Here is a 53,458-nt window from a genome sequence, read left to right as displayed (position 1 = left end):
GTGAACCTGCACCTACCCGAGAACTAATCTGTCACAAATTGGTGGAGAATGTGGGCACAAATCCCAAGGGGCAGTGTGACTGCTACAGGAAAACGTATATGTCCTGGGTGAAGGCCGCCAGCCAGCAAGGTTCCTCCGGCAGCATGGAGGAGCTCATAAAGCAACTGGTGCAGGCGAATATGCATCAGCAGCAAGCTCAGCAGGAGACTAACAAATTGATAGTACAACAGTTCCAGCTTCAACAGCAATAGATGCAGCAGCAACAGCAGTAGGAACAGATGACGCTCCTGGCGGAGGCCCTCCGTATCAGTGAAGCCGCACCACCTCCAGGCCAAAGCGATGAGAGCCAGGTGAGGAAAACCGTGAGAGGGGCGTTACAAAAGATGACTCCTGGGGATGACGTTGAGGCGTTCCTGGCCGTCTTTGAGAGGGTGGCGGACCGTGAGAGACTACCACCGGAGCAGTGGGTGGAGGATCTTGCGCCATATCTGATCGGGGAACCACAGAAGGCGTATTTTGATCTGGCACTGCAGGACTCTAAGGAGTATAGCAAGTTTAAAGCTGAGATCCTGGCGTGGCTGGGCATAACCCTGGCAGTGAGAGTACAACGAGTCCACCTGTGGGACTTCCACAGGGACAAACCTCCTTGGTCACAAATGTTTGGTCTTCTGCACCTGGTACAGAAGTGGCTGCAGCCAGAGAATTGTTCCCCAGCCAGATGGTCAAGAGAGTGGTCATGGATTGGTTTATCCACTCTCTGCCAAAGCCGATTTAGTCCTGTGTTGCCCAGGGAGATCCCTAAAATGCAGACAATCTGGTGGGCCTAGTAGAGAGGTACCGGGAGGTAGAGGGTTCCTTGGGTGGTCAAGCAGTGGTTAGGTCACCTTTCTGGGGCTCTAAAAGAAGGGGACTAAATCTTCTTCACTGGGCGTTCGTCCAAAGTCTAAGAGGCTGATGAATCGCAGCTGGGGAATCAGTCCCAATCCATCCTCTGTTGGAGTTGTCATGCCCCTGGCCATATAGCTGCTCGGTGGCCCAGGAACTCTGAGCCAATGGACTGCAGCGTAGGCCGGCATTGCTCCTACTTTGCCTACCCTGCCTGTAGCGCGGTTCATCAACACGGCGAGAGCCCTCAGGCATGCTCAGTGTCCGTGAACGGATGCAAGTGTCTGGACTGCTGGACTCAGGAAGTTTGGTAACCCTGATAAGCGCCAAACTCCCTCATTGGCTGGTTCCTGGGAAGGTGGTGGGTGTCCGGTGTATCCATGGGGACGCTAAAAAATGTCCTGTTACCCGGGTGGATGTAAACGTGGACTGTGGCACCACAGCTCAGGAAGTGGGGGTCGTTAAAGAATTGTTGCACCTGACAATAATCGGACGGGACTGTGCATTATTCTGGGACGTGGGGGAAAGTGGTGACACCTGGTTGCTCAGATGACAGCCAGAACACCCCTGAAGAAACCTCGCCGCAGGCCGTAACCGAAGAGTTTCCCATGTGTGTTTGTGGGTGATGAGGATGGGGCAGCATCCCCTGATGCCAACATCCCTGAGCTGGAGGTGTCCGAGGGAAACTTTGGAACTGCCCAACTCAGGGATTTAACTCTTAAAGGGACATTTGATAATGTGTCTATACTTAACGTTGTTGCTCAAGAGCCGGGGGTGACACCAGATACCCATACTTTGCCGTCAATGGGGACTTGCTATACCGAGTCACCAAGGTGAGAGGGGAGCTCGTCGAGCATACAGTCGTAAGGTATTAGACATGGCCCATGAACATGCGTTAGGTGGTTGCCTGGGGGTAGAAAAAACACAGGAACTAATCCTCCAGAGGTTCTATTGACCCGGTTGTCACTGAGAAATTGTAAATTATTGTAGGTCCTGTCCCACCTGCCAGCTGACCTCCCCGGTGACACACCTCCGGTGCCGTCACCTATCATTGAGGTGCCCTTTGATCGCATAGTCATGGATCTGGTGGGGCCCCTGTTAAAGTCCTCCAGATGGCATCAGTATATCCTGGTGGTACTCGACTATGCGACATGATATCCGAAAGCTACCTCCAAGTGTATAGCTCGGGAGTTGGTCCATTTTATTTCTAGAACGGGGTTACCTAAGGAGATCCTAACTGATCAAGGGACCCCATTTATGTCAAAGGTGTTGAGAGAGTAGTGCAAAACTCTGCAAATCACACAACTACGGCCCTCAGTCTACCATCCACAGACGGATGGCTTGGTGGAAAGGTTCAACAAAACCTTGAAGGCCATGTTAAAGAAGGTCGTAGAGAAGGACGGCCGAGACTGGGACTGCCTACTTCCATACCTTCTCTTCTCCATCAGAGAGGTACCACAGTCCTTTACTGGATTGTCCACTTTTGAACTGTTGGATGGCTGACACCCCAAGGACTCCTGGATGTGGCAAAGGAGACCTGGGAGGCGGAGTCTATACCCTACAGGAGTGTAATCGAACACGTGGCCCAAATGCAAGAGAGAATTGCCAGGGTGATTCCCACCATGAAAGAGCACCTCCTCCAAGCACAAGAGGCGCAATATAGGGTGTACAATAGATCAGCACGAGTGAGACACTTCAACCCTAGGGATCGGGTACTGGTACCTACAGTGGAGAGCAAATTCCTGGTGAAGTGGCAGGGCCCCTACGAAACAGTTAAAAAGGTTGGTGAGGTCAACTATAAACTCCACCAGCCAGAGAGAAGGAAGCCCTACCAGGTGTACGTCAACTTGATTAAGCCATAGCGAGATAGGGAACCCATGGAAGCATCGTGTTTAGTGGCTGAGCCTGACGCTGATGTGAAAGAGGTCAAGGTGGCAGAGTCACTGTCACGTGCCCAAAAGCAACAGTGCAAAGAGTTGCTACAGTAAAATAAAGACCTGTTTTCGGAGTTGCCAGGACTCACTCGAGTCATAGAGCATGAAGTACTCACAGAGACTCATGTTCGTGTCAACCTAAAACCATATCGGAGCCCAGAGGCCTGCAGAGAGGTGATCTCGAAAGAGGTGAAGCGGATCCTGAACCTGGGAGTCATTGAGGAGTCCAAGAGTGGCTGGTCCAGTCCTATAGTCTTAGTGCCGAAAGCAGACGGAGAATCACGGTTTTGCAACAATAATAGGAAGCTGAACGAGGTCTTGAAGTACGACGCCTACCCAATGCCTAGATTAGATGAGCTTATTGAAAGGCTAGGACCCGCTCGGTACATCACCACCCTGGACCTCACCAAAGGATATTGGCAAATTCCCCTGTCCAAAGAGGCCAAGGAGAAGATGGCCTTCTCGATGCCAGACCGATGTTATCAATATGTCAGGATGGTGTTTGGGTTGCAGGGAGCTCCGGCCACCTTCCAGAGAGCCATGGACTGGATCTTAGCACCCCGCAAAAAGTATGCAGCGGCCTACCTAGATGACATCATCATATTCAGCCAGGACTGGGAAAGTATTTTTGGAAAAGTTCAAGCCATACTTGACGCCCTAAGGAAGGCGGCTTTACCATCAACCTGAAGAAATGTGCCATGGAGATTGAGGAAGCAAAGTATCAGGGCTACGTGGTTGGTAGAGGGGAAATAAAACCACAAATAAATAAGGTCGAGGCGATCCTGAACTGGCCACAGCCCCTCTCGAAGAAGCAGGTCAGGGCATTTCAAGGCATCGTGGGCTACTATCGAAGATTTGTCCCTAGCTTTGCCCTGATAGCAGACGGATCTGCTGAAAGGGATGAAGTCAGCTATGGCCAAGTGGTCCACGGAAGCTGAAGTGGCCTTCCAGGAATTGAAACTGGCCCTCTGTAAACAGCCAGTCTTGGTGGCGCCCAACTTCTCCAAAGAGTTTGTGGTCCAGATGGATGCATCGGATGTTGGGGTGGGAGCAGTCTTGTCCCATCAGATTAACAGAGAGGAACACCCTCTAATGTACAGTACAGACCAAAGTTTGGACAAACCTCATTTAAAGATTTTTCTGTATTTTCATGACTATAAAAATTGTACATTCACACTGAAGGCATCAAAACTATGAATTAACACATAGTAAAGAAAAAGAAGTGGCCATCATTACATTTAGAAATGAAGGTCAGTCAATCTGAGAAATTGGGAAAACTTTGAAAGTGTCCCCAAGTGCAGTTGCAAAGACCATCAAGTGCAGCAAAGAAACTGGCTCACATGAGGACCGCCCCAAGAAAGGAAGACCAAGAGTCACCTCTGCTTCTGAGGATAAGTTTATCCGAGTCACCAGCCTCAGAAATCGCAGGTTAACAGCAGCTCAGATTAGAGACCAGGTCAATGCCACACAGAGTTCTAGCAGCAGACACAGCTCTTCAACAACTGTTAAGAGGAGACTTTGCGCAGCAGGCCTTCATGGTGAAATAGCTGCTAGGAAACCACTGCTAAGGTCAGGCAACAAGCAGAAGAGACTTGTTTGGGCTAAAGAGCACAAGGAATGAACATTAGACCAGTGGAAATCAGTGCTTTGGTCTAATGAGTCCAAATTTGAGATCTTTGGTTCCAACCGCCGTGTCTTTGTGCGAAGCAGAAAAGGTGAACGGATGGACTCTACATGCCTGGTTCCCACCGTGAAGCATGGAGGAGGAGGTGTGATGGTGTGGGGGTGCTTTGCTGGTGACACTGTTGGGGATTTATTCAAAATTGAAGGCATACTGGACCAGCATGGCTACCACAGCATCTTGCAGCCGCATGCTATTCTATCCGGTTTGCGTTTAGTTGGGCCATCATTTATTTTTCAACAGGACAATGACCCCAAACATACCTCCAGGCTGTGTAAGGGCTATTTGACCAAGCAGGAGAGTGATGGGGGTGCTACGCCAGAAGACCTGGCCTCCACAGTCACCAGACCTGAACCCAATCGAGATGGTTTGGGGTGAGCTGGACAGCAGAGTGAAGGCAAAAGGGCCAACAAGTGCTAAGCATCTCTGGGAACGCCTTCAAGATTGTTGGAAGACCACTTCCGGTGACTACCTCTTGAAGCTCATCAAGACAATGCCAAGAGTGTGCAAAGCAGTCATCAAAGCAAAAGGTGGCTACTTTGAAGAACCTAGAATATAAGACATATTTTCAGTTGTTTCACACTTTTTTGTTAAGTATATAATTCCACATGTGTTAATTCATAATTTTGATGCCTTCAGTGTGAATGTACAATTTTCATAGTCATGAAAATATAGAAAAATCTTTAAATGAGAAGGTGTGTCCAAACTTTTGGTCTGCACTGTACCTCAGTCGGAAACTGTCCACATGCGAGAAGAACTACTCTATAGTGGAAAAAGAATGTTTAGCCATCAAGTGGGCATTGGACACTCTGAGATATTGCCTGTTAGGTAGAAGGTTCAGGTTAGTGTCGGACCATGCCCCACTGCGGTGAATGTGAGAAAAGAAGGGGAACAATGCCCGAGTAACTAGATGGTTCCTAGCCCTACAAGATTTTAGTTTCCAGGTAATGCTGATGCCCTATCAAGGGTCTATTGTATGGTGGCAGAATGTGCCAAGGCCCCCGCTTTGGACAGAAGGGGGGTATGTAAGGTTGCTACCGGACAGGTCGTGGACGGGAGGTATGTGTCCCCGAAGTACCAAGCTTCGGTGATGTAGAACCCGAAGAAGCAGGCTCCAGCACACATAGTGCTGAGAGGGAGTTAATGGGCTCGGATTAAAGGGCCGGGTTTTACGAGCAGCTGAAAAAGCTGAGGGAGGGGAACAGCTGCTCACCTCCAGTCCAGGTCTTATAAGGCCTGATTTAATACAGCTGCGCCTGTCTCAGTGTACTGTGTGTTGAGCAAGGTGAGCAGACCTTGCCTGTGCTGCTCAGTCTTCTGGAGGCAGAGAAAAGCACTACATTTAAACGGCTGAAACCGTACTGCATATGGACGGGTTATTTTGAGTTTTGTTCTGTTATACCTTTTGTTCCAGAAAAAAGCCTGTTGTGTTTTGTTTTCCTGGTTGGTTTATGGACATTTAATAAACCACCAGTTTGTTTTTGAACCTGCAGGCTGCATTCCTGTGTGAAACTGCGCCTACCCAATAGCTGATCCGTCACAGCATGTACAAGGGGTGCGAAGCGGAGCCGTGCGTGTACGAGGTGTGCATAGCCGTGCGTGTACAAGGCGTACGTAGTAGAGCTTTACGTGTACGAGGTGTACAGAGCGGAGCCGTGCGTGTACGAGGTGTACGAAGTAGAACCGTGTGTTGTGGTGTTTACAAGGCGTTCTTTATACTCCATTTAAAGTCTGGCAGTTGTGTGTTGTTCCAAACTATTCACACTTGGTCGCTGACCAATACCATACTACAAGGCCAGTACCTAAAACCGTGGTCATCAGACATATCAGATATTACTGCAATACTAATCCATAAATTTTTAGGGAACGTGTCAAATATTCCCTCACCTACTGTACTCACCCATCCTTTGTAGATTGTGAGCCCTCGCTGGCAGGGTTCTCTCTCCTCCTGTACCAGTCGGTGACTAATTTTTGTTCAAATTATTGTACTCGTTGTTTGCTATGTATACCCTTTTACACATGTAAAGCGCCAAGGAATTAGTGGCGCTATAATAGTAATTATACTCCATTTAACCCCTTAAGGACTGAGCCACTTTTGTGGGTTATTGACCAGGCCATTTTTTTTCAATTCTGACCACTGTCACTTTATGAGGTAATAACTCTGGAACGCTTCAACGGATCCCACGGATTCTGAGACTGTTTTTTTTCTTTTTTGTGACATGTTGTACTTCACAACATTGGTAAAATTTCTTTGAAATGACTTGCGTTTATTTGTGAAAAAACAATGGAAATTTGGCGAAAATTTCGAAAATGTCACAATTTTCATACTTTGAATTTCTATGCCTTTAAATCAGAGACATATTTCACAAAAAATAGTTAATAAATAACATTTCCCACATGTCTACTTTACATCAGCACAATTTTGGAACCAAATTTTTTTTTTTTATTAGGTAGCTATAAGGGTTAAAAGTTGACCAGCGATTTTTCATTTTTCCAACAAAATTTACAAAACCATTTTTTTAGGGACCACATCACATTTGAAGCGACTTTGAGGGGTCTATATGACAGAAAATACCCAAAAGTGACACCATTCTAAAGACTGCACCCCTTAAGGTGCTCAAAACAACATACATGAAGTTTATTAGCCCTTCAGGGGCTTCACAGGAATTAATGGAATGTGAATGGAAAAAAATGAACATTTTATTTTTTCCCACAAAAATTTTATTTTGTCCAAAATTTAGCATTTTCACAAATCTAACATGAGAAAATGGACCATACAATTTGTTGTGCAATTACTCCTGAATACGCTGGTATCCCATATGTGGTGGAAGACTAATGTTTGGGGTCACGGCAGGGCGCGGAAGGAAAGGAGCACCATTCGACTTTAGCAACAAAAAATTGGCTGGAGTCGGTAGTGGACGCATTGTTGCGTTTCAAGAGCCCCTGATGTGCCTAAATAGTGGAAACCCCCTACAAGTGACCCCATTTTGGAAACTAGACCCCTCAAGGAATTTATCAAGATATGTGGTGAGCACCTTGAACCCACAGGTGCTTCACAGAAGTTTATGACGTTGAGTCAAGAAAATAAAAAAATCTTATTTTTACCACAAAACTTCTGTTTAATGCTCAAATTTAGCATTTTCAGAATAGTAAAAAGAGAAAATGCACCATACCATTTGTTGTGCAATTTCTCCTGAATACGCTGATACCCCATATGTGCTCCGTACACCTCGAACACACACGGCTCCGCTCCGTACACCTCGTACACACGCGGCTCCGCTCCGTACACCTCGAACACACACAGCTCCGCTCAGTACACCTCGTACACACATGGCTCCGCTCCGTACACCTCGTACACCCATCTCCTCTCCGTACGCCTCATACACATGCGGCTCCGCTCCGTACACCTCGTACACACGCGGCTCCGCTCCGTACACCTCATACACACACGGCTCCATACGCCTCGCACAGACGCGGCTCCGCTCCGTACGCCTCGTACAGACACTGCTCCGCTCGACTCGTACACACGTGGCTCCGCTCCGTGCGCCTCGTACACACCCGGCTCCGCTCCGCACACCTCGTACACGTGCGGCTCCGCTCCGCACACCTCGTACACGCGCGGCTCCGCTCCGTACTCCTCGTACACGCGCGGCTCCGCTCCGTACTCCTCGTACACGCGCGGCTCCGCTCCGTACTCCTCGTACACGCGCGGCTCCGCTCCGTACTCCTCGTACACGCGCGGCTCCGCTCCGTACACCTCGTACACACCCGGCTCCGCTCCGTACACCTCGTACACGCGCGGCTCTGCTCCGTACACCTCATACACACACGGCTCCATACGCCTCGCACAGACGCGGCTCCGCTCCGTACGCCTCGTACAGACACGGCTCCGCTCGCCTCGTACACACGTGGCTCCGCTCCGTGCGCCTCGTACACACCCGGCTCCGCTCTGTACGCCTCGTACACACGCGGCTCCGCTCCGTACACGCGTGGCTACGCACACCTCGTACACGCGCGGCTCCGCTCCGTACTCCTCGTACACGCGCGGCTCCGCTCCGTACTCCTCGTACACGCGCGGCTCCGCTCCGCACACCTCGTACAAGCGCGGCTCCGCTCCGCACACCTCGTACACGCGCGGCTCCGCTCCGTACTCCTCGTACACGCGCGGCTCCGCTCCGTACTCCTCGTACACGCGCGGCTCCGCTCCGTACACCTCGTACACGCGCGGCTCCGCTCCGTACACCTCGTACACGCGCGGCTCCGCTCCGTACACCTCGTACACGCGCGGCTCTGCTCCGTACACCTCGTACACGCGCGGCTCTGCTCCGTACACCTCGTACACACGCGGCTCTGCTCCGTACACCTCGTACACACGCGGCTCTGCTCCGTACACCTCGTACACACGCGGCTCCGCTCCGTAAACCTCGTACACACGCGGCTCCGCTCCGTACACCTCGTACACACGCGGCTCCGCTCCGTACACCTCGTACACACACGGCTCTGCTCCGTACACCTCGTACACACACGGCTCTGCTACATCCCCCCTGTAAACCCCTCCTGACCCCACACATAAACTGCAGCTCATCCAGCACCATGACAACCAGCACAGCAGAGTCCTGCATCCACTGAGGCCCCTGATCATGTGACCCCTGACTCCTCCCCTCCTGTGACCTCATCACAGGTCCTGTGCGCACAGAGCAGCCATATATGTGGTGGCGGCTTTGCAGGTGGAGGTATGTGGAGACCCCCATTACTGGGCGCAGGGGACATTAACCCCTTCAGCACGGAGACTCTTTTGGGGTCTTGTGTTGCCCCTTTATAAGAATCATAAGGTTTTTGTTCTGTTTCCTGTAATAGATACATACGACCCAACTATGGAGACAGGAAGGGAGGAAATGTATTGTTCTCATAGTACAGGACCCCTTTACTGCCCCACAGTGTAATGCCCCCATTATACCCCTTATGCAGGATGTATGATGCCCCCACACAGTGTAATGCCCTCATTATGCCCCTTATGCAGGATGTATGATGCCCCCACACAGTGTAATGCCCTCATTATGCCCCTTATGCAGGATGTATGATGCCCCCACACAGTGTAATGCCCTCATTATGCCCCTTATGCAGGATGTATGATGCCCCCACACAGTGTAATGCCCCCATTATGCCCCTTATACAGGATGTATGGTGCCCCCCACAGTGTAATGCCCTCATTATACCCCTTATGCAGGATGTATGATGCCCCCACACAGTGTAATGCCCTCATTATACCCCTTATGCAGGATGTATGATGCCCCCACACAGTGTAATGCCCTCATTATACCCCTTATGCAGGATGTATGATGCCCCCACACAGTGTAATGCCCTCATTATGCCCCTTATGCAGGATGTATGATGCCCCCACACAGTGTAATGCCCCCATTATGCCCCTTATACAGGATGTATGGTGCCCCCACAGTGTAATGCCCCCATTATGCCCCTATACAGGATGTATGATGCCCCCACACAGTGTAATGCCCCCATTGTGCCCCTTATACAGGATGTATGATGCCCCCACAGTGTAATGCCCCCATTATACCCCTTATACAGTATGTATGATGCCCCCACAGTGTAATGCCCCCATTATACCCCTTATACAGTATGTATGATACCCCCACAGTGTAATGCCCCCATTATACCCCTTATACAGTATGTACGATGCCCCCACACAGTGTAATGCCCCCATTATACCCCTTATACAGTATGTATGATGCCCCCACACAGTGTAATGTCCCCATTATGCCCCTTATGCAGGATGTATGATGCCCCCACAAAGTGTAATGTCCCCATTATGCCCCTTATGCAGGATGTATGATGCCCCCACACAGTGTAATGCCCCCATTATGCTCCTGTATATCTCCCCTTGAGAAAGGCATTAGCGCCGAAACGCGCGTCGGGGAATCACACAGAGTACCGGTGCCACGCTACAAAGGTAACTAGATTCTACTCTTCATTTGCTTTTAGGGAGGAGAGGGAGAACACAGTATATTTGGGAGTCATTGCATATGACAATCTGTGATATTTGGATGGTTTCTCCTTTTTCCCCTTATGTGTATTTTTTTCTATGTGACAATGAGTGGTGAAATGGGGATATCAGTGAGATATACACCGGTTACCTGTGGTGATCTGCTGTAATACTCATATATGTTTTTAGTATGTTTTAACTCACTCACGTATCGGTTGCATATTTGCGTCACTCCGGATACTGTTTAAACAATAATGTCTAATAAAATATTTTCTACTTTTTTCATATAATGGGCCTTAGACTCGTTGTTTTTGCTTCGGCATCCCCCCTTATACAGTATGTATGATGCCCCCACACAGTGTAATGCCCCCATTATACCCCTTATACAATATGTATGATGCCCCCACACAGTGTAATGTCCCCATTATGCCCCTTATGCAGGATGTATGATGCCCCCACACAGTGTAATGCCCCCATTATGCCCCTTATGCAGTATGTATGATGCCCCCACATGGTGTAATGCCCCTTATGCAGTATGTATGAGGCTCCCCCACAGTGTAATGCCCCCATTATGCCCCTGTGATCAGGTGACCTGAAGTAACGCACAGACAAACCCTCTAACTGTATGTTACTTTATCTACTGACAAGGATGATGGTCTGGACACATATAGGCCATTATGCTCTCAGGCGTGGAACACATTACTAGGAGTGGCACGACAGCAATCAGTTTATCTGGTGTTTCAGTGTAAAGCGCGTCACTTCCGGACATGCACACTAGGGGATGGACATTATCGGACCTCTAGCTCACGAGAAGTAGCGCAGAATCCATTCTATATGTCTTATAACACCTCGTACACGCGCGGCTCCGCTCCGTACACCTCGTACACGCGCGGCTCTGCTCCGTACACCTCGTACACGCGCGGCTCTGCTCCGTACACCTCGTACACGCGCGGCTCTGCTCCGTACACCTCGTACACGCGCGGCTCTGCTCCGTACACCTCGTACACACGCGGCTCTGCTCCGTACACCTCGTACACACGCGGCTCCGCTCCGTACACCTCGTACACACGCGGCTCCGCTCCGTACACCTCGTACACACGCGGCTCCGCTCCGTACACCTCGTACACACGCGGCTCCGCTCCGTACACCTCGTACACACGCGGCTCCGCTCCGTACACCTCGTACACACGCGGCTCCGCTCCGTACACCTCGTACACACGCGGCTCCGCTCCGTACACCTCGTACACACACGGCTCTGCTCCGTACACCTCGTACACACACGGCTCTGCTACATCCCCCCTGTAAACCCCTCCTGACCCCACACATAAACTGCAGCTCATCCAGCACCATGACAACCAGCACAGCAGAGTCCTGCATCCACTGAGGCCCCTGATCATGTGACCCCTGACTCCTCCCCTCCTGTGACCTCATCACAGGTCCTGTGCGCACAGAGCAGCCATATATGTGGTGGCGGCTCTGCAGGTGGAGGTATGTGGAGACCCCCATTACTGGGCGCAGGGGGCATTAACCCCTTCAGCACGGAGACTCTTTTGGGGTCTTGTGTTGCCCCTTTATAAGAATCATAAGGTTTTTGTTCTGTTTCCTGTAATAGATACATACGACCCAACTATGGAGACAGGAAGGGAGGAAATGTATTGTTCTCATAGTACAGGACCCCTTTACTGCCCCACAGTGTAATGCCCCCATTATACCCCTTATGCAGGATGTATGATGCCCCCACACAGTGTAATGCCCTCATTATGCCCCTTATGCAGGATGTATGATGCCCCCACACAGTGTAATGCCCTCATTATGCCCCTTATGCAGGATGTATGATGCCCCCACACAGTGTAATGCCCTCATTATGCCCCTTATGCAGGATGTATGATGCCCCCACACAGTGTAATGCCCCCATTATGCCCCTTATACAGGATGTATGGTGCCCCCCACAGTGTAATGCCCTCATTATACCCCTTATGCAGGATGTATGATGCCCCCACACAGTGTAATGCCCTCATTATACCCCTTATGCAGGATGTATGATGCCCCCACACAGTGTAATGCCCTCATTATACCCCTTATGCAGGATGTATGATGCCCCCACACAGTGTAATGCCCTCATGCCCCTTATGCAGGATGTATGATGCCCCCACACAGTGTAATGCCCCCATTATGCCCCTTATACAGGATGTATGGTGCCCCCACAGTGTAATGCCCCCATTATGCCCCTATACAGGATGTATGATGCCCCCACACAGTGTAATGCCCCCATTGTGCCCCTTATACAGGATGTATGATGCCCCCACAGTGTAATGCCCCCATTATACCCCTTATACAGTATGTATGATGCCCCCACAGTGTAATGCCCCCATTATACCCCTTATACAGTATGTATGATACCCCCACAGTGTAATGCCCCCATTATACCCCTTATACAGTATGTACGATGCCCCCACACAGTGTAATGCCCCCATTATACCCCTTATACAGTATGTATGATGCCCCCACACAGTGTAATGTCCCCATTATGCCCCTTATGCAGGATGTATGATGCCCCCACAAAGTGTAATGTCCCCATTATGCCCCTTATGCAGGATGTATGATGCCCCCACACAGTGTAATGCCCCCATTATGCTCCTGTATATCTCCCCTTGAGAAAGGCATTAGCGCCGAAACGCGCGTCGGGGAATCACACAGAGTACCGGTGCCACGCTACAAAGGTAACTAGATTCTACTCTTCATTTGCTTTTAGGGAGGAGAGGGAGAACACAGTATATTTGGGAGTCATTGCATATGACAATCTGTGATATTTGGATGGTTTCTCCTTTTTCCCCTTATGTGTATTTTTTTCTATGTGACAATGAGTGGTGAAATGGGGATATCAGTGAGATATACACCGGTTACCTGTGGTGATCTGCTGTAATACTCATATATGTTTTTAGTATGTTTTAACTCACTCACGTATCGGTTGCATATTTGCGTCACTCCGGATACTGTTTAAACAATAATGTCTAATAAAATATTTTCTACTTTTTTCATATAATGGGCCTTAGACTCGTTGTTTTTGCTTCGGCATCCCCCCTTATACAGTATGTATGATGCCCCCACACAGTGTAATGCCCCCATTATACCCCTTATACAATATGTATGATGCCCCCACACAGTGTAATGTCCCCATTATGCCCCTTATGCAGGATGTATGATGCCCCCACACAGTGTAATGCCCCCATTATACCCCTTATACAATATGTATGATGCCCCCACACAGTGTAATGTCCCCATTATGCCCCTTATGCAGGATGTATGATGCCCCCACACAGTGTAATGTCCCCATTATGCCCCTTATGCAGGATGTATAATGCCCCCATTATGCCCCTTATGCAGTATGTGTGATGCCCCCACAGTGTAATGCCCCCATTATGCCACTTATGCAGGATGTATGATGCCCCCACACAGTGTAATGCCCCCATTATTCCCCTTATGCAGTATGTATGATGCCCCACAGTGTAATGCCCCCATTATGCCCCTTATGCAGTATGTATGATGCCCCCCTCAGTGTAATGCCCCCATTATGCCCCTTATGCAGGATGTATTATGCCCCCACAGTGTAATGCCCCCATTATGCCCCTTATGCAGTATGGATGATGGCCCCACACAGTGTAATGCCCCCATTATGCCCCTTATGCAGGATGTATGATGCTCCGCACAGTGTAATCCCCCCCATTATGCCCCTTATGCAGGATGTATGATGCCCCCACACAGTGTAATGCCCCCATTATGCCCCTTATGCAGTATGTATGATGCCCCCACATGGTGTAATGCCCCTTATGCAGTATGTATGAGGCTCCCCCACAGTGTAATGCCCCCATTATGCCCCTGTGATCAGGTGACCTGAAGTAACGCACAGACAAACCCTCTAACTGTATGTTACTTTATCTACTGACAAGGATGATGGTCTGGACACATATAGGCCATTATGCTCTCAGGCGTGGAACACATTACTACGAGTGGCACGACAGCAATCAGTTTATCTGGTGTTTCAGTGTAAAGCGCGTCACTTCCGGACATGCACACTAGGGGATGGACATTATCGGACCTCTAGCTCACGAGAAGTAGCGCAGAATCCATTCTATATGTCTTATAACAATTCACCTTTAGGAATCAGAATGGGTTTCCTAGTATGGGGAGGGGTTTTTGATGAAGAGGGATATTTATTAGTGTTTAGCCAGTATGTTCTGTCCGAGTACGCTCGGGCCGAGCTCCGAGTACAGCTGCTCGGTGATATGTTTGAATCACTCCCGTGTGCATGATTTGCGACTGTTTGGCAGCTTTATTACATGTGAAGAATGTGTAAGAAATAGACATTCCTCACATGTAATAAAACTGTCAAACAGTCGCAAATCATGCACACGGGAGCGATTCAAGCATATCACCGAGCAGCTGTAAATACTCGGAGCTCGGCCTGAGCGTACTCGGCGAAAGGGTTAACAGAACATACTCGCTCATCACTAAAATTTATACATGGACACCTGGCTATTAGGCACACTTTGCTGAACATCATGAATTATCGCTGTATCAAGTCTCCTGATGAACCTGTTGGGAAAATGCATTGAGGCAGATTATTGAACCATTCTCTGATGACTGTCATACCCTTTCCTTTATATACACTGTGTGCAGAATAATTAGGCAGGTTGTATTTTAGTGGATTATTTTTATTATTGATCAACAACTATGTTCTCAATCAACCCAAAAGACTCATAAATATCCAAGCTTAATATTTTTGGAAGTTGGAGTGTTTTTTTTTAGATTTGGCTATCTTAAGAGGATATCTGTTTGTGCAGGTAACTATTACTGTCCCGAATTATTAGGCAACTTAATAAAAACCAAATATAATCCCATCTCACTTGTTTATTTTCACCAGGTAAACCAATATCAGTGCACAAAATTTAGAAATAAACATTTCTGACATGCAAAAACAAAACACAAAAAATTAGTGATGAATATAGCCACCTTTCTTTATGATGACACTCAACAGCCTTCTATCCATAGATTCTGTCAGTTGCTTGATCTGTTTTTGATCAACATTGTGTGCAGCAGCCACCAAAGCCTCCCAGACACTGTTCCGAGAGGTGTACTGTTTTCCCTCTCTGTAGATCTCACATTTTATGATGGACCACAGGTTCTCTGGGGTTCAGATCAGGTGAACAAGGGGGCCATGTCATTATTTTTTCTTTTTTTAGACCTTTACTGGCCAGCCACGCTGTGGAGTAGTTGGATGCATGTGATGGAGCATTGTCCTGCATGAAAATCATGTTTTTCTTGAACGATACCGACTTCTTCCTGTACCACTGCTTGAAGAAGTTGTCTTCCAGAAACTGGCAGTAGGTCTGGCAGTTGAGCTTCACTCCATCCTCAACCCGAAAAGGGCCCACAAGTTCATCTTTGATGATACCAGCCCATACCAGTACCCCACCTCCACCTTGCTGGCATCTGAGTCGGAGTGGAGCTCTTTGCCCTTTACTGATCCAGCCTCTGGCTCATCCATATGGCCCATCAAGAGTCTCACTCATTTCATCAGTCCATAAAACCTTTGAAAAATCAGTCTTAAGATATTTCTTGGCCCATTCTTGACGTTTTATCTTATGTTTCTTGTTCAAAGGTGGTCGTTTTTCTGCCTTCCTTACCTTGGCCATATCCCTTGTGATATTTGATACTCCAGTAACGTGGCAGCTCTGAAATCTGGCAAAACTGGTGGCGAATGGCATCTTGGCTGCTTCACGCTTGATTTTCCACAATTCATGGGCAGTTATTTTGCGCCTTTTTTGGCCAACACGCTTCTTGCAACCCTGTTGGTTATTTGCCATGGAACGCTTGATTGTTCGGTGATCACGCTTCAAAAGTTTGGAAATTTCAAGAGTGCTGCATCCCTCTGCAAGACATCTCCCAATTTTGGACTTTTCAGAGCCCGTCAAATCTCTGTTCTGACCCATTTTGCCAAAGGAAAGGAAGTTGCCTAATAATTAAGCACACCTTATATAGGGTGTTGATGTCATTAACACCCCTCCTCATTACAGAGATGCACATCACCAGATTTACTTAATTGGTAGTTGGCTCTCAAGCCTATGCAGCTTGGAGTAGAACAACATGTATGAAAAGTATCATGTGATCAAAATACTCATTTGCCTAATAATTCTGCACACAGTGTATAACTTGAGACATATCTAGTTCTATTTAATGCATCAGTGTTCTTTTTTGATATAGATCAGGGTTAACTACGGCTTCTGAGGGAGAGCCACAGTTGAGTGGGGCGCCATTATCGTTCCTTAGGGTGCCAACCTCCGTGGCCAAGCAGGATAGGGTATGGTAGTGACTGTATCAATTATTCAGCATCATTGTTTACATCTGTTTATATACAACCACAACAAGCCATTCAGCTTGTAATTTTGCTAGTTTTAAGTATATATATATTGTAAGGTAGCGCTATTCATCATGTTGGGGTGCACTCACTTCACCGGGTCAATTAAAGCACACGTGCAACGTTTTCCGGTAGTCTAAAGTCCATCAGTTTATTAAACATCATAAACTGCCTATAACATAGTCCATCTCAGTGGCTCGCAGGAATGTTACACATGTAATGTCCTAGAGCCTTTTCAGTGGCAGCTATGCCCGCTTGGCTTCAGATACAGCCTTCAGCAAGGTAACAACATCAATGTCCATTTCAAGCACCGATTTTACCTTTGCCGGGTCTAGCAGCTTCCATCAGCTCTGTTCTGTTCCTCCAGGCCTCGTGTCTTCCAAGGCTAATGGTGTCCGAGACACAGGGATCAGGTCTATTGACCCCCCTGTGTTTCAAAACCACCCGGATATATATATCCCTCTGTTCGCACAGGACCTGTGATGATGTCACAGTATATATACAGTACAGACCAAAAGTTTGGACACACCTCATTTTTCTGTATTTTCATGACTATGAAAATATTCACACTGAAAGCATCAAAACTATGAATTAACACATGTGGAATTATATACTTAACAAAAAAGTGTGAAACAACTGAAAATATGTCTTATATTCTAGTCATCAAAGCAAAAGGTGGCTACTTTGAAGAACCTAGAATATAAGACATATTTTCAGTTGTTTCATACTTTTTTGTTAAGTATATAATTCCACATGTGTTAATTCATAGTTTTGATGCCTTCAGTGTGAATGTATAATTTTCATAGTCCTGACAAATATTTAAATGAGAAGGTGTGTCCAAACTTTTGGTCTGTACTGTGTATGTATGTGTGTGTATATATATATATATATATATATATATATATATATATATATATATATATATATATATATATATATATAACGTGTGTTGTTAGTCCAGTTTTCAATGCATATCTATATATATAATCGTCTTATCCCGTCTGTCTGTCCAGGATATCCCGCGTCGCTCATTGGTCCAGCAGCGGCCAATCAGCGCCGGGGGATTTCTAAAAAAAAGATGGCGGCCGTTAGCGGCTCATCTGCGGGACGGAGCTGAGCGGCGATGCAGCCGGGAGATGAGCACCGCGAGGCGCTCATCTCCCGGCCGGCAACAGCAGAAGGAACCCGACCGCCGGACCCATCTGCGGGACGGAGATGCAGCCGGGAGATGAGCGGCGCGAGGCACTCATCTCCTGGCCGGTAGCAGCGGAAGGACCGCCGGCGCCGCTGACCTTCATGCGGAAGGGAGGACCGGGGAGCGGCGCTGCGGGTCGGGATACTTCTGCTGCGAGCGCCCGCTCATGTCCCGGGTTCTCGCAGCCTAAGCACCCGCACAGGCAGCGCCGCTCCCCGGTCCTCACCAAGACGATTCGATGATTGGTCGCGGTCTTCGGACCTGACCAATCACTGATCTTAGCGCAAAACTTAAACACCGCTGTGCTGATTGGTCGCCGACGCTGCCCACGACCAATCACTGATTTGGGCGCCAAATTTAAATATCGGCCGCGACCAATCACCACAGCGGTGTTTAAATGTGGAGCCAAGATCAGTGATTGGTCGCGGCCGATATTTAAATTTGGTGCCCAAATCGGTGATTGGTCGCGGCCTATATTTAAATTTGGTGCCCAAATCGGTGATTGGTCGCGGTCAGCTTCCGCGACCAATCAGCACAATAGTGTTTAACTTTGGCGCCAAGATCAGTCATTGGTCGCGGGCCAAGACAGCGACCAATCACCGATTTGTGCGGCAATTTTAAATAGCATCCGCGACCAATTGGATGTCAGCGCCGCTGCCTGTGCGGATACTTCCGCTGCAAGAACCCGGTGTTATGTTCTGCTACCAGAGCTAAGGAAAGAGAGGAGATCTGTCCCTACGATAGAACTCAGCTTGATCCCTACGATGTAACAGGGAACCTGATCCTGCGATCAGACCTGCTAAAGTCCTCAGCTAGTCTGTACGGAGACCTATAGATGTGGGGAAGGAATCCCTACAAGTACTAGGGACTGGGAGCAAAATGGACACCTCCTAACAGAAATAGTAGCAGACAGACAAACAAACAAAATATATAGAACACAGAGGTCCGAAGACCAAGCAAACTAACAGAGTTAGATACTGAGCACAGGCTAGCTAAAGAGTAGTAATACAATGAAGTCCAGCAAAGCCAGAAGGGCGGAGCAGGACTAAATAGGCCAACAAGGTCATGTGACCAGCAATAGAAAAAACCTAAGAGCAAGGTTCTAACAGTACCCCCCCTTCTAAGAGGATCCTCCGGATCCCCTAGGACCAGGCTTATCAGGAAATCTCCTGTGAAACGCTCTGATAAGTCTGGACGCGGAAACATCATCCGACCTCACCCATGAGTTATCCTCGGGTCCGAAACCTTTCCAGGCCACGAGATACTGCAAACTACCTCTATACCGTCTAGAATTAAGGATGCGAGAAATTTCATATTCCCCGTCCTCCACCACCGGAGGAACAGAGGCAGAGGTGTCACAATCCGACACAACAGCTTTTTTCAACAGAGAGACATGAAACACCGGATTAATTCTCCAGGAGGTAGGAACCTCCAACCTAACAGCAGATTGGTTGACAACCTGAAGCACCTTAAAGGGCCCTACAAACTTGGGACCCAATTTCTTAGAAGGAATCCTCAACCGCAGATTCCTAGAGGACAACCAAACCATGTCACCAACAGCGAACAAAACCTCCTGTCGTTTCCTATCAAAGTAGTCTTTAGATTTTCTGTTAGCCTCCTGAAGATTACCACGCACATCCGTCCAAACTCTCTCCAAATCGCCGGAAAAATTCTCCTCCTCAGGCACGGCAGATACCAACTTGGAGAACGACCCAAACGACGGATGTCTCCCAGAACAACAAAAAAAAGGCGAACAACCAGCAGAAGAAGATGTATGATTGTTCAGAGCAAATTCAGCAAGTGGCAGAAACTCAGACCACCCCTCTTGATTGTCTGCCACAAAACAACGCAAGAACTGCTCAACATCCTGGTTTTTCCTTTCTGTCTGGCCATTAGATTCAGGATGATATCCGGATGAGAACGACAAATGAACTCCCAACCTGTTACAAAAGGCGCGCCAAAAACGAGCCACGAACTGAGGTCCCCTATCAGAAACAATGTCAGTAGGAACGCCATGAAGTCTGACAATTTCCTTGACAAAGGCCTTAGCAAGAGTCTTAGCGCAGGGCAGTTTGACGAAGGGAACCAAGTGACACATCTTGCTAAAACGGTCCATGACCACCCAGATGACAGTAAAACCCTCAGAGGGGGGAAGGTCAGTTATAAAGTCCATAGCCAAATGTGTCCAAGGAGCACTGGGAACCTCCAGAGGGCAAAGTAACCCCGCAGAAGGAGTATGTGAGGACTTAGATCTAGCACATATAGTACATTGACGCACCCACTTAATGACTTCCTTCTGCCATCCAGGCCACCAAAAACTGCGACCCACCAGTCTCTTGGTCTCAGAGATTCTGGGATGACCTGCCAACCGAGATTCGTGACACTCAACAAACAAATCTCTCCTAAAGGTCCCAGGCACAAACAACCTCCCATGGGGAGTGTTAGATGGGGCATTCTCCTGTGCTTTAAGAATCTCATCTTCCAAAACGGAGTCCAAAGCAGCTATCACAACACCTTCTTGTAAAATGTTCTCCTCTTTCTCAGCACCGACTATGGGAGAAAAACTGCGAGACAAGGCATCCGCCTTAACATTCTTAGTACCTGGGATGTAAGTAACGGAAAAATTAAACCGCGAGAAAAACAGTGCCCACCTAGCCTGACGGGCATTCAGGCGCTTGGCAGCATCAAGATAGATCAGATTTTTATGATCCGTAAAAACCTGAACGGGAAATTCCGCACCTTCCAAGAGGTGGCGCCAGTGTTCAAATGCGAGTTTAATAGCCAATAATTCCCGATTACCAATATCGTAATTCAGTTCAGTCTCCGAAAATTTTCTTGAAAAAAAGGCACAGGGATGTACTCCATCCCCGTTATCCTGAGACAATACTGCGCCAACCCCCACAGAGGAAGCATCAACCTCAACCAAAAACGGCTTAGTCACATCAGGCTGCATAAGGATGGGAGCAGAGGTGAACCTCTCCTTGAGATACACAAAAGCTTCAATGGCCTCAGAAGTCCACTGAACCGCATCAGCACCTTTCCTGGTGAGATCGGTCAGAGGTTTGACAATAATAGAAATTTTTTTTATGAATTTTCTATAATAATTGGCGAAACCCAAAAACCTCTGTATCGATTTCAAACCAATAGGCCTAGGCCATTCCTGCACAGCTTGAACTTTCACCGGGTCCATCTCAAAACCTTCGCTGAAGATAATGTAGCCCAAAAAACTAATTCTCTGTACAGCGAACTCACATTTCTCCAGCTTAGCAAAAAGCGAATTGTCAATTAATAACTGTAATACTTCACGTACGCTCCGCCAATGAGACTCCAGATCCGGCAAATAAATCAAAATGTCATCCAAATACACAACCACATTTTTGCCAATCAAAGGTCTAAGGATGTCATTAATAAGATTCTGAAAAAATGCAGGAGCATTAGTAAGACCGAAAGGCATAACCAGATTCTCAAAATGACCCACAGGAGTGTTAAAAGCAGTCTTCCATTCGTCACCCTCCTTCATGCGCAACAGATTGTATGCCCCCCGAAGGTCAATTTTAGAGAACCACTTGGCCCCCACTAACTGGTTAAACAGATCAGGAATCAATGGCAGTGGGTAAGGATTGCGTACAGTAATTTTGTTAATCTCACGAAAATCCAGACAAGGACGTAAACCGCCGTCCTTTTTTTTTACAAAAAAAAATCCAACAGTCACAGGAGACTTGGAAGGCCTAATGTGACCGGCGGCCAAGCTTGTCTGTATGTATTCCTCCAAAGCCTTTCTCTCAGGAATAGTAAGATTAAATAAACGACTCTTAGGAAGAGTCGCTCCAGGAACAAATTCAATAGTACAATCATAGTCTCTATGGGGAGGCAAAACCTGCGATTCCTTCTCAGAAAAAACTCTCCAAAAATCCTGAATAGGAACAGGCAATTCCCCCCTATCCACAGCAGCAATACGCCCGTTACAACACTTGTCATAACATTTATGGCTCCAGGATTTAATTTCATTGGTAGACCAATCCAGTACAGGATTGTGCAATTTTAACCAGGGCAATCCCAACACCACCGGAGAAGGCAAGTTATTCAAAACTACCAAATCCAATTTCTCATGGTGAACACCATTAATAGTGAGAGGAAATTCACAGACCTTGAGAGTAACATTCTTCAAAGGGGAGCCATCCACAGAAACCACAGCAATGGGGGATGACAAAGGTTCGGGTTTTAAATTGAGTTTTTCCAAGAATCCGCCATCAATTACATTCAGAGTAGACCCACAATTGACAAACACCCGAAATTCCATTAATTTTTCCTGAGCAATAGTGGAAGCAGCTAAAAATACACCCTTGGAATTTAAACAGGCAATACGGGCATGACTGACCATTTTTTTTTCTTTCTTCATACGAAGCACACAGCTTTTAATGAAATGACCAGAATTTCCGCAATAGAAACACAAACCTTCAGAAAATCTGTGGTCCTTTTCTTGAGAGCGAGGTGCCATCGCTCCAATCTCCATCGGCTCTCCACTGTCAGTACACACATTCTCATGACCAGAAACTGACATAGCAGAGGATTTGCTCTCATTAACCCTTGCACGCAGTCTCCTATCCACCCGTATAGCTAATTGCATAGCCTGTTGCAAATCTTCAGGTGTGGGATAAGCAATTAGCAGGTCTTTAACCCTTTCACTAAGCCCAGCAAGAAACAGACTCTTCAGAGCAGAATCGTTCCACCCTATTTGAGTAGACCACCGACGGAAATGAGTACAATATTTTTCCACATTACCTGATCCCTGTCTCAAACGTCTCAACTCAGTCTCAGCAGATGAGACACGGTCAGGATCATCATATAATAGCCCCAAAGCAGAAAAAAAACTATCCACTGATCTAAAGCATGTATCACTAGGTTGCAAAGAAAAGGCCCACTCCTGAGGCTCTTTGCGCAAAAGTGACATTATGAACCCTATGCGCTGGGATTCATCCCCAGAGGACCTGGGTCTCAAACGAAAATACAATAAGCAAGCATTTTTAAATGAAAAAAATTCTTGGTGTTCATCAAAAAATAAATCAGGCAAACGTACCTTAGGCTCCAAGAAATGTGCTCCAGGACAGTTACTCACGTGCTGATGGAGCTCGGCCACCTCCAGAGAGAGTCCCTGCAGGCGTTTAGCCAAATCCAGAACCGACACCATGATGGAACAGAAAAATCTTTCCTTAGAGAATTTGCAGGCTGGACTTACTGTTATGTTCTGCTACCAGAGCTAAGGAAAGAGAGGAGATCTGTCCCTACGATAGAACTCAGCTTGATCCCTACGATGTAACAGGGAACCTGATCCTGCGATCAGACCTGCTAAAGTCCTCAGCTAGTCTGTACGGAGACCTATAGATGTGGGGAAGGAATCCCTACAAGTACTAGGGACTGGGAGCAAAATGGACACCTCCTAACAGAAATAGTAGCAGACAGACAAACAAACAAAATATATAGAACACAGAGGTCCGAAGACCAAGCAAACTAACAGAGTTAGATACTGAGCACAGGCTAGCTAAAGAGTAGTAATACAATGAAGTCCAGCAAAGCCAGAAGGGCGGAGCAGGACTAAATAGGCCAACAAGGTCATGTGACCAGCAATAGAAAAAACCTAAGAGCAAGGTTCTAACACCCGGGACATGAGCGGGCGCTCGCAGCAGAAGTATCCGGACTCGCAGCGCCGCTCCCCGGTCTTCCCTTCACACCCTAGCCGCTGATGTCCCCACTGTATCCGCATGGTGTTACAAAGGTCCGGAAATTTGTGTTAAAAATCGCTGATTGGTCGCTGGCGCTGCCCGCGACCAATCACCTATTTGGGCGCCAAATTTAAATATCGGCCGCGACCAATCAGCACAGCGGTGTTTAAATGTGAAGCCAAGATCGGTGATTGGTCGCGGCCGATATTTAAATTTGGCGCCCAAATCGGTGATTGGTCGCGGGCTGCGCCAGTGACCAAGCAGCGATTTTTAACACAAATGTCCGGACCTTTGTAACACCATGCGGATACTGTGGGGACATCAGCGGCTAGGGTGTGAAGGGAGGACCGGGGAGCGGCGCTGCGGGTCGGGATACTTCTGCTGCCAGCGCCCGCTCATGTCCCGGGTGCTCGGAGCGGAAGTATCCGCACAGGCAGCGCCGCTGACATCCATGCGGCTAGGGTGTGAAGGGAGGACCGGGGAGCGGCGCTGACATCCAATTGGTCGCGGCCGCTATTTAAATGTGCCGCACAAATCGGTGATTGGTCGCCGACTTGGCCCGCGACCAATCACTGATCTTGCAGCCAAAGTTAAACAGTACTGTGCTGATTGGTCGCGGACGCTGCCCGCGACCAATCACCGATTTGGGCGCCAAATTTAAATATGGGCCGCGACCAATCACCGATCTTGGCTCCACATTTAAACACCGCTGTGCGGATTGGTCGCGGACGCTATTTAAATGTGGCGCCAAAATCGGTGATGGGTCGCGCCCAGCGTCGGCGACCAATCAGCACAGCGGTGTTTAAATGTGGAGCCAAGATCGGTGATTGGTCGCGGCCGATATTTAAATTTGGCGCCCAAATCGGTGATTGGTCGCGGGCAGCGTCCGCGACCAATCAGCACAGTACTGTTTAACTTTGGCCGCAAGATCAGTGATTGGTCGCGGGCCAAGTCGGCGACCAATCACCGATTTGTGCGGCACATTTAAATAGCGGCCGCGACCAATTGGATGTCAGCGCCGCTCCCTAGTCCTCCCTTCACACCCTAGCCGCATGGATGTCAGCGCCGCTGCCTGTGCGGATACTTCCGCTCCGAGAACCCGGGACATGAGCGGGCGCTCAGAGCAGAAGTATCCCGACCCACAGCGCCGCTCCCCGGTCCTCCTTTCACACCCTAGCCGCTGATGTCCCCACAGTATCCGCATGGTGTTACAAAGGTCCGGACATTTGTGTTAAAAATCGCTGATTGGTCGCTGGCGCTGCCCGCGATCAATCACCGATTTGGGCGCCAAATTTAAATATCGGCCGCGACCAATCACCGATCTTGGCTCCACATTTAAACACCGCTGTACTGATTGGTCGCGGACGCTATTTAAATGTGCCGCCAAAATCGGTGATTGGTCGCGCACAGCGTCGGCGACCAATCAGCACAGCGGTGTTTGAATTTGCCGTGTTTAAATTGGCGCCAAATTTAAACCCCGCCCTGCATCGCTCTGCTGATTGGTCGCGGTCGGCGGCCGCGACCAGTCAGCAGTATTGGCACCAAATTTAAACACCGCTCTGCTGATTGGTCGCGACTAATCAGCGATTTTGGTGCCAAATTTAAACACGCTCTCCAGTCCTCACTAACACGGTTCGCTGATTGGTCGTGGCCGCCGCCCGCGACCAATCATCGATATTGCCGCCAAATTTAAACACCGCTTTGCTGATTGGTCGCGGTTGCCGAACGCGACCAATCAGTGATTTTGGCCCCAAATTTAAACACAGCTCTGCTGATTGCACCCGGTCAGCCGCATACCTATTCTAGAATACCCGATGCATTAGAATCGGGCCACCATCTAGTATTTAAAAAAAGTTTAAGATTTTATTTTAAGGGGCGGCATGGCTAATGAATAAATACTCACTTAGGTCACAGCCCATTATCAGTATCTGGTCAGTATTCAGTCAGTAGTTTTACCATTCATCATGACAGCACCATACAGAGAGAGTTTCTGCCCCAGGAACAGGAAACCTACTAAAATAAAAGGGGCGGAACCTCTCTTCCTCCCCAGTGTGGTTTCCTGTTCCTGGAAGAGGATGCCTACGGTGGAACAGTATACCTGGGGAGATTTCTCCTGGTGCCGTGCTGACCCGGGAAACCTGGGCTGTTCCAAGAGGTGGGGGCACTTTTCTTGGAGGAATCGCTCCAACCAGAGCGCAGGACTTCAGCGGGCCACCTCCGGATTCGGAGGTTGGTGCTGAGAGGAGCGCAGAGCATTGGGAGCGCATAAGAAAGATGGCGCCGGTTTGCAGAACGGCACATGTGCCGTGCGGGGTCACTTCCGGGGTCATAGTGATGCTGGATATGATGTCAGCGGGGGCTACAGGGCGGTATGCCCTGTAAGGGGGAGAGACCAACCCCTGCTCCTCCCACACCGATTATAAGTGGCACATGGTGTCGGTCCCTGATCAGCTGAAGTGTGCTTGGTATAACATTGCTGAGTGTGCTACTGCTCTAAGTTTGGTGTTCCAGTCCCTGCTGAGAAGATGGAGAATTCAAACATACCTGAAGGAGATGAGCCAAGACCTGCTCCTGGCGCGATAGTTCCAGGGCCCTATGACGGAGTGAGTGTTTCTACTGCCCACACACACATACTGACTAGTGTCATTACCTATTTTAGAATAGACCCAGGAAAACAGTGACCAAGACAAAAAATAAAGAATGTGCCTTATGCAAGGAAGCTTTACCGAAGTTATACACTAAAAAAACTTTGCCGGGCCGGTATAGAGAAAACAGTAATGGAGGAATCCCTGTCTCTGTTTCAGGAGATAAAAACCTTAATCAAAGACTAAGTTAAAAACACTGTAAAAAAGGAAATACGACATACTCGGGGTCCATCCACCTCCTCAGGCATACAGCATACACACTCAGACCTTAGCTCAGAGAAGGAAAAGGAAGAATCAGGGGAATTAGTTGACTCTGATAGCTCAGAACCATCTTCATCTGATGGGGAATATGGCCAACCTTGCTTCCCGGTGGAAGAAACGACAAAACTACTAAAAATCATTAGGTCTACTATGGGGATAGAGACCCCGAGGGAGCATAGATCTGTGCAGGATTCTATGTTGAGTAACCTGGAGGAGCACAAACATCGGTTGTTCCTAGTCCACAAAAACTTACTTTCCTTGATAGAAAAAGAGTGGAAAAAACAGTTAAAAAGGTGTCCATCCCAAACACACTTAAACAGAAGTAATCTTTTGAAGATGAGTTGATTAATGTTTGGGAAAGATCCCCAAAGATTGACGTGGCTATTGCCCGAGTTTCTAAGGAGGTAGCCCTTCCTTTTGAGGATCTAGGTTCTCTAAAAGATCCTTTAGATAAAAAGGTTGACACTTTCCTAAGGGGCACATGGGATGCAGCAGCAGGTTCCTTTAAGCCCAGCATCGCAGCCACATGTACTGCCAGGTCTCTAGTAAAGTGGCTACAAGAACTGGAGTCCCAGATAAGTAATAAATGTCCTAGGGAACAACTCCTGTAAGCACTCCCCACTATCCAGAAAGCAGCTGACTTCTTGGCTGAAGCCTCAATAGACAGAGTGAGCTTTGCGGCCCGGGCCTGTGGTCTCTCAAACTCGGCACGGAGAGCCCTTTGACTTAAGAATTGGTCAGCTAATTTCCAATCCAAAATGAAATTGTGCCATTCCCTGCCAAGGTGACTATTTATTCGGGACAGTCCTGGACGACATATTAGAGAAGGCGGCCGATAAAAAGAAAACTTTTCCCTTTCCCTCTCAAAAATATAAAAAATCCTTTCACGGGTCAAAAACTAGGGGAAAAGGAAGAAGCCAGAGAGAGGATAGTGGAAGAGGGGGTCGAGCCTGGAGAAGAGACAGGAGTCAGTCCAAGGGATTCCTGTTTAATAAGGGCGCCACCTACAAAGGAGCTCCCAAACACCAAAGACGCCAGTTTACCAGTGGGGGAAGATTAAAGCAGTTTTTTCATCAGTGGGCCTCGCTGCCCGCTACTCAATGGGTAGCGGATCCCCTTTCCAGAGGCTTAAAAATAATTTTTTCTTCCATTCCCCCACTTTGGATGATAGAGACCCGGGTAGGCAAGACAAATCAGATCGCATTAGAAGCGGAAATCATAAAGTTACCAGACAAACTCATGTTAGTCAGTGTGCCAGAGCTAGAAAAAGGAAGAGGATTTTACAGCAATCTATTTCTAATAAAAAAAAAGCCTTATGGTTCCTACAGAACAATAATAAATCTAAAAGCCTTGAACGTATGTATAAAAACAGAAGAATTCAAGATGGAGACTTTGAAATCGACAGTAAAGCTTTTGCACCCCTTCTGTTTCATGGCAGTGATAAACTTAAAGGATACATACTATCACATCCCAATCCACCCAGACCACCAACAATATCTCAAGGTGGCCGTAGAATTCCAAGGCAACCTCTTGCATCTGCAATATCAGTGCCTGCCATTTGGGGAGTCACTAGCGCCCAGAATTTTTACCAAGGTATTGGCAGAAATGACATCCTATGTATGGAAAAAAGACATTAATAGTGCCATACCTAGACGATTTTTTAATAGTCGGGGACTCAGAAAAAGCCTGTACTGTAGCAGCCAAACAAGTTCTATCCACCATAACAAGGTTGGGTTGGATAGTAAACGAAGAAAAATCAAGACCCAAGCCCATCCAACTTCAAAGTTTTCTGGGCATCAACCTGGATGCTATTCATCAGCGTTGCTTCCTCCTATAAGAGAAGGTTCAAAAAATCAAACAAAAAATCGCAAATATTCAAGAAAGACATATCTCGGTAAGAGAAGCCATGTCCTTGCTAGGATCCCTGACAGCAACAATTGCAGCGGTACATGTGGGCTCATTTCCACACAAGAAGGCTACACTGGGAGATCCTGAAAATACAGACCTCGGTAGGAGATCGGCTGGACTACAAATTTCAGCTGTCTGCAAAAACACTAAATTCTCTAAATTGGTGGGCAGATTCAAAAAATCTCTTGAATGTCCCATGGACAGTACAAAATCCAGTCGTAATCACCACGGACACAAGCCCAACAGGTTGGGGTGCCCACCTAGAGGGGGGTTGGTTTCAGGGTCTATGGGATTTCAAATTAAAAAGCGGTTCTTCAAACCTAAAAGAACTGACTGCAGTCAGGAAAGCATTATAGTCAACCTTAAAATACTGCATGGGGGAAGGATGTAGCAATCCTATCGGACAACAGCACAGCAGTGGCTTATTTAAATCGCCAAGGGGGACCAGGTCAGACCCATTAATGTTAGAGGTAGAGAAAATATTCTCCATGGTGGGGCAAAATCTTCTATCACTTTCAAGCCGCCTCTTAAGGGGTTCAGAAAATATCATCACCGATTTTTTTTTTTCATTCGCCATTCAGTCAATCAAGGAGAATAGGCTCTAAACAGAAGAGTCTTCAATCAGATTTGTCTGGCCTGGGGTCTTCCGGAAATAGATTTATTTGCCACCAGAGAAAACCATCAGGTAGAAAAATTATATTCTCTAAATCCAAGAAAGTCACCAGACGGGGTGGACGACCTTCTGCAGGAATGGGGGTTTCGCATGGCAAATGCCTTCTCGGTCTTTCCCTTGATTCCCATAGTATTAAAGAAGATACGCGAGGAAAAAGCCAGAATAATACTGATTGCCCCCTTCTGGCCGAAAAGGGCCTGGTTTTCTTGGCGAAGAGTCATATCAGTCTCGGACCCCTGGATCCCACCCGACTATCCAGATCTACTATCCCAAGGTCCGGTGACCCATCCTCAGGTTCCCAGATTACACCTAACTGCCTGGAACTTGAGAGGCGATTGTTATCGGACAGGGGTTTTTCAGAAAATTTAATTTCAACTCTCCTGTTGAACAGAAAAAGTAATCTCCCTTAAATATGAAAAGATTTGGAATAAATTTCTTAAATTTTCCAGTCGGGTCATGACTCCCTAAAGTCAGCTAGTTCCCATTTTGGAAATACTAGGATTCCTTCAAAAAGATCTAGAGAGGGGTCTCTCCACTAGCTCCTTTAAAGGTGCAGGTATCAGCCCTAGGGGCGCTATTTGATCATAAAATAACTGATCATCCATGGATATATAGGTTTATAAAGGCATCTTTTTCGTCCAGACCTATAGACAGTCCTACGGTAGCTCTCTGGGACCTTTAATTTAGTCCTGAATGCCCTTACAAGGCTCCCTTTGAACCCATCTCATCCGCTGCTATTAAAGTGTTTACACTAAAAATAGTACTACTGGTGGCACTAACCTCTGCTAGGCGGGTGAGTGAGTTAAAGGCTCTATCAATCAATCCCCCTTTTACAAACATCTTACAAGATAAGGTGATATTGAGGCCAGATCCAGCTTTCCTCCCTAAATTTCACAGAAGTCAGGAAATAGTGCTGCCTTCGTTTTGTGATGAACTAAAGACCCAAGGGGAAATTAAATTTCACTCCCTAGATGTGAGAAGGTGTATCCTTAAATACCTTGAGGTAACGAATCAGTGGAGAAAGTCCTCAGCCATGTTTGTTTCTTTTCAGGGGGCAAACAAGGGTAAAGCAGTTACTAAGTGCACGATGGCCAGATGAGTTAGAATGACCATAATTTTACCTTATCTCTGCCTCTGACCCTGATCCCCCTCAGGGTATACGTCCTACTTACCTCCCTTCTCTTTTACTTTGGTGCTGCAAAAACTTCCTGTTTTCGGGAAAAAAAAATCCACTGGTTTGTGCAAACACTATAAGGTGAATATTGATAACTATTGTTGTATGAATATATGTCTTAACAAGGCGTTTACCTCTTATTCTCTTTAAACACATTGGGGAGGAAGAGAGGTGCCGCCCCTTTTATTTTGGTAGGTTTCCTGTTCCTGGGGGCCGACACTCTCTCTCTGTACGGTGCTGTCATGGTTTTGGAAAATCAAATTACCGGTAAGCAATCATCATATTTTCTCAGGAGTGGGAGCCAAAAACCAGGTGAGAAACAGAGAAAATGTATAATAGAAACAAGTGCACCAATCCTGGTTTTGGCTCCCACTCCTGAGAAAAAATACTGACCAAATACTGATAGTGGGGCCGTGGCCTTAGCCCCATTCTTGGTGCAGATACTAATGAACTCAGGACCTATGAGATATTTACCACACAACAGTGCAAGGAGTTTGTATGTTCTCCCCTTGTTTGCGTGAGTTTCCTCCTTGTTCTCCGGTTTCCTCCCACACTCCAAAGACACAATGATAGGGAATTTAGATTGTGAGTGCCCATAATGTCTGTAAAGCGCTGTGGAATTAATGACGCTATATAAGTGAGTAAAATAAATAGTTAGCAGGACCGTTTCATCAATAGCGGCAGCCCATGCGACCACTATGGTGCCCACGAATTGAGAGGGCTTGCCACCGAGCACACTCTCTTTACCCATCTTCACAATTTCAGTGATCTCCACATTCCCATGACAGTGATACCATTGGATAAATAGTGAATCAGGGAGTCGAAAGTTCACTGATCCACCATTCATCCTTCGCCTGTGAGTCTAAGACTCCATACACTGCAGGCACAATGGCTTCACTACATCACACCTGCAGTATGGAGACTCAGTACTCACAATGGACAGACCGGAGCAGCACACCTCAGGAACTGGGTTGGATTTGTAGTGTGTGTTTTAATATCCGAAATTGTGCAGGAAATCATACTGTCTGAGAGCCCTCATTCTGAGCTAGATGGGTACACAGGAGAACAATTTCCTGGTGATGAGTAAGATAGGGATAAGTACGTGAGAAATACAGACCTTCAGTCCATCTGGTTGCAGGGTGTTGTGTGCCAGGAGGGAGACATCAAATAGTGTGTTCTAAAAGAAAGCAAATATATAATGGCAGTGGGAATCTGGATTCCAGGCAGGGAGCATAGCGGAGACCAAGAGCAGGTCAAGGTCCTAAGCTCAGGCCAGGAGGTCTACTTAGATAGTACAGAACTTTGCCCTGAGTAGACAGTAGGCCTAATTAAAGGAGATTAAGTTAAAGAAGGATTCCTTATCTTAAGCAAAAATTGTATATACTAGTGAGGAAGCCAAAGTGTCGCCAAACACCTCTGGAGAACTGAAGATGCAGTGCCATAGAAGGAGTATGTGGCCCTCATCAAATAGACTTTGACAGTACTAGTGAGGAGTTGTACCTATGCACCTCAGCCAGCGAGGTCCTCACAAATCAACTGGGAGCTGAGAGTAGCTCTGAGGGGCCGTAGCGACACATCTCAACCCGTATGATCCCCACAGGTGATGATGGGCCTTCCCATAATAGTTTACTGGACTGTTGTGGCTTGTAACAAAAGTTATATACTTTTACATGTAACCGGAAAGTTCCTGACTCTGCATAATGCTGAAGAAGCATTCATAAAGTATTGAAAAGTTTAGTTTTGGACTTTAGTCTCTCTCATTCATCTCCTTAACATCTGATGTGGACCTGCCAAGTACAAAAGTGTGTGTGTGTGTGTGTGTGTGTGTATATATATATATATATATATATATATATATATATATATATATATATATATATAATATAGTACAGACCAAAAGTTTAGACACACCTCATTTAAAGATTTTTCTGTATTTTCATGAGTACACACTGAAGGCATCAAAACTATGAATTAACACATGTGGAATTATATACTTAACAAAAAAGTGTGAAACAACTGAAAATATGTCTTATATTCTAGGTTCTTCAAAGTAGCCACCTTTTGCTTTGATGACTGCTTTGCACATTCTTGGCATTCTCTTGATGAGCTTCAAGAGGTAATCACCGGAAATGGTTTTCACTTCACAGGTGTGCCCTGTCAGGTTTAATAAGTGGGATTTCTTGCCTTATAAATGGGGTTGGGACCATCAGTTGTGTTGTGCAGAAGTCTGGTGAATACACAGCTGATAGTCCTACTGAATAGACTGTTAGCTGCTTTTTTCTTGCCATAATACAAATTCTAAGTAAAGAAAAATAAGTGGCCATCATTACTTTAAGAAATGAAGGTCAGTTAGTCCGAAAAATTGGGCAAACTTTGAATGTGTCCCCAAGTACAGTTGCAAAAACCATCAAGCCCTACAAAGAAACTGGCTCACATGAGGACCGCCCCAGGAATGGAAAACCAAGAGTCACCTCTGCTTCTGAGGATAAGTTTATCCGAGTCACCAGCCTCAGAAATCGCAGGTTAACAGCAGCTCAGATTAGAGACCAGGTCAATGCCACACAGAGTTCTAGCAGCAGACAAAATCTCTAGAACAACTATTAAGAGGAGACTTTGTGCAGCAGGCCTTCATGGTAAAATAGCTGCTAGGAAACCACTGCTAAGGACAGACAACAAGCAGAAAAGACTTGTTTGGGCTAATGAACACAAGGAATGGACATTAGACCAGTGGAAATCTGTGCTTTGGTCTGATGAGTCCAAATTTGAGATCTTTGGTTCCAACCACGGTGTCTTTGTGCGACGCAGAAAAGGTGAACGGATGGACTCTACATGCCTGGTTCCCACCGTGAAGCATGGAGGAGGAGGTGTGATGGCGTGGGGGTGCTTTGCTGGTGACACTGTTGGGGATTTATTCAAAATTGAAGGCATACTGAACCAGCATGGCTACCACAGCATCTTGCAGCGGCATGCTATTCCATCCAGTTTGCGTTTAGTTGGACCATCATTTATTTTTCAATAGGACAATGACCCCAAACACACTTCCAAGCTGTGTAAGGGCTATTTGACCAAGGAGAGTGATGGGGAGCTACGCCAGATGACCTGGCCTCCACAGTCACCAGACCTGAACCCAATCGAGATGGTTTGGGGTGAGCTGGACCGCAGAGTTAAGGCAAAAGGGCCAACAAGTGCTAAGCATCTCTGGGAACTCCTTCAAGATTGTTGGAACTTTTTATATTTTTTACATTTTTTAATATTTTTAAAAACATTTTTCTACACTTTTTGCTTGCTTCTATAGTCTCCATAGGAGACTAGAAGCAGCAACTGTCTGATTGCCTCTGCTACATAGAGGCGATGAGCAGATCACCTCTATGTAGCCGAAATGCTCCTGTGCTATTAGCGCCGACCACTAGGTGGCGCTCATAGCCATCTTTTCATGACAACCACTGGGGTCTGCTGCAGACCCCGGGTTGCCATGCCCACCCATCAGTGACCTGCGATCACATGACGGGGTCACCAATGGGCGGGGTAAGTGACACACTTCTGGTGCGGCCCTGTTAAATGCAACTGTCAGAGATTGACAGCAGCATTTAACTGGTTAACAGCCGCGGGTGGATCGAGATTCCACCCGAGGCTGTTGCGGGCACATGTCAGCTGTAAGAATCAGCTGAAATGTGCCCGGTTCGGTGCGGGCTCAGTGCCGGAGCCCGTGATGAACCGGGGGTGATGGCCTGGGGCGTACTAATATGCCCCTGGCCAGTACGGGGTTAAACGAGGAGTACTAACAATTTTGACCACGTGTGTTTCTCTATGCTCATCCATACCACACAGTGTAGCATTAACTAGCCTGAGCTATCACTTGGATACCTATAGCACGTATACAGTAGAAATAAAAGATTTCATTATCATGTCAGTTACATTTCTTCTAAATCATAATTATTTCTGCTTTGACAATCATTTTGTCAATATGGAAAGGAGTCTGCTGCTCACTGAGCAGCAGCTCACTGGGGTAGATGTGGGGTAGGGTGGTAGTCGGGAGCTGCAGGACAGTGAGGCTGTTAGTTGGGTGACAGAAGTGGGGGTAGAGGGAAGAGTGCCAGGGAGGCTAGTCCTGATCTGGCACACCCCAATAAGTTTGCAAAGTTGGCAGATGAGGGGAGTGACGGTCCAGGGGTAGCACTGCTGCAGCAAGGCATGTCCCCTGAAAGCCGGAGGAGTGTCAGCTCCAGTAAAGAGGAAAATGGGAGAGCAGGGCAGGCCATGCAGGTGCTGGTAGTGGGGGACTCAATTATTAGGGGAACAGACAGGGCAATCTGTCACAAAGACAGGGATCGTCGAACAGTGTGCTGCCTACCTGGCGCTCGAGTCCGGCACATCGCTGATCGGGTTGACAGATTACTGGGAGGGGCTGGTGAGGACCCAGCAGTCATGGTGCACATTGGCACAAATGACAAAGTTAAAGGTAGGTGGAAGGTCCTTAAAGATGATTTCAGGGAATTAGGCTGCAAGCTGAAAGGAAGGACCTCCAAGGTGGTATTCTCTGAAATACTACCGGTACCACGTGCCACGCCAGAGAGGCAACGGGAGATTAGGGAGATAAATAAGTGGCTCAAGAACTGGTGTAGGAAGGAGGGATTTGGGTTCCTGGAGAACTTGGCCGACTTCACAGTTGGCTACAGACTCTTCGCTAGGGACCGGCTGCACCTCAGTGGGGAGGGTGCAGCTGTGCTGGGGGAGAAAATGGCTAGAAGGTTGGAGGAGTGTTTAAACTAGGGATTGGGGGGGGTATTCATTTTATAGGTGGGTAAGATAGTGCAGATAGTGACCTGGGCACAAATAAAGAAATTGGGGGTGGGGTTAGAACAGTCAATAAAGTAAGAAGGAATAGAGGTACAGAGAGATACATAAAATGAATGTACACTAATGCCAGAAGCCTCATCAACAAAATGGAGGAATTAGAATTAATTTTGTTGGAAAATAATTATGACATGGTAGGGATATCTAAGACGTGGACGAGAGCCATGACTGGGCAGTTAATTTACAGGGCTATAGTCTGTTCAGAAATGACCGTACAAACAAGCGATGGGGGGGGGGGGGGTGTTTATATGTAAAATCATCCTTAAAATCCGTCTTGCGGGAGGATACAGGTGAATCTAATGAAAATGTAGAGTCCCTGTGGGTGAAGATAAGGGGAGGGGGAAAAAATAATAAATTACTGATAGGGGTTTGTTATAAGTCTCCAAAAAGAATGGAAGTAGCGGAGAATATCCTCGTAAAGCAAATAGATGAAGCAGCGACTCAAGGAGAAGTCATTATTATGGGAGACTTCAATTATCCTGAAATACATTGGGGGATAGAAACATGTAGTTCAAGCAAAGGTAATAGGTTTTTGACAACTATGAGAGACCATTACCTTTCACAACTGGTTCAGGACCCAACAAGAAGGGGGGCACTGCTAGACCTAATATTAACCAACAGGCCAGACCGCATATCAAATATACGAGTTGGGGGTCACTTGGGTAATAGTGATCACAAAATAATACATTTTCATGTAACCTTTAATAAGATGTGTAGTAGAGAGGTTTCAAGGACACTAAACTTCAGGAAGGCCAATTTCCAACGGTTGAGAGATGATCTTAGTGCAATAAACTGGGACGATATCCTGAAACATAAAACTACACAAAGCAAATGGGAGACATTTATTAACATCCTGAATAGGACCTGTGCACAATATATACCCTTTGGGAATAAACATGCTAGAAATAGGAGGAAACCACTATGGCTAAATAGAGCTGTAAGGGGCGCAATAAGTGACAAAAATAAAGCATTTAGGGAACTAAAGCAAGTAGGTAGTGATGAGGCATTAAATAAATATAGAAAATTAAATAAATTATGTAAAAAAGCAAATCAAGGCAGCAAGGATTGAGGCAGAGAGAATCATTGCCAGAGAAAGTAAAAATAACCCCAAAATATTCTTTAATTACATAAATAGTAAAAAATGATAGTGTTGGCCCCCTTAAAAATAGTCTGGGTGAAATGGTGGATGAGGATGAGGAAAAAGCCAATATGCTAAATGATTTTTTTTCAACCGTATTTACACAAGAAAATCGCATGACAGAAAACATGATTAGTGATAACAAAAATTCTCCATTAAATGTCACTTGCTTAACCCATCAGAAAGTACGGCGGCGTCTAAAAATCAGTAAAGTTGACAAATCCCTGGGCCCGGATGGGATACACCCGCGAGTACTGCAGGAATTAAGTAACGTCATAGATAGACCATTATTTTTAATCTTTAAAGATTCCATAATAACAGGGTTTGTACCACCGGACTGTCGTATAGCAAATGTGGTGCCAATATTCAAAAAGGGGACAAAAACTGAACTTGGAAATTATAGGCCAGTAAGCTTAACCTCTACTGTGGGTAAAATCCTGGAGGGTTTCCTAAGAGATGCTATACTAGAGTATCTGAAGAAGAATAACCTCATGACCCAATATCAACATGGGTTTATGAGGGACCGTTCCTGTCAAACTAATCTGATCAGTTTTTATGAGGAGGCAAGTTCTGGACTGAACCAATTAAATGCAGTGGATGTTGTGTATATGGACTTTTTAAAAGCTTTTGATACGGTTCCACACAAAAGGTTGATACATAAAATGAGAACAATGGGGATAGGGGAAAATATATGTATGTGGGTTAAGAATTGGCTCAGTGATAGGAAACAAAGGCTGGTTATTAATGGAAAACACTCAGACTGGGTCTCAGTTAACAGTGGGGTACCACAGGGGTCAGTATTGGGCCCCCTTCTTTTTAACATATTTATTAACGACCTTGTAGGGGGCATACAGAGTAATATTTCAATATTTGAAGATGACACTAAACTCTGCAGGGTAATCAATACAGAGGAGGACAATTTTATATTACAGGAGGATCTATGTAAACTAGAAGCTTGGGCTGATAAATGGCAAATGAGCTTTAATGGGGATAAATGTAAGGTAATGCACTTGGGCAGTGGAAATAAAATGTATAATTATATGCTTAATTGTAACACACTGGGCAAAACTGTAGCTGAAAAAGACCTGGGTGTATTGGTGGACGACAAGCTTACGTTTAGTGGCCAGTGTCAGGCAGCTGCTGCAAAGGCAAATAAAATAATGGGATGCATTAAAAGAGGCATAGATACTCATGAGGAGAACATAATTTTACCTCTATACAAGTCATTAGTGCGACCACACTTAGAATACTGTGTACAGTTTTGGTCTCCGGTGTATAAGAAAGACATAGCTGAACTAGAGCGGGAGCAGAGAAGAGCGACCAAGGTTATTAGAGGACTGCAATACCAAGACAGGTTATTACACTTGGGGTTATTTAGTGTGGAAAAAAGAAGGCTTAGGGGTGATCTTATTACTATGTACAAGTATATGAAGGGACAGTACAAAGACCTTTCTACTGATCTTTTTACTCTGAGGCCAGAGACGGGGACAAGGGGGCATCTTCTACGTCTGGAGGAAAGAAGGTTTAATCATAATCACAGACGGGGATTCTTTACTGTAAGAGCAGTGATGTAATGAGTGATTCACTATTAAAATTTAAGAAGGGCATGGATGCCTTTCTTGAAAAGTATAATATTACAGGTTATATATACTAGATTCCTTGATAGGGCGTTGATCCAGGGAACTAGTCTGATTGTCGTATGGAGTCGGGAAGGAATTTTTTTCCCCAATGTGGAGCTTAGTGTTTGCCACATGGTTTTTTTTTTGCCTTCCTCTGGATCAACATGTTAGGCTATGGGTTGAACTAGATGGACTTAGTCTTCCTTCAACCTTAAAAACTATGTTACTAACTTATTTTTTACAAAAGAGGGAAGTAAGTATGGGCAGCAAATTTTCACCGTCATTGGATTAATGTCCAAAAGGGAGGAGCAACACATTTACCATGAGAGCAAAATTTATAGCCCAAAATAACCGTATGGTACGGTCGATTTATCGACAACCTCCTCCTGATGTGGGGAGGCACACAGGAGGAGGCTATGAAATTTACACAAAATCTCAACAACAATGATTTCAATTTGAGATTCACACTTTGTTTTGAAACCCCATAAAACACTGTACATGGAAATGTTGGTATCAAATAACTCCTGTCTTTGTGGTCTTACAAACAAGCTTTTATAAATGCCTCAAACTTCTAAGTGTGAATCAGACCTGAGATCTAACTTGATAGAAGATGACAATCCGGTGAAGACGGGAAACACATAGGCGGCCGGTGGTGATGTAGTCAGTGACTGACTCTGGCCAAATACGTTTATAGAGCCGTAGTGGAAGATGAAGATTTCGTCTTCATCATAAAGTAGTTATTTCTCATGTGACGCTTAATCAATATCTCCTGCAGTATTGCTAATGCCGATTCCAGTGTTGGTAAATGAGATGAGAATTAGCAATAAGGAAGATGAGTCTATGAGAAAGAAACTGCTTGTTGTCTGTGGCCTAAAATATATAGGCTTTATTAGTAGATGTAAAGAAAAAAACTAGATACTGTAAAACATAAATCTCCTCAAATGTTTCCCTTAATATGTCCAGTAATTGTATTATTACACAGGGTTTTTATGATGTTACATCTGCTCAACTTCTCATTCAGGTCTCTACAATATCGAATCCTCTCAGTGAATATCTTCTATAGAGGAGAATTTTCCTGAATTACGCATTAAAGATGAATATGGACACAGACAAGATGGCTGAGAAAATATTACTCCTCACCCTAGAGATCCTCTTCCGGCTTACTGGAGAGGTGAGAGATTCTGATGACGTCACATTACATCATTCTTATCTATGGGAATAACAGATGAACAGAACTGGAGAGGTGAGGACTCTGGAAATGTCTGGAGTGAGATTTATGAATGTGTCTCTCCGTAATCAGGATTACACAGTAGTGAAGAAGACCTCTAGTGAGCGCTGTCAGGACCCTTTGTCTGAGGGATGGTGGGGAAGAACCCTGAGCCCAATCACGGAGCTTCCACCTCACCACCTGATAGATGAGGACATCAATGACCAGAAGATCCTAGATCTCACCTACAAGATGATTGAGCTGCTGACTGGAGAGGTGACACTGCTAGGAATGAGAATGCTGGAACATTTTATAGTAAAGCTATGAATGGATTGGGGGTATAACTCTATCATTGTGTGTGTCAGGTTCCTATAAGGTGTCAGGATGTCGCTGTCTATTTCTCCATGGAGGAGTGGAAGTATTTAGAAGAACACAAAGATCTGTACAAGGATGTCATGATGGAGGTTCCCCAGCCCCTCACATCACCAGGTAATAGACAGGACTGAATACACATGGCCTATAATTGTCTATATGTAAAGAATGAATTCAGTCCCTGTATGTGCTTCCTCTAGATCTATCCAGTAAGAGGACAACACCAGAGAGATGTCCACGTCCTCTTCTTCCTCAGGACTGTAAACAAGAAGATCACAATATTCCTCAGGATCATCAGGTACATGGAGATAAGGTGTCATGAGATCTCTCCTGTGATGTGTATATGGCTGTGAAGGGCTTGTGTTCGGTCTTGTTTTATCCACCAGAATTATATGGTTTATACTTGTATAATGAGAATGGGGGAGATGGCTGGATTAGAGCTGATCATTAGTGATGAGTGAGTGTATTCATTAATATTCGCACGGATAGTACGGTATTCAGGTACTTGTTATATTGCGAGTATTTGTGTACTCGCCTCGCTATATTCGAATGTCCCGCCCTGCAGTTTTGGCGCCTCCTTTGCAGCCACTAAACATGCTGGGCTTTAAAACCAATCACAGTAATTTTTCAGACATCTTGGTTGTGGCATTACTGTGATTGGCTGGCCACCCAGCCTCATAGGGTCTATTTTAGCCCTGTCGTCGCCATTTTGTGCACATTGCGTCTGGAGCCTGCATTCTATAAGCATAGGGAGAGATCGCTGAGCTGCTAGGGAGAGTGTTTAGGCCTCTTGATAAAACAAAAGCCCTTTTAAGGACTACCTGCAGTGTATACTAGTTCTGTGTTTAAAGGAGCCGCTCACTAGCTCCATAATACCATCAAAAAATAGCTCTTTTCAGAGCTGAAGACACACAACAAAGTCAGAGTACAAGGAGGGAGAGATTGTGTATTAGGTAGGAAGTGTATTAGGTAGTGTTCTTCCAGTGTCCATATTAAAACAGCTCTTGTCAGAGGCAAAGCAATATTTTGCCATCACACACAGAAGTAGCATTTTGTGCTGCCTTTTTTTTTAGCATCGGTCTATTTTCCCTTCTGTTTTAGGGGTCAGAGCCTACCTTCTGTCCATATTAGTCCACTTAAAAATAGTGTTTTGTGCCCTACACAAAGCAGTAGTCCAAATATTTGTTACTGCCTGCTACAAAGCACGCACCAGGCCATTTTAACCACTATTTTTGGGGTGTCAGCCTGCCTTCTGTCCATATTAGTCCACTTAAACAATCATTGAGTGCCATACACAAAGCAGTAGTCCAAACATTTCCTACTGCTTGCTACAAAGCACGCACCAGGCCATTTTAACCACTATTTTGGCTGTGACAGCTAGCTTGGCTTGTGCCATCAACATCTGAAATTCTGTCAACAAAACCCAAAATGCCAAAAAGACTTGTTAAGGTACGTGTCAGTTGTGCGTGAGAAGGCACTCAGTCTGTGTCAGGTCAGAAGAAGCTTGATTCATCCACTATGTTCCTGGAAAAATTTTCCGGTCTGGAACGTAAACGTGTGTGGAAGCCACAAGAGTGGGAGCAGATTCTGTCTTGGATAGCAGACAAGGTCTCTACGCATTTGTCAAGCAGCAACAAATCTTCCACGACCACACAGTCTACTGTGGATACAGAAGGCTGGCCCATCCAATCCTGAAGCTGGTTCTCCTTCCTCCAACCATTATCAGTCAACATGAGACATATGACCCCAAGCTTGGCCACTCCGAGGATCTGTTTGGTACGTATCCTTTGGTTGGCTCTGTGCAGCATTGAAGAGGGACAAGAGGAGGTGGCGTGCCTTGATGCTTATGTATTTGAGGACCTATGGCCAGAAGAAAGACACTTGGCGGAACATCATTTTTTGTCTCCAGAGGTGGAGGCTGACGATGAGACACAGTTGCTATCAGGTCAGCCTACAATGTCAACTGGGAAGGAGGATAAGATGGAAGACGAGGTAGTCGATGATGAGTCCACTGATTCGAGCTGGACCGTTGGCATGCATAGCCATGGCAGAAACACAGAGGAAGATGGATATGTAGCACCAACATAGGCACCAACGGGTCGTGGTTTGCCCAGAGTGAGAACTGGGTCATCTGTTCCCAAGAGCACCCCCTCTGTGCGCCAAGTCAGGGCAAAGGGGCGTTCAGCTGCTGTGTGGAATTTTTTTTTCTGAAAGTCCTTCAGAGAAAAACATTATAGGCTGTAGCATCTGCCATACCAAGTTGAGCAGAGGCCAGGGCAAAGGCAATCTACATGCTCACTTTCCAAGGCTCATGTTCGATGCTTGGAAACCTATTCAGGAGACTTAAATACAAAACAAAAGACATCAGCCCACCACCTGGATATAGGAGTACTACCGGACTAAGGCACCCTGAAGGAAAAGCCCCTCCAGAGAGGGGCCGCCCTCCGGGCAGCCAGTCTTTCATACTCCAGAGAACGTACCTTCACCAGGTCACCTAGGATGTTCCTACAAACTTCATCTGCACTTAGGATTTTACTCTGCGTCGAAACTAAAACATGTGCGTTCCACATGAAATACCTGACCACACTTAGTATGAATAAAGTGGTTCGGTCCCTTCTCCCAAGGTCTCCGAACGCTCCATAGGCCCACCCGGCATAGGACAGAGTAGCCTGCCGTGGCCAACCAATGGAAGCTCCCACCCTGTTGTACACCTCTGTATTAAAGGGACAATGAAGCAGGAAGTGCTCCATGCTTTCCAGCATGTTAGCACAAGCCTCACGGGGGAGCAATTCCTGTCCTCGGAGCTCCTGTACTTCAAATTGCCCCTTACACACAGCTTACCTTGGAAGCAGCGCCAAGTCAAGTCACAGTACTTCTTGGGGATCCTGCTAGAATTTAACAAACTGAACCCAAACTCCAGATCCCGACTTGGGCAGTTCTTGAGGACCAATGGACTCTGAAAATGAGAAAGCAAGACCTTCCTATAGAGGAGTTTCCTCGGGAGGGACCTCACCTCCCATATTCCCAGACCCCACCGGTGGATCATTTTTAGAACCGGGGTAACATAAGCCGGGAGATGCCCATGCACTGTGCGAGGATCTTTCAATCTTCCCCCTGAAGATTGATGGCTGAAACCATCCCTTGCAGGATAATACCCATGGAGGAGCCCTCTCCTTCCAGAGGTTTGCCACGTTAACTTTCAAGAAGGTGTTCACTAGGAACACAACCGGGTTCACCATATCCAATCACCCTAGTCTCCTCGTGCGGTAAGTGACCTCCCGCTGGACTAGGTTCAGTCTATTCCCCCATAGCATCTGGAAGAACAGACTGTAGACCCGTGTCCAGAGAGGCTTTGGCAAGACACAGATTCTGCCCAGGTAGATTAGCAAGGGGAGCAGGAAAGCTTTGCACAAGCCAACCCTTTCCCCCAGGCTCAAAGACCAACCCTTCCATTGGTCCACTCTTTGGGCGACACCTTTGATTCTGCCTTCCCAGTTTTTCATGGGGTAATCACCCTGGACGAATTCAGTGCACAGGACTTTGGCGTGTTCTTTGGGTTCGGGGAGGGTGTCCAGAAGATCAAACCCGGGATCTCCGCTTCCCAGCCAGAGATTTTCACACTTATTCTGGTTGACCTTGGACCCGGATGCCTCCGATTAGCGCTCCACTTCTGACATCACCACCATTGCCTCCTCTTGCGACGAAACAAATACGGTGACATCGTCCACGTAGGCCACTACCCTCAAGATAGCCTCCGGCACCGCCTTGCCCATCCGAACCCCTTCCAACGATCCACAATCGATCCTTCTAAGGAAGGGTTCAATTGCAAAGGCGTAAAGCAAAGGGCTAAGAGGACAGCCCTGACGGACATCAGATCCTACCCTGAAAGGTTGTCCAATCCACCCATTTGTTTCAATTGACATCTCTTGTGTTGGAGCCATGATTCATGTCAGTCCACTTGGTGCAACAGCTCTCCAGGGTGTGATCACTCCTTTTTAGATGCAGACACCCGAGCATATCTAATTTGACGCAGGTGTTAGTTTTGGAAATGAAAATTTACAGGGTGATTCCATCATTTTTTCCCTCTGCTTGGTCTGAAAAAAATTACCCTTACTGAGTACCACATTTTTAATCTTGATTTCTTTTAGTGTTTCTTAAAGCCCTAAAGTTGCCATTTGAAATGACTTTAGTTTTGTGCCATGTCTGTGATCTTCTTTTTTTCAACAACATTAAACAACTGAATGAACATCCTCCAAGCCCGGTGATTCCATAATTTTTGCCAGGGGTTGTACAATGGAATCGTTTAAGAGGGCCGTTGTAGATCAGTTGCTGAAAACATCACCCTCAGATATTGCTGGTGGCAGAGGTACCAGCTCTTTTCAACACCAAGGGATAATGGGGAGAGACATGAACACCAGCTCCAACGAAGGTGGAGGGAAAATGTGCCCAAATTGGTCAATTTTCAACAAAACAGCAAGGGCTATCTGTGCCTATAAAAATGCTAAGGAGGGATAAGTTGCAGAACATGGTCAAGGGTTACTTTAAGTGACCATACGTGTGTCCTTTCTGACGCTTCTGTTCCCTTTAATTATTGAGTGTCTAAGCTGAACACTTGGCCCAACCTCTCTTTATATGCCTTGGAGGTGCTGGCCTGCCCTGCTGCTAGTGTGGTGTCTGAGCATGTTTTCAGTTCCGCTGGGGAAATCATCACTGATAGGCTCAGACGCCTCTCCACGGAAAATGCAGACAGACTTACTTTGATTAAATTCAACAAGGACTGGATATCTCCACAATTTGTATTCCCTCCAGATGACAGCAAGCCAACCTAAATTCCCCAAAAATGCAGATTCATGCTACTGCTGTTAACGTCACCCCCTTCTCATAAACAGATTCCTTGCTTCGTCAACCATGACTCAGCCCATAGGGCTAATTTTTACAAACTTTGCACATCGTGCAGTGGACAAACCAGGACAGTATTCCTTCTCCAGCCTAACTACGATTTGTGATTGGAGACCCTTGGAATGGTGGCTTCCTGCATCAACCATGACTCAGCCCATAGGGCTAATTTTTACAAACCCTATGCACATTGTGCAGTGGGCAAATCTGGAATGTATATTGGTCCTACCAAACTAATATTTGTCATTGGAGGTTGGAGGCCCTTCTCACATTGTGATTGAGATAGGGGATACATATTCAATAGAAATTTACACTGACTGTTGATGACCGACTGATGGCCCTCTGAAAATTTGAATTGAGGGCCACAACTACTACAGTACTCCATCGTAGATAATGTTTGACAAGGGAGGCCCTTGTCAAGGAATCTCCCTGCAGTTATGACACAGCCCCCAGGAGTAATTTTTGGAAGTACGATGCACATTCTGCACTGGACCAAGTAGTACAATATCAAGAAGTCTTCTCTTCCTATATAATCTGGGGAATATTGACAATCAAAATTTCTGAGCCATTTGGAGAAGCTTCACCAACCCATCCTGGAGAGGAGCACCATATATCCTTTGTCCATTGACTTGCACAAGTGATATATTTGAGCTCGTCATCCAGTTAACTAGTGCAGCTTTATTTTTCCGGTTCACTAAGTTCAGCCATACCTGAAGATCGCAGGCTGTACTCACTGCTACCTTCTAGTACTCCACGTCTCTTGGCTTTTTTTCTCTGTAGTCCCTGCCCCTAAATGAGTTAAATAATACAGTGAGGGCCCTACAATATGAGCAAGTGAGGGCACTCTCAGATGTACACGAGCAACCTCCAAAATCTCTAGAGTAGGGCACTTCAAAATGTATGTTACAGGGCCACATGAGGGCTCTTACAAAACTCAGCTTTCCTGCCTACTGCAGGGCCTCTGAACATTTGAATTTAGGGCCGCAGTATCACATGGTGGTGGAGGTGGAGGAGGAGGGTCAAGCCCAACGCTACAATGGGCACATTGTAAACTGCTATTGAATGTGTATTCCACTATCTGAGTGTCAATGATGGAGGGACCGTCCAAATGTCTTAAGTAACAGCTGTCCCTCCAAATCGCATGTTACAGAGCCACCTGAGGCCTCTCAGGTCAAAGATCTACATACCTACTGATGCTTTCTACCTGTGCTTGTAAAGTGCTGGGGAATAGCAAACTGAAAAATGATTCATGACAGAGGGACCTACAAAATGTATAAGTCAGTGCCCTCCCAATTGTAAAAAGAAAAAAAAAGCCACAGCAGTATGTGTGAACAAAGGCTAAAAGGGATATTTTTTTGGCTTCTCTGGTTTATTTAGCCTTATATACAAGTGATTGTGCAGGAAAAACTGTTTCTTAACCTTTTTGACCTGTTAAATGCAATTTAGGTTAGGTTTGGTAGTTGTTCTTGTGTGTCTGTAAAAGTGGCGTAATACTGCGACAAACTTATTCCCAGAAACCATATGTGAGTCAGAAATGCATGCAGGCTCATTCTCCAGGCTCTTCTCATTCTGTTTCATCACTTTCCCATCCATTTCAGCCTTTTCCTCAGGCCCCCAGGCCCCTTTGTATAGGGTCTAGCAGAAAATTACTCGCATTTCCCATTGACTTACATTGTACTCGCTATTCGGAACGAATACGCAATTTTTACAAAGTACTCGTTACGAGTATAGCGATTTACGAATATTACAGTACTCGCTCATCACTACTGATCATAGATGTGACTTCTCCATCTGTCTGTGACTTGTACAATATTTCTTTCAGGGTGAAGATCTGACCCATATTAATACTACAGAGACATATGTGAGGGGTGATGAGCGGTGTAAAGAGGAGATTCCTACATATGACTACCCAGGTGAGTAATAACCACTAAATACAGAGAAGTCACAGATTCTTCTCAGTCACAGGCTGTGGCTGGTTTACCGGTCATGTAGTCTAGCTGTATCACAATCATGTGATCACCATTTTGCATCTATACCAAAACATTCTCCTCCACCAAAAACTGTTCAAATAACTTTGGACATTGAAACTCCTTTTCTATAGAACTTACAAACTCTCACCTGCCCAGGTCTGTAAACTACCAAGCCAAATGACAGCATATGTAGAAAGTGCTGACAAGTTAGAAAATCACTTGAAGAAAAATATTATGTAAGAGAAAGTGGAGGGTAATGATGCTATTGGCTTCCTAGAACCCTGATATCTTATTAGATGAATATACCTTCTCTCCCTTCTGTGGTGCTGAATGTGCTCATATGGTCCCTACAATACCAGGTCCAGTCTTTCTGGCCAAACCTCGCTTTTATGATCGGCAATATTAAACATTCAGTGAGGGCCAAGTATGAATTTCTGTATGATAACAGAGTTTCCCTTTACCGTTACTTTTCAATTTCTTTTTAAACCAAATTACTTCAAATAGATAAAGTATACAAAAAACATTACACCTGTGCCATGATATATCTCTAAGCTGTGAGTGGCTGATGGCTGTAAAAAAATGTATTCATGCCTGCAGGAGATATGTTGGCATGACTCGAGCCCTGGTTTCATGTATTCACTCCACGACATAAATAATATTATCAATCCTAAAGAATTTAGATACAATTTATCCTTAAATGGGGAGCACTAATACTTTCTCTGCTCTTCTGGTCAGGACTCATAAGTAGCTCCAATGGTCTACCATAAATAAGTGCAACTCTGCCAGGAGCTACCAAGAAGCATACTCTAATTACCCCAGAGAGGTTTCACCACTAGTTACTCTCTCAAAGTTTTGCCCTACACCCTTTAACCCCTCTACATGGATCTGTACTTACACAAAGACCCTTAGGATTGGACTTAGTGTTACCTGCTGTTCTGTGGTGTGACATGACAAGAATAATAGTCAGGTTGCTGGATCAGAACCAGAAGGGCAGAGAAAATACAAATTCAGAAGACACAATAGTAGTCAGTAAACGTGCTGGGATCACAAGAAGAAACTAAGAAGAAAATACACAACACGGAAGCTGAACACAGAAGACTTAACCAGCGGAGAACAAGGCTGTATCAGGCAGCTTCCGGCATTATGCGTGAACTTTAGTAGGGTGTGGTGCTTTCCATTTGAGTTAAGTAGGGAGCATATTTGATTTTGGAAGAGCTGATTTTGCTGGATTGGTTTAATGAAGCCATGTTGCTTTTCAAGCATTTTTGAGCCACTAATGATGTGGAAACCTCTGTTTTTCCGTTGACAGATTATGGACCTGAGTGGAGGCTTGTTTTTTGTGATATGAGTAGAAATTTTTATTGGTATAATTTTCGCATATTTCATATTTGGGAGGCAGAATGAACAAACAGTTGAACACCAAACTCTACTGGTTCATGCTATGAGGTTTTCTATTAGACTGTGAACTGTCATTGTCTTGGTGAATAAATCAATATTTTTACATAACTTGCCATTTGTACTAACAGTTTAAGTAGAAATGTTCAAAAATATAAATTTCAAAAATATTTTATTCAAATATATATTTTTTTACTTAGCAGATGACTGTACTAGGAGATCAGAGGGACAGCCGATATCTTCAATTTTCAAATCAGATGAGCTGGAGATCTCACAGGATACAATTGAAGGGAATGCTATTACTCCAAATATACCATCATCCCTTTACAGCAAAGATGTGTCATTTGATCCTTTGAAACAGGTCCTATCTTCTGATTCATTACCAACTACTAAGGAAAATCAAAGTCACAAAATAAGCATTAAAAAACTAACTGCTTCTAAAGCTAAGAAGCCATTTGCACGGTCAGAATATGGAAATAGTTTTCCCCTCAAAAAGTTTTTTCTTAAACATCAAAAAATTCACACAGCAAAGAATAGATTTTCATGTTTCAAGTGTATGAAATGTTTTAACAAGAAATCAAGTTTTCTTAGTCACCAAAGAACTCACACAGGGGAGAAGCCTTTTTCATGTTCAGAATGTGGGAAATGTTTTAACCAGGAATTAGATCTTGTTACACATCAAAGAACTCACACAGGGGAAAAACCTTTTTCATGTTCAGAATGTGGGAAATGTTTTACAGGGAAATCAAATCTTGTTAAGCACCAGAGAACTCACACAGGAGAGAAGCCTTTTTCATGTTCAGAATGTGGGAAATATTTTACAGAGAAATCAAATCTCGTTAAGCACCAGAGAACTCACACAGGAGATAAGCCTTTTTCCTGTTCAGAATGTGGGAAATGTTTTAACCAGAAATCAGATCTTGTTACACATCAGAGAACTCACACAGGGGAGAAGCCTTTTTCCTGTTCAGAATGTGGGAAATGTTTTAACCAGAAATCAGATCTTGTTACACATCAGAGAACTCACACAGGGGATAAGCCTTTTTCATGTTCAGAATGTGGGAAATGTTTTACAGTGAAATCAAATCTCCTTAAGCACCAGAGAACTCACACAGGAGAGAAGCCTTTTTCCTGTTCAGAATGTGGGAAATGTTTTAACCAGAAATCAGCTCTTGTTAGACATCAGAGAAGTCACAGAGGGGAGAAGCCTTTTTTATATCCTTAATGTGGAAAATGTTTTACTTGAAAAGACACACTTTTAGCAAGAAAAAATCATGCTAATAAGTGAGTGCGTCCTATAGACTGAAGGTAGCTTCCTGTGACCGAGAACAATGAGTGTCCTTCCTGATCAGTGAGAGAATTGATCTCGCCTCAAGCCCCACACTTATCTAACTGATTGGTGCTGAAGAGGAGAGGAAGGTACTGGGACCTGTACAGAGGCTGCGCGTCTTGACTGAGCAGCTGAAGAATCTAGCTCATGGACCTTTCAGATCATGTAACACTGTTTTACATATTTGTAAAAGTTGTCAGGTTCCGTTATGAACTTAGCCATTTCTTAATGAATTTGACCTCCTGAATTCAAATTGGACAATGAGTTTTTCATTTTACTGCTACATATAATTTAATGATAAAAGTTCCAGTACTTTGAAACATTATTATTTCAATAAATATACAGATGCAGAATATTTTGTTATGCCAATTTTCTGATATTTAGAGAAAACTTAGAAACAATTCAAATAACTAAAACCTGTCTAAACCCTATTGCGAATTTAAACAGTTACAGAAATTGCACTACAAAATAGTCCTCATTCAGTGACAACTGTTTTTTTGCTTGTTTCTTGTACTCCTGTATCGGGTCATCTCTTAAAATTATACAACAGTAATCTGCAAGCATTGATGGATTTCATCTTCCTTGATATCTTTTCTCCATAGTTGCAATATCTTCGTTACATTTCTCACCATCCTCGTCTCTCACTACTCCACAGTTTGGTGGAAAAAAAGTCTAATTTCTTATATTGTAATCATTAAGGACATGTTACAGCCAAGATCCTTACATGTTTTGAGTAGAAATAACACCAACTCTTCATAGTTACTGTATCTGCTCTTGAGTTTCCCAAAAAGTTAGTTACCACAAATGCAAATGTAAACCATACAGACTTTTCCTTGCCCTGGAACAAATGAAGAAACTGCTCATCTTGAAGAAGCTTACGAATCTGAAGTCCAATTAAGACTCCTTCTTTTATATTTGCTTCACTTAACCTTGGAAAGTTATCAATCAGATTCATGAATGCTTTTACCTTTTTATCCATAGCCTTTACGAAGTTCTTCATCAGGCCCAACTTGATAAGATTTTGTTACCACCATTGCCTAGGTGGATCCTCGACTTGTGGATGCAGGACAGTTTACTCCCTTGCTCAAGTGAATGTTGGAGAGGCCAGTCCCTTTTTTTGTAGCCATATTCTTTTGCACGACTATCCCACTCACACAGAAAGCAGCAGTACTTGTGTGCAACAACCCTGACGACATATGTGAACAAGCAGATGTAGGAGCTCCGTCCGAGCATCTAGCTATTTATCCAATATAGGACCTGATGACCATCTTGAAAATCGGCATACATCTACCAGTTAATTGTCTGAGTGTGGAAGTAGTTTGCTCCAGGGGAAAAAAATGACCAGGAAAAGCCACATAAAGACTGCGGGAGAAGCAGGTTCTCAGCTCTAAGATGACACCACGGTTGTCACGCTGGAGACAGATTGAGCAGGGGAGACGAGGAGGAGGTAAGTGGTGGCCTTGCTGTAGCAATTTGCCTGCACAGAAACACAGGTCTCAGCAGGTGACAGTGGCCTTATAACAGCTACCCCACACCTGTGCACGGGCTACAAGTGGAGGAGTTGGGTGTGCAGGAGATGGGAGAGGCAGCCTCTTTGAAGGGGATGAAAAGACCACAAAATTGCATGTGGCACAATACTCACTGCTCCACGGCCTAACCTGCACCAATGGGACATACAGGTACCTGAGTAACCTACTTTAAAAGATGTTTTCATTGCAGTGGTAAATTGTAAATTCTCTCTCTGCTTTCAATGTACATTTTGGTGGTCTTAAAGATGAGACAGCAGGTATATGACTCAAACTGCAGAAAATAGAGCAGGGGCAGTGGAAGGCTAAGTCAGTGCCATTGAGGACCAGATAGCCGATAAAAGCAATGAGAACAGGCTTGCAGAACAGCAAATATCAGCACTGCTGGCAGAAACAGATGATCTTGAAAATAGGTCAAGGCTCAAAGATATACCACTTCTTGGTGTGCCTGAAAAAAATAGAAGGCTCCTTTCCTACTGAATTCTTTGAAAACTGGCTGAAATTAATAATCAGGCTTGAAACCTTAACCCTCCTATAAGCTGTAGAACGAGCTCATAATGTGCTCATTTAACAAATTAATTAAAGGAAGCGTGGAATTAATTTATAATGATATTTATTTTCCTTCTAATAAAATTATACAGTAATTGATAAAAGACACACATATCAGTATAATGCCACAAAATAATATTCTGACATATGAAACACGACAAATGGACTGTAACAAATATAATAAACTAAAATAAAATTTAGAGGAATTCGGATAAGAGCATTTTAGCTCATCAAAAGACATATTAAATAAAATAAATAAAACAAGATTTTTTTTTGACATACAATGAACTACAAGTTTTTTACAAACTTTTCTCCTACCCTTGGATTTGCTTTTCTTTTTAATCTTTTGTTAATTCCTAAATACACATAGCTGCTTAATGAGTAAAGAACACAGGACACAGTGGGTTTCCCTATAGAGACATAGGTTCTAGCCCAACTCCTGCTATTAGAATAAGTGAATAAATACATTTATTTTAGCGAACATTTGAACTTATATATATATATATATATATATATATTATTTTTAAATCATGTCGAATAGGTTTGTAGTATATGAATTGTTATACATTTTTTTGGAGGTATTTCTTTATATAACTGAAATGCACGCAATCCAGTGAACTTTGACACAAGTCAGTTATGTGTTGATTTGGAGCCTTAATTCAAAACTCAAGCCTTTACACTGTCTTGCACAGTTTTGTCAGTATGTAGTTGTTTCCTGAAGAAGTGCTTGTCACTTTTAAACGCATTTAATAAAAACAGCAATTTAATAAACCTTTCTGAATTGATGTTTTCAGTGAACCAGCAGCGTGGGAAGCATCCATAAATTTCTCCAGATCCTGATATTCAATGATATACCCTGCCAAGTTAAGGGTGGTAGCCCGAGGTACTGTGCACTTTATTCAAGATTCATAAACCCTTCACTGGCTCAATATGAATGAGAGGCAAATACGCCGGGATCACATTTGAGATGTTAAAAGTTGAAGTTCCTGTGGTACAAACCCTAATTCTTCAAAAACACAGTGATTCGCAAGTATATGGGAAGAAGTGTGTCCCTGCTTGTTGGACAGTTCTTTACAAATGTTGTTTTTTTCTTCAGGTTCTATTATGATTATATCACATTTTTCTTGCCTAATTGGGGTTGAATTATCCCCCAAGGGGGCTTAGGTTCTAGGTGGGATTCTCCCATATGTTCAACAGTGACTGAGCCGCCATTTTTTCTACTTTAAAAGCGACAGCTATGGAAATACTTCGCCCAGTCTCTCACCCGGAGAAAGGTGTTTTATATCTGACTATTATGGTTGGGGTTTTATAGAGAGGGGGAGGTCTTTTTTATTTTTTTGGATATGTTTTATATTGTCGACAATCTTGTAATATGCGCTTAACAAGCTATGTAAATGGAAATGCTCTGCTGATAGGATATTGGAAACGACATATCTACTGCATTAAATATGGCGGGGTCAGTGCAAATAGCTGGAATGTAAGGGGTCTTTCTTCTAGTGTTAAAAGACAGGTGATCTTTCAGTATCTTCAAATGGAAAAACCTGCCTTGATTTGTCTGCAAGAAACACATCTTACCTCTGAGAAACTTCATCTACTAAACAAGAAGTGGTTACTGCCGACTATCACTCCACACACTATATTAGTTCATCCTTTAAAGGGAAGGTGCCATCAAAACATTTTTTTTTCAACAATTGAAAAAATGTAAAGTATTAATGTTTTAATTTTTTTCAAAAATATTATCATTTGTTTTTAACTAAATAAAATATGAAAAATAATTTTAAAAGGTTTGGTATTTCCACTTTTAAACACTGGGGGGAGCAGCTGCTGATATTTGACATGAAAACCTAGTGTACAACTAACTCACATTACGGACTGCAGTAAATTGGGGCTGGATCTGCTCTTCTGTGTGTGATGTCGCTCCTCTCCTCCCCTTCTGGGTGTTTGTAACAGGATAAGAGAGGATGAAGTTTAGGATCACAGTGTGGAGCCATTTTGTTGGTGACTGCCAGTTATATTGACGAGTATAGTGTCACTAAGGACAGCTGGCAGCACCGATTCTGTTAGATGGTGCTGATAGCTGTATCATAAGCTGGGATTAGATATGCGGAGT

The 53,458-nt window shown here is 45.2% G+C and overlaps 1 protein-coding gene across 2 annotated transcripts; it reads left to right on the top strand.

Annotated features, from left to right (window-relative positions):
* The first annotated feature begins 9,158 nt into the window (after window positions 1-9,158).
* Window positions 9,159-52,342, top strand: LOC141191648 (oocyte zinc finger protein XlCOF7.1-like). Of its 2 annotated transcripts, none has more exons than XM_073661589.1 (7): window positions 9,159-9,233; window positions 39,125-39,274; window positions 39,404-39,586; window positions 39,676-39,799; window positions 39,883-39,980; window positions 46,401-46,491; window positions 48,147-52,342. In XM_073661589.1, the coding sequence occupies exons 2-7, from the start codon at window positions 39,197-39,199 to the stop codon at window positions 49,166-49,168; spliced, it is 1,596 nt and encodes a 531-aa protein (XP_073517690.1). In that variant the 5' UTR covers window positions 9,159-9,233; window positions 39,125-39,196; the 3' UTR covers window positions 49,169-52,342. The 2 variants fall into 2 exon arrangements, with proteins under 2 accessions (XP_073517690.1, XP_073517689.1); XM_073661588.1 differs by having other exon boundaries at window positions 48,144-52,342.
* The last annotated feature ends 1,116 nt before the right edge of the window (window positions 52,343-53,458 follow it).

This window comes from Phyllobates terribilis, unplaced genomic scaffold (assembly GCF_046119375.1).
Source record: "Phyllobates terribilis strain yellow unplaced genomic scaffold, ASM4611937v1 Scaffold_49__1_contigs__length_9717188, whole genome shotgun sequence".
Taxonomy (NCBI): domain Eukaryota; kingdom Metazoa; phylum Chordata; class Amphibia; order Anura; family Dendrobatidae; genus Phyllobates; species Phyllobates terribilis.
Note: the sequence above shows the minus strand (reverse complement) of the source record. Positions and strands in the feature narration are given on the sequence as shown.

Bases quoted from the DNA above. Each gene is read 5' to 3' on its own strand.
- LOC141191648 (XM_073661588.1), top strand. From the start codon at position 39,197: ATGAATATGGACACAGACAAGATGGCTGAGAAAATATTACTCCTCACC. The intron at 39,275-39,403 runs GTGAGAGATTCT...CTCCGTAATCAG, and splicing joins TCTTCCGGCTTACTGGAGAG to GATTACACAGTAGTGAAGAA. The intron at 46,492-48,143 runs GTGAGTAATAAC...TTTTTTACTTAG, and splicing joins TCCTACATATGACTACCCAG to CAGATGACTGTACTAGGAGA.